This window comes from Gossypium raimondii, chromosome 9, assembly GCF_025698545.1.
Source record: "Gossypium raimondii isolate GPD5lz chromosome 9, ASM2569854v1, whole genome shotgun sequence".
Classification (NCBI taxonomy): domain Eukaryota; kingdom Viridiplantae; phylum Streptophyta; class Magnoliopsida; order Malvales; family Malvaceae; genus Gossypium; species Gossypium raimondii.
The window spans coordinates 35830761-35902849 of record NC_068573.1 but is presented as its reverse complement, the minus strand read 5'-3'; the positions used below and the strand labels follow the sequence as shown (position 1 = coordinate 35902849).

The 72089-nt window shown below is 31.7% G+C and overlaps 6 protein-coding genes across 10 annotated transcripts; 3 read left to right on the top strand and 3 right to left on the bottom strand.

Annotated features, from left to right (window-relative positions):
* Positions 1 to 4626: 4626 nt before the first annotated feature.
* LOC105799306 (auxin response factor 4) lies at positions 4627 to 9547 on the bottom strand. 3 transcript variants are annotated; one of them, XM_012629785.2, is made up of 12 exons: positions 8730 to 9541; positions 8531 to 8587; positions 8067 to 8249; positions 7884 to 7968; positions 7693 to 7783; positions 7301 to 7465; positions 6912 to 7031; positions 6716 to 6791; positions 6135 to 6297; positions 5299 to 6050; positions 5027 to 5217; positions 4627 to 4954 (listed from the first exon to the last, which is right to left on the bottom strand). In XM_012629785.2, the coding sequence occupies exons 1-12, from the start codon at positions 9051 to 9053 to the stop codon at positions 4780 to 4782; spliced, it is 2382 nt and encodes a 793-aa protein (XP_012485239.1). In that variant the 5' UTR covers positions 9054 to 9541; the 3' UTR covers positions 4627 to 4779. The 3 variants fall into 3 exon arrangements, with proteins under 3 accessions (XP_012485239.1, XP_052476810.1, XP_052476809.1); XM_052620850.1 differs by lacking the exons at positions 8531 to 8587; positions 8730 to 9541 and adding an exon at positions 8371 to 8391; XM_052620849.1 differs by lacking the exon at positions 4627 to 4954 and having other exon boundaries at positions 5075 to 5217; positions 5319 to 6050; positions 8730 to 9547.
* A 25425-nt stretch (positions 9548 to 34972) lies between these two features.
* LOC105797921 (transcription factor ORG2) lies at positions 34973 to 36317 on the bottom strand. The gene is made up of 3 exons (XM_012627794.2): positions 35986 to 36317; positions 35547 to 35903; positions 34973 to 35434 (listed from the first exon to the last, which is right to left on the bottom strand). The coding sequence occupies exons 1-3, from the start codon at positions 36217 to 36219 to the stop codon at positions 35354 to 35356; spliced, it is 672 nt and encodes a 223-aa protein (XP_012483248.1). The 5' UTR covers positions 36220 to 36317; the 3' UTR covers positions 34973 to 35353.
* A 2399-nt stretch (positions 36318 to 38716) lies between these two features.
* LOC105799305 (syntaxin-72) lies at positions 38717 to 40932 on the top strand. Of its 3 annotated transcripts, XM_012629784.2 has the most exons (9): positions 38717 to 39209; positions 39297 to 39422; positions 39733 to 39895; positions 39965 to 40050; positions 40144 to 40212; positions 40297 to 40341; positions 40441 to 40503; positions 40577 to 40653; positions 40769 to 40932. In XM_012629784.2, exons 1-9 carry the CDS (start codon positions 39054 to 39056, stop codon positions 40779 to 40781), a joined length of 798 nt encoding a protein of 265 aa, XP_012485238.1. In that variant the 5' UTR covers positions 38717 to 39053; the 3' UTR covers positions 40782 to 40932. The 3 variants fall into 3 exon arrangements, with proteins under 3 accessions (XP_012485238.1, XP_052476634.1, XP_012485237.1); XM_052620674.1 differs by having other exon boundaries at positions 38717 to 39422; positions 40588 to 40653; XM_012629783.2 differs by having other exon boundaries at positions 38717 to 39422.
* A 638-nt stretch (positions 40933 to 41570) lies between these two features.
* On the top strand, positions 41571 to 42366 carry LOC105797673 (AT-hook motif nuclear-localized protein 15). Its single transcript, XM_012627612.2, has one exon. It carries the CDS (start codon positions 41683 to 41685, stop codon positions 42364 to 42366), a length of 684 nt encoding a protein of 227 aa, XP_012483066.1. The 5' UTR covers positions 41571 to 41682.
* A 17526-nt stretch (positions 42367 to 59892) lies between these two features.
* On the top strand, positions 59893 to 62108 carry LOC105799304 (zinc finger protein BALDIBIS). Its single transcript, XM_012629782.2, has 3 exons — positions 59893 to 60389; positions 60481 to 60877; positions 61058 to 62108. The coding sequence occupies exons 1-3, from the start codon at positions 60254 to 60256 to the stop codon at positions 62043 to 62045; spliced, it is 1521 nt and encodes a 506-aa protein (XP_012485236.1). The 5' UTR covers positions 59893 to 60253; the 3' UTR covers positions 62046 to 62108.
* Positions 62109 to 66011: 3903 nt separating this feature from the next.
* Positions 66012 to 67074, bottom strand: LOC105799303 (fasciclin-like arabinogalactan protein 12). The gene has a single exon (XM_012629781.2). The coding sequence runs from the start codon at positions 66954 to 66956 to the stop codon at positions 66225 to 66227; it is 732 nt and encodes a 243-aa protein (XP_012485235.1). The 5' UTR covers positions 66957 to 67074; the 3' UTR covers positions 66012 to 66224.
* Between the last annotated feature and the right edge of the window lie 5015 nt (positions 67075 to 72089).

Sequence of the window (72089 nt, the reverse complement as noted above, 5' to 3'; positions counted from 1 at the left end):
AAATTAAATTATAAAAAAAATTAAAAATCCTAAAACCCTACTAAAATAACCAACAAATTACTCTAAAATATTACAGTGTGTTTGGTTCAGTGTAATAGGTAATCCATTACGCCCCGATTACGCGCCTATTACATTACCGACCTATTCCGGCGTTTGGTTCGCTGTAATAGGTATTACGCGCGTATTACAATACCGACCTAATCCCCAAATTCTCTGTTTTTCTATTCCCTTCCCAAATCGAGGATTACCCATTACGTCCGGCTTCCCTTTCCAAGTCTCTGTTTTACCCTCCCTCCCTACCCGACCCTCTCCTTTTTCTGTCCTCATCATTTCTCCTCGTCTGCCTTTACCGATTCTCTCTCTCGATCATTTTTTCCCTTTCATTTGTTGCAGCACGTTTGAAAGCCACTGCTTCATTTTTTCTCTCGGTCTCGGCGTGAGGTATGAATCTTGGTGTTCATTTTTCAGGTCTGGTTCCTTTTCGGTTTCTTGGTGTTAATTCCCTTTTCTTTTTATTTGGTGTTCAAATCCATCACTGCCAAGTGGCTTCTGGGATTCAAAAATCCAACTATTCTGGGTTTATTTTGTGTTTGCTTCATGAACTTGGATTTTAATCGAGAATTTCTCTGTATGTTTGTAGTGGAAATATACAATAGAGGTGTATTTATACATGAATAAATCCTAATTTTTTTCTATTTACAACGTGATAATATTAATGAGCTCATTAAGATAGTCGAAATGCTAGAAGAGCTCATCAAGATAGCATCATTAAGTGGTTATAGTTGGAGTAATGAACCGTGGATTTTATCTTCTTTGGAAAATAAGTATTGAAAGACCTAATAGTATAAACATGGTTACAATTGTGTGCACTGTGGGAATAAGGTTAAATTGAGTGTTTCTTGAGAAGAATGAGTGAACCCAACCCTATAATACATTGTAGTGTGTGTTTTTTCTTCCTTTCTATGTGAAACCGGTGGGATACTTAGTATTGCGGTGATAATGAAAGCGAGGAATGTCTTGGATGTTTTTTCTTAGGGAAGGTCAGAATGAAGCATTGAATGAGAGAATCGAGTCCACAGTTGGGAATTTTGAGTGTTGTTGGAAGGTTGCGGGTTGAGCAACAAAAGCAAGTCTGATTTCGGGTAACTGATTTTGTTCTTGAATCTAATCCTTGATAAATTCATGATTCATGTCATGGCCCTTTCTTTTGGGGGGGGAGGGGGGTGTTCACTTTTGCTGGGTTTATTTCATGGCTCTTGGAATAGCTTATTTGGTAATGCACAAACGCCACCAGTGGAGAGTTTTATGAATTTGAAATTTGGCTCTAATACACTTTTGTGCTGCTTGACCATTACGTGTGTTTCTGAATCCTAATGTTATGGTGCCCAAAGTGATTGGTTCTATTGCTTACAAACCAAACCTTACTGGAAAAATAACAATAATTTGAAGGTATTTAAATGGGAGGAGTTAAAGGTTTTCTTTTCTTTTCTTGACATATGTTCTTGGGAGCCTTACGAAATTGCGGTCATCATTTGTTTTAAATGCCTTCTTTTGATCTTTGGTATTATTTTGCTTCATTTACAATAGGAAGAGTTAATGTAAGAGACCCTTTTCTTTCTTTTGAGGAAAATTATGGCGTTCGGGTTTTCAAATATACTGTATCAATGGCATTTCCAGTAACCAACCCTCTCTCTTAACCTCATCATGAACTGCATGGCCATAGTTTCACACCAACTTAAATTCTAGCAAGTTGTATTATCTGAATTCCATTTCTAGTTAGTTATTGGAGGCTCAAGCTAGAATTCAACTTTACATCTACTACAGCATTTTTGAAACTGACCTTTGTCGGTTTACATAGGATGTACCATTATTTTCTGAGTAAATGCAATAACAAATTGGCCATCAGGATCTTTTCTTCTTTTGTTGGAATTGAAATCGTTCATCTGCAAATTTGCTGCATTTTACTACTCCATTTTGATGATTTATTAAAATATGACATCCCCTTTAATTCATGCACACAGGAAGAGGTATTGGAAAGAGCAAAAAGAGCCAAAGAGCAAGCGGCACGCGAGGAATTGGAGGCACAAAGGTGATTCAAAGTCTACTTCCTAAGTACATCTATGGGCGTGGTGCCACTTTGCAAACAATGAAATTGCAGCTAAAGCTTAGCCCTCAACGCCAATAACGGAGTTTCTACAACCCCATCCTCCTATAATCCCCCAACCTGCTGCTGCTAATACTGGACCACGGGCACGATACTAAAAAGGAATAGTGCCAAGTATCTCTATTTGTATTTCACACTTTTCATCGATCTGATTACCAAATAAATATAATATCCGGTGTTTAATCCCCATTATCCTTTTTGTTTGAATCTATTTCGCTCCTTTATATTCAACAAAAAAATAACTTTCGAGTTTATACGTTCGGGTTCTTAAAAAGTATGTAAGCATTCATTAAATAACATTTTAACAAGTGATGACATTGAAAGGAATTACATCGATTAAACAAAATTTACGATCTGCATGGATCCAACACCTTCGATGTCGCATAAAATTTTCTAGGTATGTCTAGTTCTCATCACTCATCAACTTCAACACGACATTGGAACTCCTCCACTAGTTTTGCTCCTTTCCTTAACATAATCCACACCAAAGTCATAATTATCATCATCATCATCCATAGCTTCATCCCATGAGGTTAATTTATTTTGGCTTTTTCCTTCTCTTATTCTCACTCTTTTCATCTTTGTGTTCAGCATGCCTTCTCTGCATCTGACTTCTCATTTTGCCTGCTTGTGGCGATTTTGACTTTGCCTTTTCAAGATCTTCTTCTTGAAGCCATCGCTCATCATTACCACCATTACGGATGTATCTTCTTGCTTTTCATCACCTTCAATTGATTGCAAGGGTTGGGCATTATCCTGTAGTGCGCAAATATCCAATGATTTATATAACACCATTAGTTCAAGCTATTCCATCTATTAACATGCAAAACTAAGATTAAACCACAAAAGTGTCCTCAAAGAGCAATTATAAATTATCTTATATGAATTCATATAAGAATATTTTATTATTAAGAATTTTATGAAATTATATATCATTATTAAATTATATTTAATATTAATTATTTTAAATTGTATAAATTCATATAAGAAAATTTATTATGAAGAATTTTATGAAATTATATATTATTATTAAATTATATGTAATAATAATTATTTTAAATTATACAAATTCATATAAGATAATTTATTAGTTATAATTATTTTAAATTTTATTAAGTCATATATTTTAATTAAAATATATTTAATATTAATTATTTCAAATTATCTTTTATAGTATCATATATTATGATTTGAGTAAATTCATATAAGAATATTAATTATTAAGAATTTTATTAAATTCATGATATTTTAATTATAATATATTTAATAATAATTATGTTAATTTATATTTTATAGTATCATATATTATGATTTGAGTAAATTCATATAAGAATATTGATTATTAAGAATTTTATTAAATTATATATTTTAATTAAAATATATTTAATAATAATTATGTTTAAATATGATTAAATTATTTATTATTGATAATAATAATCTTATTAAAATTTAAATAACAATAACAATAATCATTTACCAAAACAAATTTCTGCTAAGGGTATTCTAGTCATTTTAGTTTTTTCATTATGCTATTACACCTCTATTACACTCAACCAAACACAGGATTACTATTACGCCTCTATTCCATTACATTCAACCAAACAATTGATTTGCTATTACACAGCTTTTCCATTACACCTCTATTCCATTACACCTCTAATCCAATACAGCAAACCAAACGTGCTCTTAGAGTTATGAGGCTACAAGTGTTACCGCCGTAGTTACCACCATAGTATTAGTATCAACGCTTGTATTGTTTCATATTTTATTGTATCTTTCTATGTTTTTTTGGGTAGATTGCTTTATTATTATTATTATTATTATTATTATTATCATCGATTGAAACATCAAATCCTACCAATGATGAGGCTATGTAGACAACCAACCATGTATAATTAACTTTATTTTTAAAATAATTAACATTCCTTTGCATTTCTAGTTTTTCTTAAATTTTAATATTTTATTTAAAATTTGAAAAACTTAACTATAAAATTTTAAAAATAAATTTTTTTAATTTAGAAGAGCTTTTTCTTTTCTGGAATTATAATTTTTATATACATTTTTAAAATTTTTATACAACATTTAAAACTATTTATAGTCCCTTCCCAACAATTTACAATAAATAAAAGAATTTTGAGTCAAATAAACTCAAGAGCTAATGCTCCAAAGACTGGTAAAGTACATTTACTAAAATTTATCGAGGGGTTTTAAGTTAAAAGTAAATGATGATTTACATATGTTGGCCAATAAAAATTCCCCAAGCTTTGGGAACCCATGTTTGGAATGGGTTCTCAAGATTCAAAGCACCTATAAACTTGACATTAACGTGAGTCATTTCAACTGCCTTTGAAATGACACCATTCCTCAACATGCATGTATCAAACTTAGGTGCCTTCGCAAAACACCAAAACCTTCAATTGTCAAACATACCATTATAATAATAATAATAGCAGAAAGGCCACTTTTAGCTTCCAATTTGACAATTACTTGGTAGATAAAAGAAATCTTTAGGGATTCATTCAAACAACTTGTTGCACACATGGCAAACACATCATCAACAAAAAAACATGCAAGCAAACAAACAAACAAACAAACATCAAATCTTCAAACCCTTATTACATTGGAGATGATGAATCTGGCTGCCCCACTGAGGATGACTTTGATGCTTCCATTATCACTGCTGCTTGCTCCAAACAGCTTTGCGTGTCATCGCTCCCCGTTCCTATTGTCATCTTCTCCACTTCTTCTTGGGTGTATACGTGGATCTTCGACACCACCTCACAAAATTCACTGCAACCAAACATTAACATATTAGGAGAATGATAATAATCGCTATCGTGCAACAAATTGGATGACACTTACTGCCAAGGGTCATCTCCAACCACCATTACGTCGTTCTCGCCATCTGTGTACAATACCCGCCACCCTTTATCCGGATCACTTAATACGCCTTCCATTCCGAATAGATGTTCAAGTTCTATCATCAAGTCGTCATATCCGTACAGTCTCGAGAGATCAATAGCTCTTCCGACCAAGCTGCCTTGCTTGTGAACCTTCGGTCGGTTAAGTCAAAGTCAGTAGGAGAGGAATAGAAAGTAAGGTTAAATTCGAGTTCGACCCTAAGATAAACTTACCTTTGTACAACTCCTCTTACCAGAATTTTGTGAGTTTGGAGTAGGCGACTCCACATTCAAAGGAAACCCAAAGAGTTTACATCCAGCAACATTTCTTTTGAAGGAGTCATCCTGTTGGTTCCTCAAATTGTTTTCCGAAGCAGGACTTGGAATATTCTCCAATGGCTTATGCTCATTCTGTTGATTCGGTTTTCTGAACCCATCCACGATAACCCCTACCCCTGTCCTAATTGAGGAAGCATTAAACGGGACATTACCTCTTCGAAGTGGACATGCATAAGAGCTCATTGTCGGCTCTTGGACGGTTTTGAGAAATTCACCGTAAGGGAAATACATATTTCGAAGGCCTTCTGATGCTAGCGGATAGCAATTGGTTCTCAGTGTTTGATGCATGTTGAATGAATTGCAACCAAGATTGGTTTTCGCCCAAACACCGGGATTGAGATCAGCCTTTTGTGTCAGGGATCTCAATTGGCAAATTTCTTGACCTTGCAAGACCTTCGGAAACCTATTAGAATCCGCAAAGCCTGTGTATGTGGTGGAGCGAACCCTCATAAACTCGCTAATATTACTCTTTTCAATCCCTGTTGACGCAAGACTTTGATGATGTGCAGGAGATTGCATCTCAAAATCTAGCGGGCGGCTTACAGTATCACGCCCATATAAGGGTGATACAAAACCTACATTTTCTTGACCTTGCAAGACCTTAGAGGATCTCAACGGTTCCTCAAAGTCCAAAAATCGACTCCCCCCTGAAAGAAAAACAACACAGAATGCATACATTAACCGACTATAAAAATGCAACAATATTACCAACCTAGCAGAGAGATTTGCACCTGCAATGAGGGTGTCGGGTGTGGCAGCCTGCGGACCTGTTCGCAGTTTCTTCAACCTCGGGGAAGATTGAATACTAAAGGGTGGGAGAGAAGCAGAAGGATCAATTTCCCAAGGTGAGACTCTCTCGTGGCGATCAATCATATTATCTTCATCCCACCTGACCTGTTAAATGTCATAACAAAAGTCTTTATACTAAAGAGTGTCTTCGAACAAGTATCATTTATTAGCTTTGAAATTATCTTCTATATATTAATACAATGAACACACACGAGAAAAAAAAATGTGCATATGTACGCATTTAAGTGAAGGCCTCGTCGTCCAATCATAGGAACATTACAATTTTCCAAAAATCAAACCCCAAACATGAGCCAAGTGACAGCTACAAACTCTTAGTACTAATTAGAATACCAGTTCAATTAAGGGATTTTCCTAGTTGTTTTATCTCGTCAATTATTTTCCATTCTGAACAGTTTATCAGCGCTCATCAATTTTCGGATTTGTAAAGAACAGTTGATAAAGACCAGATATATTAGACTATACAAATAAAAGCTTAAGCACAAAACTAACATTAGGAGCTCACCATTAAGCATCTCCACCTTGAATTGGGCCATTTGTAAGGATCCGAGTCCCCCATTCCCATCACTACACCACTAAACCTGCATGCAAGTAGCACTGTGAGTATATTATCAAAATAAAAACCATTAACAAGTAAAGGAGGAAAAATCAAAGGAAAAAAAATTGATTTAAGTAATGACCCACAATTTATCAAACAATACCTTCTCTCGGGCGAATCATCCATGTCAAATCTCATTTTGAATCTTGTTCCAATGCACACTGAATTTGCTATGCTTTTAAAATACTTCCGAAAGGGTATGACAAACTCTGCATGGCTGGCCCTGCATTATACAATTCAAATAGGTTTACCATTCCATTTCACATAAAATGTTTCACTCAAAGTGCGTTTAAAATAAGTTTAAGAGCTCATCAACATGAGAACCGAATCTCATTCCAAAATCAAACTTTCAGAATCACTCAATAGGCATTGAAATAGGCTTAGAAGGCATTCAAAATTCTTCCATTTTTTATTTAAATCACTTCCCATCTTATTCCTTTTTTGTTGCACAATACCAGTTGATTTCATGAGTAAGCAGAAAGAGACACTTACCTTGGACTGTAGAAGACATGAAACATGCTTTTCATGGATAATGCATTAGCCACCGGAGAAAGAACATTCAGATATGAATTCTGTTTAGCAATAACCGATTCAGGAAGACAATTCCTCGGTCGTACAGCTCTTCTAATTCCCAACCTGAGCTCTCCATCCTCACCCCTATAGTGTTGAAGAAAAGATAAATCAGCGAGAACTCCAAATAACTAGGCCAAGGGAACACAAGGCAGCATCGTAACCCTAAAAACTTCCACATATTTTCACATGTCTGTAGATATTTATGATTCTCAAGTTGCTAAAAGCATTTCAATTTATTAGAATGAGGATGATTGTGCGCTCCACAAGGGAATAATAGATCGGAATAATTAATTACTGTCAGAAGTTCATGCCTCAGAAACAGCACTGCATCACCAGCAACAAGATTCTTTTGACTAACAAAAATACTCCAGCCTGTAGTAAGGAGATGTCGCCTCGGTTGACCTAAAAATTAATAAACATTAAACTATATCAATGTTTCTTTCAGTTGAAAATACATTCTAAACACTATCATCCGAAATGTCGAAACTGCTATCTTAATTACCCCTATATATATGTCGAAACCTCCACTCAACTCCGTGCAGGTCCTTGGCAACAAGTTCTTGAGACGGCCTCGTCTGTTTATAATCCTGAAATAAGGCAAACACCATTAGATAGGCAATAAGTTTCTAGGATCAATATGCAGCCAGGTAAATACTACATGAGGATTAAGAATATGAACTCGTACCAGTGGAGGAAAACAGTCTTCTGCAGCTCTACGAGGAACGGAGAACCCTCCGTGAGTGCTGGTGTCCGATGCGGTTAATGTCTTACAAAACATGTGAGGGGTTGATCTTTTAGGCGATCCATCATCTCCCTCATCCACACCTAGTTCATCCAGCTGCTTGCTCTCCAAATTAGGCTCTCTCAACTGCACAAATATCCCAAATTTAAATCACGAAAACCATGGAATTTAGAGTGCCTCTTACAAGCAAGTGTATGCAGACATGAATGAAACTGCGCAAAAATCCCAAAGTAACACTGCCTCTTACATTTAATGTATGCAGAAAGGAATTGGTTCAAGCCACTGGAGGCATTGTAAAGCCTCCCTATAACAATAATACCGAAAAAATATCACAATTTTACATCGAATTGTTTATGCAAGTAAAAAACATTGAAATATTCTAAAACCAATATAAGAACTATATATACCTCCGGCTGAGGAAGTAAAGTGAGCTGTGTATAGACCTCATCATTCTCCTTATTGGCCTAAAAAAGAAAAAAAGAAAGTTCAATTAAAGGAAAGTAACCAATTTAAAGAAAAGGTAAAGTTAAAAGCTTTAGAGGGCAGGCTAATGGTTAATGGAAAAAAACAATTCAGTGTTAAAAGGAAGAAAAATTGAGTGCTTACAAGAAGCTGGACATTCACCACTTTGCAAAAGATGTGAGGGGGAAGATCAAAGGTGGAGATTTCCAAAGGAGAGAAAGGAGAGGCAGAGGCCAGCTGCTCCAAGTGACCCTGAGGGAAGTAAACAACAAGATTTCCCTTTTTCGGGAGTGAAGTGAGAGGGCCAGCACAAGCATGCCAAAGCTCCAAGTAAATGGAAGAGGTACATGGAGGCGAAGCTAAGTTTGAAGAAGATGAAGAGCACACACAGTTCAGTTTGTCACAGCCCCCATTGCAAACCGCAGTCTTCTCCACCTCACTCAGTGCATGGTTCAGATCAATTTCCATGAACACCCCAAGTTTTTGTTAAAGCCACAGAATTTTTCACCTCAGTGCAAGTACCCACATAACAAACTCACTCAACCAGACAAAAAAAAAGAAAGAAAAGGAAAAGAGAGAGTAGAATGAGAGTAAATAAAGAAAAGGGTAACCCCCCCTCCCCCAGAAAGGTGAGGAAATAGAGTGAAAATAATGGGTTGAAAATGGAGATTAAGGGGAAGGAACAAAGGGGAGGAGAAGAAGAGAAAAGAAGGAGAAGGAAGACATGGGGAAGGGGTAAAAAGAGAGGAAAAGAAAGGTGGTCAAATAATAACAAGGAATTCGAAGTATGATTCCTCCCCCATTTGCAGGTACTGAGAAGAGGGAGCAGCAGACATGGACAAATGCAGGAGGAAAAACAAAAGGCAAGAAAAGAAAAGCCAGTGCTGTGTGGTGGCTTTTTGGCTTTTGGACTTAGAAGAGAAAGTGAAAGGAAACTGTGTTGGGTGGGGGCGACAATGGCATGACACAACACGCCCTCTCTTTCCTTCCATTCTTTTTATCTTTTGCTTTCTTTTTCCTCTTTTCTTCAATTTACTAATCCAGTTTCATCATCACATTCAACTTTTAATATTTTTCATTTTTATTTTTAATTAATAAACAACACAGTTTAAACAAGTCAGACCCAATCTTGATATCATTACCCATTTTCACCAACTTAACTATCCATAAATTATGATTTTTAAATATAAAAAACAATACATATTACTAAATTTAGGTATAGTTGAGTATATTTTCACCCCAAGGGTGGCCTACCACCAACCAAGACAAAACAGAGGTTTTCAATTCCAATTCAATGCAGCAAAAACCAACTTTATATTTTAATCAATTAACTTTTATTTTTATTTATAAAAAAAAAAAAAAATCTTCTTTGCCTTCTTTATTTTACTCTGAACAATCCATTAAAGTTGAACCTATACATACCAGCTTTTTACAATAATATCTATATATATAGATTCAATTACAGTTAATACATATATATGTAAATTTTTTATAATTTCTCTCAACTTTCTATATACAAATTTTCAACATTTTAAAAATAAAATTTAGTTAATTAAGGCTGAACTCAATTAGTATAAATATTGTTGTCGATGTAGCGAACATGAATTTGAGTGTGTTCCTATTTTTAAACTTGAAAAGGACTATAAATAGTTTCAATCCGAAAACTTTTTTGTTCTTTTATTCAAAAGTGTAAAATTTGATGATTTGATTCATTATTAAAATTAATAAAACACTAAAAATATTTATAATTAATTTAATCAATATAAGATAATAAATTTGATTGATGTACAACAAATCCAAATTTAGGGTCATTTGATTACATAAAATATTTTCCGTAAAATGATTTCGGAAAATGTTTTACTTTTTTGTAAAATGATTTCTTGGAAAATATTTTACGGTGTTTGATTGAATCATGTAAAATATTTTCTTGCTTGCTTGATTTTTGAAAATATTTTTCGGAAAAGTTGTTTTACATATATTAATATATATTAATAAATTTTATATTTTAAATTATTTTTACATATATTGCAATGATTTATTTATAATAATACTCAATTATTAAGCTACAATATTAATCATTATAAATTGAAAAAATTAATATCAAATAAATTATTTGTAATTGTGTTAAAAAACCAAGTATTGAATAATTAAAAAATAAGTTAATGGAAAATCGATAAGCGAAGCGATTTTCTACGGAAATGAAGGAAGGAATGAAGGAGGCGATAGAGAGGAGAGCACGGAAAATGTCTTACGGAAATTGAAAGGGTAAGACATTTTCCCTAAAATGTAACCCATTTTCCCTTGTTTTGGAGTTCATTTTCCAAATGGAAAATGTTTTCCGTCAATCAAACGCTGGAAAAGTTGGAAATGATTTTCCGGAAAATCAATTCCGTCAATCAAACAGACCCTTAATCAAACCCACCAACATCATGGCTGTGCTTTTAAAGATTGATAATATTTTTTAGGGTTAACCACTAAAATTATGCATAAACAATGTATTAATGTGCCATTGTATATATATTTTTTGATTTTGTGTAATTTTATATATGAAATTTTGATTTGATCCAATTCTTGTGAATTATTAAAACAATTATTGATATATAACATTATTTTATATTGATATATTGCATACATAAATAATTATATTTATCTAATATAAAAATAAATTGATGTATTTATTTCTTTAAATGTGTATGATTAAATCAAAAGTAAAGTTTCAAGTGTACATTTGAGCCACAATTAGAGTTTCATGTATAATTGCACTAAATTAAAGTTCATGTATACAATTACACATTAAATCAAAGTTCATGTATAATTTTAAGATTTATCCTTCTTTTTACAAGCGAAAGAAAGCAAATTTGTGTATTAAAATATTATAAGGACTTGCAAGACTGTTTTTTTTATTACACACCTGGGAAACATGTGTCTTATAATTTTGCAATTATACTTGTTATTAATAAAATCATTAATTGAGTTGATATCATGGGTTAATCGCATGCTAGTTTGATTAGGAAATTACTATGATATCCTTTTATTAAATGATTATTATTATTATTATTATTATTATCTTTTGGTTTTCATACTTCTATATAGTTTTTAAATAAATAACTAAAATTAACATGTTTAAAGATTAAACTCGTGTTTAATAGAGTAATAAACAAATTCTTTATCACTACATCAATAATAGTTCTTGAGTAAATTTAAAAAGGATAAATCTCAAAACTTTACACGAACTTTAGTCTAATGTGCAATTCTATACATGTACTTTGATTTTGTGGAATTTTATACATGAAATTTTGATTTGATCAAATTCTCATAATTTATTAACATAATTATTGGTATACCATCATTTTATGTTTATGTATTACATACACGTATAATTATATTTATCCAATATAAAAATAAATTGATGTATTTATTTCTTTAAATGTGCATGATTGAATCAAAATTAAAGTTTTATGTATACATTTAAACACAATCAAAGTTTCATGTGTATAATTGCACCAAATTAAAGTTCATGTATCAAATTACAGATTGAATCAAAGTTCATGTATAATTTTGAAATTTATTCCTTTAAAAATAAAATTTTTAATATAAACTGTTTTCTCTTACCAAATTTGTGTATTTATACTTTATGCTATTAGTAAAACCCTATCTAAGTTGGTGTAATGGATTAACCGTGTGCCAAGTCGGTTAGGAAATTACTACAATTATTATTTAGATTGTCTTTTAATCATTTCATAATTTTATGTAGTTTTAAATAAAAGAATTGAAAATTAACATGTTTAGGATTGAATTCATGTTTAAAAGAATTATAAACAAAATTTCTACCGCTACACCAATAATAGCTCTTGAGCAAATCTTAAAAAAAAAAACGTTATAATTAATAGTTCAATTACTCACAAGTTAAATTATTTTTATTTTAATTCCGTACATATTGCACATGTATTTTTAATATGATTAGTTTTAAACATTATATTTTATTATTTATCGTATGTTAATTTAAAATCTAAATAATGAAAGGTGGGACCAAAATTGAAGGGGGGTAAAAATCTTTTTCAGTATTCAGTTTGGTGAAAGGGCAGACACAGGAATCATAAATTATAATAATTAAAGAAAAAAGAAAAGAGTTGTCAATGTAAAAGACTCTAGAACAAGTGGGACCAATGCTTTAATTTAGCCCAATTTCTTTTTATTCAAAAAACAATTAGCCTTTTAAATGTGTTTCATACTTATAATATTTAAGATTTTAATAAATTTATTATTTAGGTATTATTATACATTTATTTTGGTGTTTTACTATGGATTATCAAATGAGATGAAAAGGTTAAGTTGATTTATATTTAAAATAAATTGTTTGTTTGTTTTTGTTAAAATGAAAATGTCCAATTTATAATTAATTTTATCTAAAATATTATATTAATAAAATTAAAATTATGAAACAAATAATCAAGACATAATTTTATTCAGTTGATTAACATAACAATTCATTTTAACTTCTAGCATTAATATACTTAGTTTTTAATTCATCAAATAACATCTTAATTAATTGATTAAGGAATTTGAATTTAAAATCACAGTTTTATTTAGCATGTTGTGGATATATTTTAAGGTATCAAATCAAGTTAGTGTAAAAGATTTAAACTTCTATAAAATTTCAATTTTATGAAAAACTAAATTTATGCTTCAGGAATTTTTTTTTCATTTTATGTTCTTTTGTAATTCTTTAAAATCTTACTTATAAAAATGTTACTAAATTTTTTTGTTAGTCATTAAATTTTTCAAATTAAATATTTTGGATACTCAAAGTTGATTAGAGTTTTTATTGGTCTAATAACAAATATAGCCTTCCAATGTTTACACATTATATCAATTTGATCCTAAATATAAAACATTTAACAAATTTAATCCTCAATGTTTACAAAATTTATCATTTTAGTTTAAATTCTAAAAATTCAATAAATTTTCGGTCCTCTAAAAAAATAATTTAAACTTCTTGACTCAGAACTCTTAGCTTTAGGTTTCAAAATTTTATAATTTTATCCGACTTCACTATAAAACATTACAATTGATGAAGCAATATTGATTACAAATCTTTGGTAAAGGCTACAACAACTAACCAACCAACTTATAATAAAAAAATATCACCACACAACAAAATTCAATACTCGAAAAAAAAAAAAGGTGAGCTCAAGTTGCCATATCCAATTTCAAAACAGAAGATAGAATTATAGGAAATGAATTGTTTAGTTATAGGTAAAGCTATGTGATTTTTTAGGATTCGAACTAGAATGACAAATTTTATAAACATTAAGAGCTAAATTACTAGATAAATACAATGAACCAAGCATATGATTGTCCAAGTTCATTTGTATCTCGACTCATTTTGCATTTGAAATAAATAAAATAAAAATCTTAAAATTACATAAAATAAAGAATTTTCTTAAATTACATTTTATTGTTGAAATTATAAAAGAAATATAAAATTGTTAAAGAAAACATTTAAAATTAACATGAACAAATGGTTGTCCGAATTTGAATGAATAAAGACGACTATTTATCTAAATTCTTTATAAATTTTGAAATTATTTTTTGCCATGTGTTAACATTTTATTGACCGTTAAGCTAAAAACTAATGAGGTCAATTAGATAGTTTAAATAATAAATACAAATTGCCAAAATCTTCCCTTCAGTGGAGTGACAAAGGACGGCTCAGTGAGTCAGAAAAGCAGCCGCATTAAGAGAGCACTCTTTTTGTAATCTCTAGTCTCATCATTCTCTCTCTCTTTCTTTAATACACGATCAATATTAGCATATTACATGTGAATTAGCCTAAGGTCCTGTTATCTTCCGCATATAAGATATACGTGTAAATTCTCAATTTAAATTTTATTATAGTTTAAGTTTTCTGTTGTATTTAAATTTATTTGGATGTAAGTTTAGGACCATTCCGATTATTAACCCATTTGTTTATTATAATAATTTAATTTTAATTATAGGCATGTGGAATTGTAATTGTAGCTTAAAAATCAGTATATTACATCATTTAAATAATTAAAAACGAAATTTTTATTTTTTATTTGATAACTGAATGTGAAGATGCATTTTTGGAGCATAACCAACAAGACAAACTCTTGGCATCTTGGCTTTTGTTAACTGTGTGTGATGAGATTTTTGTTTATCTCACTAGGGCTAGCACGAGTCTAGATGTCTAGCTCGTAAAATACGGTTTGTTACTAAGTCAAGCATGAAGATTTCTAGTGTAAGACATATTATTTATTCTTAGAAAAAAAAAGAGCAGTTATCTATTAAAGAATATTTGTCTAAGATAAGGAACATGTGTCATGTTCTCACTGCAGCTGGTAGTTTGGTACTTGATCCCGAACAAGTCAGAATTATTTTGGCAACAGTAGTCAAGCAAGTCTCACCATCAATGTTGTGTTTCTAATCGTAACCAGTGTAAGTTTTCCATGTATGTTAAGGCTCTGTCGTCCACTTCACCAGGATGTCATTTTGCCTCGATCACGCCCTGCAAATCAGGTCAACAATGATATCTGAATTCAGGGGCTACATATCATGTCACTAATGATTTGTCCAATATACCTACTGTTGTTGATTATACAAGTGCTGGTAAGCTTGTTGTGGGCATTGGTGCCAGCGTACCTGTTGCTCATATAGGTTCTTCTTTTATTCATTTTGGTTCTAGGGTGTTGCAACTCAAGAACGTTCTATATGTTCCTAAAGTATGCAAGAATCTGTTGTCTGTTGCTCAGTTTGCCAAGGATAATCATGTTTATCTTGAGTTTTACCCTTTTTGATGTTTTGTGAAAGATATACATACATGGAATGTTTTGCTAGTGGAGAGTGTGCATGAAGGCTTGTATTGGTTTGATGTATCACCAATTCAGGATGAAACTATTTGCCAGTTACCTGTTCACCAGTCACGTGTCCGCTAGGTAGTCTACGAGTCACATGTTAGCAGTTCTTGTTTAGTCTCTGAGTTTTTTGAATCTTCATTTGATGTGTGCTACAAAACACTTGGCCACCCATGTAATAAAGTAGTTCAAACAGTGTTGAATAGTTGTAATTTGAAGTCTTTTAAGTCTGAAGTTCACAAGGTGTGTTCAGTGTGTCAACTAGGGAAATCACACAAGTTTCCCTCTCCTACTTTCAAAATGTTGTATTCTTCTGCGTTTGAAATGTTTGTTTCAGACCTATGGGGACCTGCTCATATTTCCTTAAAAGGTTGTTTATACTATGTTTCTTTTGTTGATGTTCATAGTCGATATACATAGATCTACTTGATTAAACACAGGTCAGAAGCTCTTGATCAGTTATTGCAATTTCAAAATTTTGTTGAAGGTCAATTCAACAGCAAGAGTAAGTTGTTTCAGAGTGATTAGGGAGGAGAGTTTTTTTTCTTTTACTGAAGTACTTTCTACGATGGGTATTCAACATCGGTTGACTTGTCCCTACACATTGGAGTAGAATGATGTGGTTAAGAGAAAACATTGCCACATAATAGAAATCGAATTAACGTTGATGGCACAAACTAATCTTCCTATGCACTTGTGGGCACATGTGTTTCTTCATGCTATTTTTTTAGTCAACATTCTTCCTACTTCCATTTTACAAGGGAGATCGCCTCATGAGGTTTTGTACAACACAAAGCTAAATTTTCTTAGTCTTAAAGTGTTTGGCTGCTGTTGTTCTACACTTGAGATCTTACAACAATCATAAGCTTCAATATAGATCTCAACCTTATACTTTTGTTGGTTTTAACATAGTATCAAAAGGTTACAATTGTTTGGACTCGACTGGCAGAATGTTTGTTACAAGGCAAATTGTATTTGATGAATCTTCATTTCTGTTTATCTCTATTAATATGAATGAAGTAGTTGGTCCTTCTAGTTCGCAATATCATCTTCATTCTAAGAGCCATTTGTTTTTGCAGCCCTCAGTAGTCCGCTAGTCCTCTAATCACGAGACAGTTCGCCAATCACCTATTTGCGAGACAGCCCGCCAGTCACCTGTTCATCAAACAGTCCGCTAGTCACCTGTTTGTGAGATAGTTTTCCAGTCACTTGTTCGTCAAGCAATCCGCCAGACACCTACTCGTGAGACAGTCCGCTAGCTGATCGCTAAATTTCATCCTATGACCACTCGTTCTAAGAATGGTATTTCTAAAGCTAAATTTTTTCAGTGGCTCTTAATGAATGTGAGCTCGTAACCATTAAAGAAGCATTTGCTAGTCCTAAATAGACTAAGAAGACTCAGGATGAATATGATGCCCTTAAAAAGAACAACACTTGGGAATTAGTTCATTTACTTGCTAATAGACGAGCTGTAGGATGTAAGTGGGTATTCAAGCTCAAACGAAATGTTGATGGTAGTATAGCTTGACATAAAGATCGATTGGTGGTTAAAGGTTACTCAAAAGAGGTTGGTGTGGGTTTTCATGAAACTTTTAGTCAAGTGGCTAAGCCACAAGCGATTTGTGTAGTGCTTTCCTTGGCTGTAAGTTTTGGCTAGCAGTTGACATAGGTGGATATTAACGATGCTTTTTTTAATGGAGATCTTTCAAAAGGGATCTATGTGCATCAACCTTATATTTCTAGCAACAAAGAGGCTATGTGCCGTTAGTATTCAGGTTGAAAAAAACCCTTTATGGTCTCAAGTAGGCTTCCAGGGCTTGGTTTCATAAACTCAATGAGTATTTGCTCGCTGCAGGCTTCATTTTGTCAAAGACTGATGCCTCTCCTTTCATCAAGCGAACAAGAGATATGGTCTTCTATGTTCTTGTCTATGTGGATGACATAATTATCACTGGTAGCAGTTAGACTGGTATTGATGGGTTTGTTCAAACATGAGGAACTTGATTTGTTTTTTGTTCCAGAGAAAGTTACTAGTGGTGCTTTGGCAATTGGTCATGTGCTAACACAAGATTAGGTTGCAGATATACTCATAATGCCTTTTTTTGTGGGGCTTTTTAATAGGTTTCAAACTAGACTTAAGGTGGTTTGCAAGAGTGACTAATTGCTTGTTCACGAGCTAGGTGTTCGCAGTTTCAACAGTCAGAAGGTGTGGTGCATGTGAAGGATTGAATTGTAGTAGTCAAGGTGTTCGCAGCTGAGATGTTTGCAAGCTTCAGTAGTAACAGCTAGGAGGTTCGGTAAATGTTAATGAATGAGCTGCAATTGCAATTAAGCAGAATGAACTGCTGCAGTAGTTAGGTTGTTAGTAAGTTATTGAGTTAGTAGGTTCACGTTGTCACTCATCTTCTTTGTTAAACCTTAGTATAATTACTACAACTGTAGGTTCTTTGTATTCATGTCGAACTTAGTGAAAAAATCATTATTTATTTCTTATCTTTGATATTCTCTCTTTATTGATTCTTTAAGGTTCATGTGTTGTTTCTCTATCTGTTAATATTTCAACAAACCCAATGTAACAACCCGGTTTTAGTTAAATTGAAACAGTGGTTTTAGAACCACAAATCTGAGGTAGTAAAATTATTTTAATATTATTTTTGGTAATTACAGTATGTTATTTAATAGGTTTGAAAATTTCGTGATTTAATTTTACCGATTGGTTAGTTGATTTTATAAAAGGACTTAATCGTGTGAAATACAAAAGTTGATACTATTTTTTTAAAGTGCTTAATTGCTATGGTTTATAAAACCAAAGGTCCTTATGATGTTATTATTCCATTGATAAGGTTAATGGACACTAATGGCCTTATATTTGATGATTAAATAGTTTAATAACTAAGGGTAAAATAGTAAATTATGTATTAATGTGTATTTAATAAAACAAAACATAAAAATTAGTGATATTATTCATCTTTCTCACCGAACATCAAAAGAAGAAAGACCATTTCAAGCATTTTAGGGTTAAGACCATTTCAAGCATTTTAGGGTTCGGCCCTTTGCATTCTTGATTTAGGTATGTTTTAAGCTCAGTTTTTGATGATTTTTACGTTTTTGATATCGTTACTTCGTATTCTAGCTAGCCCATGCTTTAATTTTTGGATTGGTTGATGAATTTGTGAGTTGCCATTGATGATAGCTTGATGTTTTTGTTGCTTGATGATGAAAAAAAATATTTGATGTTAGATTATTATGTTTTATAAAGTGATTTTTGATGAAAATGCAAATTAGGGATTAAATTGTGAAATGTGTAAATTGAGTGGTTGAAATGTGAAATAAATGAAAGTTGTGGGCTGTTAGGGACCCCTAATGAATTCGGCTAAGCATGGGTGTATTGAATTTTTGTGTAATTTGTGATTTTGTGAAATAGGGACTAAATTGAATAAATGTGAAACTTAAGAGGCTAAAGTAAAAAATTCCCATTTATGTGTTTTTGGATGAAATTGAATGAATATGTTTTTAAATAAATTAAATTGTAATTGATTTAGATCAAGAAAGAAAGAAACCGGAGTTAGATCGGGGAAAGTTGAAAGTTATCGTGTAATCGATCCAATTCGTCAATTCCGAATACGAGGTAAGTTCGTAAGTAAATAAATGTTTTGAAATTAAATATAAATGTTTTATACATTTCCAAATTTGATTAATTATAGATATACATTGTCGAATTTGAATAATTTATATTTTACCGAATTCGAATTGTTTTTGGTTATACATTGCTGATATTGAATTTTGTATTACATAAGTTGCTGAAATGGTTCTTATATGGTTGAACATTGCTGAAAATAATTTTATATGGTTATTCATTGCTGAAATTGAATTGTACATGTATATAAGTTGTGAAATGATTCGTATATGGTTGAACATTCTTTGAAAATAATTTTTATATGGTTATACATTGTTGAAATTAAATTGTTTATGAATATAGGATGCGAATTTGATTTGTATATGATTATACATTGCCAAATTTGATTTTTATATGGTTATATATTGCCGAATTGCTTGGTATATCGATATTCATTGTCGAATTTGATTCGTATATGAATATATATATTGCTGAATTGATTGGAGCATTAGATGACTGGTTTCGTGTATGAAATGATTTAATTATGAAGTCGATAACTCAGGATGAACCTTAGAAAATGTATTTGATATAGATGGCATGACATTAGTACTTCAAAGGTGTGATTTCGTGTAAGACCATGTCTGGGACATTGGCATCGAAGTAAGAAAATGTGTAAGACCATGTCTGGGACATTGGCATCGTATATAATTCATATAAGACTCTGTCTGGGACAGTGGGATCGATATGCGTTAACATGTAAGACCATATCCGGGATATGGCATTGTACGAATTTTATATGATTTTTGTGTGTACTTAACAAATTCGAATCTGAATTTGAGCTGAATGGCTTAGGTACGTATAAGGTTTACATGTTCATTAGAAAATAAGGTAAGTGAAGTGATTTACTATGGTAATTTGGAATATAAGAGATAAATGATTTTATATATGAATGTTATTAGTTAAATTTTGGCCTATTTTGGATTAAATTAAATATGTTCTCGTGTTGAAATGATTGCTTATGACTTACTGAGCTTGTTAAAGCTTATTTTGTATGCTTTATTATTATTTTATAGATTTTGAAAGCTAGCTCAAGTTCGGGGATCGTCCAGGATCATCGTCACACTATCAATCACTATTTCGGTACTTTAAAAGTTTGTATTTTCAACTTATGGCATGTATAGGCTAGTCTTGATAAGATTCATATTGATTTGTATATATATAGCCGTGCGAAAATGGCTTGATAATGATACAAATGATTGAGTATTTTCGGCCGTCGCATATAAATGTATGGTGTTTTGGTTATATGTTTAGGTTAAGTAACAAATTAGTTGATGATGTGTTATTACTATAATATATAAGATCCCTTAAGCTAAGATATGTATAAGAGATTGTTTTATATATTGATAGTTAGGTACGGTTGGTGATGGTAAAAGATGACTATGTTTTATAAAAGTTTAATCAGTCACTTGAGCAAGTAAAATGTGTCGGGTTTAAAATTGTTGTTTAGTTATGTAATGATACCTAGTTGAGTTTTTGTTTGAAATTGGTATGATCTATAAATGAATAATTGGTTATTCGAATGATTTGATTGTTGATCATATGTTTCTGCTATTGAATCTATATAAATTTAAAGCATATGTCATATGTTCCAATGGATGTTGGTTGTTTCGAAATTTGAATAATTAAATGGTTACGATTTGGTTAGATTTCAGAGCATGAGTTTTAGTAAAGAACTGTGTTAGACTGAGTTGTGTTCGGTAATGCCTCGTAACCTTTTTCGGGGACAGATACGAGTTAAGGGTGTTACACCCAAATTTTCATGATTTACAATATAATACTCTTAGCTTTATAAAATATAAAATTATAATTTTTGATACATTTGATAATTTAATGAAATGCAAAAGCTTTCAAATCATTGAACAAAATATATTAAATATGTCACTCAATTTATAATACAAATATATATTTAAAAATATATTTCAAACTTAAAATTCAAATATAATCAAGAGAAGTATAATGTTACATAGGATGATAGGAGGAGTTAGAAATATATTTTATTGAAATAAAATTAAAAAAAATAGTAACTTGTTAATTTTTAAAACTATTATTTTATAAATATTATTAGATTCTATTATTTGTTATATTAATTTATTCATGAGATGATCTTGTAATTTCACTAAATTCAATATTAGATTAGAATTAAATTTACGGGAGTGTAATACACGCGAGTAAGAGAGAATGATCAATTTTAGCGGAGAAAGTGCTGGCTGTGATGCCATCGGTTGGCCTGCGCCTTAGGCGCTGCTTCACGGCCCTACCACATATATTCCCCCACCCAAATAAATAAATATTTTATTTATTAATCATGTATTTTGATTAAAAGATAGGAGTTTGGATTTTTGAATCCAAAACTGATATCAAATATCAAATTTTATTTAACATTAGTAAAAAATGGACTAAAAAATATAACCGGTATCAAATTGAGAAGTGATTGATACTTTAGATACTAATTTGGGACAAAAAAAATTAATACCAAAGTGAGAAAATGAATATATTTCAAAGGTGAAATATTCTTGAATTAAATCGTATACTTGTATAAATTTAGACATGTCAGTCATTTGTATTGCTTTAAAAAATTAATATGTTTTATACTATATTTAGAACTACACATAAATTCTTTCACAATCCTTAAAGAGGAGGATAAAGACGTTCTATGAACTCTTATATTGACAATAATATCGATATCAACCAAACTAAGATTAAATTTTATCCAACTTTAATTATTGAATATTGAGCTTAATTATTGAATCCATAAAATTAAAAACAAATAAAATGAGAGATTTAAAAAAAAAAAGAGTAAGGATTAATTATTGGACGTAAATGAAGTATTAATGAAACTACCCCCAACACTTAAAAATAAGTGGAGCTCACCTACGCCTACTTTTTAGCCTTGACTTATTTAGTAATGAATCTAACTCTAACTCACTTTTAATATCATTGATTTATTTTACTTCTAAATCCTGCATTTAAGTCCCTCATCATAAAGTTAATTGATCCCACTCTTTAAGCTCAATCTTGCTCTATTAATAGAGAAACCTTGCCTTAAAACATCTCTCCAACAAAAATTAGGGGCTACTTGTTACACCAAACCACTTTGATCATAAGAATTTGTCCAACTAAAGATTCTCAGTGTTTGTCATGTGAGTCACCACTTAATCACATCACCAGTCACTCAAAGATTTTTTTTTTATCACTTTGTAAAGCATTCCATGGCTCTACACAATAGGAAAATTGTTTAGAAAAGCTCATACCAAGCAATCTCTACACTATCAGAGCTCTACATAAATACCTCCATAATTCACTTTTCAACGCTCTTACATCAAATGTTGTATTAACAGTATTGCATGCATACACGTAACTTTAGGATTCTTCAAGTTTAGGTATTATATATATAAATGCATAAAAAATTATACAACAAATTAATAGGTTAAAATTCATAAAAAAAACCCATAAAATTAAAAGATAAAGATTTAGTACAACCACATTATTTAAAAATTTAAAGTTAGAAGTAGGAAAATATAATATTATAAAACATAATTGAAACATGGATTGGAAAGGAAGTAGAATGTGGTTCCACGGGCGTAGAAAGCACGTGGGGATATGCATGTGCATGTGAATGAGATGGCTTTATCTTGATAAAGGGAAAGGAAGGTAGGGCTTTGATATTGAGATGTCATGTCACTCACATTTCTAACCCTTCTCTCTCACTGTGTCAATGAAATTGAAAGGGATAACTGCTCACTCCACCTTTATTAAAGCCGCTCTAACTTGTCTTGTTTTATTTACTTATTCGTCCCCCAAAACAAGACACTGAATCACAATTGCAACACCACTTTTTTGCTGTTTTATTGTTAAACATAACATCAGATGGGTTGTTTTGCTTGCTTAAAACGCCCGGATTCATCGTACTCTTAACCCAATGCCTAATGTCTTCCTTACAATCACCGTTCATCCCCAAATTTCAGAGAAATAATTAAGTAGGATAATGGAATTTGTTTTCATTAATAACTCCAACTAAGGAGTTCATCCTCATTTTAACATTACATTAAACTTGAATTATAACTTTCCAATTCTTACTAGTTATTCAGGTGGGAAAGTTGTTTGGGATTGCTTCTTCGTAATCCGCCCTATTTAGGCCGATGGAATAATGATATTATTAGTTTTTTTTAAAAAAAATTACAAGAACCATAAGACGAACACACGTTCTGATATTATTAATTTTAATTACATTATAAAGTTATTATTTATTTAATATTAAAATAATATTACTTTTTAATTATTTTAAGCATTTATGGTACACTTTTGATTTATTTAATATCATATTTTCAAATCAAGGAATAGATAATATATGTTTTATTTAATGAATTGTAAATGTAACCATTTAATTTTAATGCAAATTTTAAACAACTAATTTAATATAATTACATTGACATACTCAATGATGCATGAGTATACAAACTAAAATATACTAAAGTAATAAAATCTTTTAAAAGCTACATAACAATTGCTAACGGAATGATTTAACATCGTCTAGTCTAATTATGATTTTATATTTTTAAATTTACCAAAAAAGAAATAGCATTGTTAGCATACTTGTCTGAGTTACATGTGTTTGTTACATTTTATGTTGTTTTTTTGTGTGTTTTAACGCATAATTCTTATTTCAAACATAATAATTTAAGGTAATAAGTACGCTTTCAAAATTTGAATAATACAGTAAAATTTTAACATATTTTATTTAATAATTGAAGCTTAAAAATTTTAACTTTTGATGATAAATAATAATATGTAACTTTCTAATTATCTAAAAATTTAAACCAATTTTACTTATTTTCTAGGGCAAGGCTTATCTCTTTTGGCCATGCCACTGTGCGTATTGCATTCAAAAGGAGAAGATTCAAGTTCATATTCTGAACTATTTTTAAAATTTTATTTTATTTTATTAAGACTATTTATAAAAAAAAATAACATAGTGATATACATAACAAAATGTTGAATCTACTCCATTATTCTTGTTTGTTTTGATTGATGTTATTTGCAAACCATATAATATTACTTGTTGATTCTTGTTTCTTTGGTTGCAAGACACTAGGATCAGTCTAGAGCTTCCCATGCACAATCAATTTGTTTATTGAACTTGAAATTTGTGGACACTAGCACTACCCTCTATCATTTATATTGGATTATGTTAATCCAACGTTTCTTTTGAGTTGCTTATCCTACCTTAAGTTGAGACAACATTACAAGCCTAAAAGCCTTATCAATCTCGGAAGCTGCACTAAAGTAATAAGGTGGAGTTTAGACAAGGTTATTAGTATACTTTGCTAGGTCTATTTCTACCTTCTATTATCTTGTTCTATTTGAACTATGGTGATTGGTTACACAACTTAAGCACACAAACACCAAGCATCGATGTCTTGATTCTTTTCAGCACCATCACATATCACTGTTTCATCCACATTTATATTACCATTCTTATTTCATTAATAAGCCTACTAACGATCTTTAGGCTTTATGATAAACTCCTGCTTCCTAAAGTTATTTTTCATGCACTATGAGTCATCTTTGTTGCATATTGTTTGAGTTCTTAGTAGTTTTGCTTAGGGACAAGGGGAATATGATGAGTGTATAATTTTACTATATTTTAAGTCATTTTTCATTTTAGTTCTAGCTTGTTTTGGGGTGAATTCACTTATTTTTTATGGTCAATTAAGTGTTTAGGGTAGAATGTAGATTCAGTAGCTATTTTACTTTGATTTTTAGTGTTTCTAATGTTTAAGTTATGGTTGAGCCTAATTAGAGTGCTTTGGTGAAGGTAATGACTCACTACACTAAAACAGGCTTTTAGCAGAGTTTTTAGCTGCGGTTGGATAACAAACGCCGCTAAAGATCGATTATTAGCGGCGCATCATGGAAAACGTCGCTGAAAATAAGCATTAGCGGCGTTTCCATAAAGCGTCGCAAAATACCTAAGCACAACGACGCCGTTTTCCGAGCTTTCGGGGATTTAGCGGCATTTTTAAGAAAGTGCCGCTAATGCTCCGGGCTTTAGCGGCGTTTTCGAGAAAGCGCCACAAAAAAACCAAAGCCCAACGACGCCGTTTTCTGAGCTTTCGGGGATTTAATGGCGTTTTTTAGTAAACGCCACTAATGCTCAGGGCTTTAGCGGCGTTTTCGGGAAAGCACCGAAAAAATACCTAAGCCCAACGACGCCGTTTTCTGAGCATTCGGGGAGTTAGTGGTGTTTTTAGGTAAGCGCCGCTAATGCTCAGGCTTTAGCAGCGCTTTTGAGAAAGCTCCACAAAAAAACCAAAGCCCAACGACGCCGTTTTTTGAGCTTTCGGGGATTTAGTGGCGTTTTTAAGTAAGCACCGCTAATGTTCAGGGCTTTAGCGGCGTTTTTGAGAAAGCGCCGCAACAAAAACTAAACCGAACTACACCGTTTTCTGACAATTCGTAGGCTTTAGTGGCGTTTTAAGAATGCGCCGCTAATGCTTAGGGCTTTAGCGGCGTTTTTGTTGAAGTGTCGCAAAAAACCTAAGTCCAACGCATCGTTTTCTAAACTTTTAGGGCTTTAGCGGCGTTTTTAAAAAGCGCAGCAAAACATTTTATCTGTTATTTACTATTTAATTTGTTTATTTATATTAATTAAAATTCAATTTATTTTTAATTAAATATTTGTTAAAATGGAAAAATTAAAATAGTATTATTTAAAATAATTTTAAAATTTTTAGGTACATGACTGATTGATTTTTAATTTATATATTAAATAATTTCATATATAATTGTAAAAGATATGATAGTATTAAATATAAAATATTTAATTAATTATCATTATAGTTTAGGGTTTAATATATATGGTTTAGGGTATATGGTTAATTTAAGATTTAAGGCCGGTTTAAGAGTTACAATTTTAACGTATAGATTATGGAATTAGGGATTATGGATTATGGATTAAGGGTTGTAATTTAAGGGTTAGAGATTAAGAGTTAGGGATTTAAGGTTTATGGATTCGGTGTCAGGTTAGGATTTAGGGTTTAGATTAATTAGTGTATTTTAATTTTTATGAAATAAGGTTTAAGGGTTAGGGTTAGGGATTCGGGTTAGGATTTAGGGTTTTGATTAATTAATATTTTTAATTTGTATATTAGATAAGGTTTAGGGTTAGTAGTTAGGGGTTAGTGGTTTGGGGTTAAGGGTTAGAAGTTAAGAGTTAGTGATTTAGGGTTTAGAGATTCAAGATCAGGTTAGGCCTGTTGGGAACTTTAGTGGCGCTGCAAAATTTTTATTTTATTTTAGGGTTTACGTTATAGAATATATGATTTAATGTCTATGGTTTAGAGTTTTAGGGATTACAGTTTAATGTTTATTATTTTAGGTTAATAGTTTATGTGTTAGAGTTTGGGTTTAAGGATACTGTTTAAAAATTGAAGAACATTTAGATTTTACTAAAGATTCATGCAATTTAATATATGAACATAAAATATATGTTTTGTATACAGTAACATTGGCCACACAATTTCCCAAAAATATGGTTTAAGAATATTACGGTTTGGGATTTGGGATTTGGGGTTTGGTTTTGGGGTTTAAGGTTTAGAATTTATGATTTAAGTAGGTTTTATGGTATAGTACGTAGTGGGGGTTGGATTTTAGGGTTTGGTTGTTGTTGTTTGTAGTTTCTGGATTAACTACACCAAAATAGGTTTAGGGTTACGGGGCACGAGTTTAGGGTTTAGGGTTTAATTTTGGATTTTTTAGAATATAAATCTAAATAAGATAAATATAAGTTATCATTTTAATATATATATATATATATATATATGGGTTAAATCCCAAAAGGGTACATTAAGAATGATTTAATGTTAAATTGTATACGTACATGAACTTATTGATATAATTTGATCGAAATCTTGTAAAATAATAAGACAATTATTGATATAATTAACACCATTTTTATTTATATATTGCATACATAAATATTTATATTTATTCAACATAAAAATAGATTGATGGATTTATTTTTAAAACGTGAATTTATTTTTTAAAAATGTATTATTCTCTCCTTTTATTATTATTAATTTTTCCATTTTATAACTTTGGTTTTAATTTTGGATCAATTTAACTTCAATCTTGGATTACACTAATTTGACAACTCACGTGGTAGTATATTTGTATTCTATTATTAGCGTAGATATAATTTAAAATAAATTATAAATATTTTTAAATTTTGTTGAAATTTTAAATATTTTTTGTTATGAAAGGCTTTAGCGACGTTTATATAAAAACGCCGGAAAAAGTATTTTAATGTTAAGTAAAACGACGTCGTTTCCTGTGGGACTTGCAGCAGCATTAGCGGCGTTTATCCATATTTTGGGTCCTGAAAGGTATGATCGGGTACGATTTCAAGGATCTTTTGTTAGTCCAACCCAATATTTTAGATCCATTTCATGACAATACATGGCTTGGGAGTCGCTCAAGTCAAGTTCGAGGTTAAAGACGGATGGCTCAGATGCAAGCGACCACATCTGAGGTTCAAAGGAAATATGAAGAACTTCAGGTACAACTTAAAGCAGAGGCGACAACGAGGGAAGCAGAGGTCAGAGCGAGAGAAGCGAGAGAATTGCAGCAGAGAAGCAATGAGAGAAGCAGAGGTTCAAAAGAAATATGAAGAACTCCAGCTACAACTTAAAGCAGATGCGACATCGAGAGAAGTAGAACAGAGCAAAAAGTACGACGAACTTCAAAAGCAGCTTCAAATTATGATGAAGATGTTTCAGCAATCGCAACTTCCGCCGTCATAGTGTATTGCATAAATATTTTTATCATTTTAACTTTTAACATTTTTGTAAAGAAAAGTATGAATTCACTTTTATTTATTGATAATAATATTATTTTATTCGTTTAATTTGAAATATTATATAATTTTATTATTTTTGGCTTGTTTAGATCTGGTTGTTTTTTATTTTTTGTTACAGGAGGGTTGATAAAATGGAAAATTTTATTCTAAAAAAATCCCAAAATTAGTGGCGTTTTTTATAAAAGCGCCGCTAAAGAACATTACTTTCCGCGGCGTTCGTGATGAAAGCGCCGCTAAAGAACATGATCTATAGCGGCGTTTTTTTACCAAGCACCGCTAAAGAACATTATCTCTAGCGGCGTTTTTCTTTAAGCGCCGCTAAAGAACATTATCTTTAGCGGCGATTTTTTGTAACCGCCGCTAAAGAACATGATCTTTAGTGGCGTCTTTATTTTAAGCGCCGCTAAAGAACATGTTTTTTAGCGGCATTTTTTGTTAAGTGCCGCTAAAGAACACAATCTTTAGTGGCGTCTTTTTTTAAACGCCGCTAAAGAACATGATCTTTAGCGGCGTTTTTTTTCTGTAAAAGCTGCAAAAGTTAGCGACGTTTTCGTTAGCGGCATTTTTTGCGGCGCTTTCAAAAGCGCCGCTAAAGGCCTAAAAAAACGCCGCTAAAAACCTGTTCTGGTGTAGTGACTTAACGTAATGTAAGGTGCAATTTTGGGGGTCAACGTTGCGATGTTGAGCGAATGTCATGATATTGCTAAACAGAAATCAATGTCATAACGTTTTAATGATTTTAAATTTTATTGAGCAGATTACTCCAGGGGACCTTACAAAAAAAAGAGACGATGTTGTGACACTATGCAAATTACAAGGTTTTAATGCAAGGTAAAAATGACTTTTTCCAGCACTGAAATCCTACCATATAAATGGTTCATTTTCGGTTGTTTTAGAAGAGAATTTTTGGAGTGCAACAACCACACATAGGCTTTTCTTTAGTTTTCTCTTGTGAAAGTTTTTCTCTTCATTCTTTTAAGTTTTCTTTAGGTTTTCTTCTTAGTTATGGTTTAATTAATTTCTCTTTTTGTAAATATCTTTATATTAATATCAAATTGGTCGGAAAAATCAATTGTAAGAGATATCAACTATTGGGCATTCGACATTTTGGAGTTTCTACTATATATTTAAATTTTTTTTTTGGTATAAAAAAAAAATTAAACTATAACTAAACTATGTGGGGCTAAGACATTTCAGAATAATCATCATGCAGTAATAGGAAGACTTTATTTGACGGTTGTATAAAGAAATACATACCCAACAGTTCTGAGAATGCCATTAAAATTAACTCATCAAGTACTTTGTTGCCCTCTCTCATCTTTTTACATTTTGCAGTATTCTGTAGTTGATTTTTGTGTTTATGTTGAATATGTGGGCCATTGATTTTCTCTGTGGTTAGTGATGCTTCTTGCGATTTACTTGCTAGTTGGGAGAACTTATTACCGCTAAGGAGGGAGAACTCTATGTTGGGTTGGGGTAGAGAAGATGTTGCACCTTTACTACAATCGTCTAATTTGCACACAAAGCACTGAATTGGAGAGATGAAGTGAATGGTAGCCCAAAATTAACGAGAGCTAAGAGTTAAAGGTGATTTCGTATTGAGAGAGCTTAGGGTATGTGAGTAGTAACCATATAATTAGGAGCAACAAGTCTTGGTTCAATCGTTAAATCACTAATTGCACCATACAATTATTCATTCTTCAAATTTCACTTAAAAATGAATTTTTCATTAAAAATTGATTATGATGTTTAAAACTATAAAAAATGAGATTTATAATTTATGATTATTGTTGGAATATAAGTAAACTACAATTATGAAAGATATAAAAAAGGAGAAGTGAAAGAGTGGAAGGGGAGAAAGACAAAAAGTCCCATAACAACAAAGAGAGCATGTCCGTCGCTTTTCACAAAGTAGCAAGTCTATGGATATAAAAGTGACACATAGATCAATTTCTTATGGATAAAATTAACCTCAATTAGCAACCATACAATGAATCATCATTTAATTAGAGGAGAATCCCCTCACTCTTTCTATCCTTTATTTACTAAACCTTTTTTAAATCATAACATTTTTTCATTTTTTCATTAAAACAAATTAAATTTAAATATTGGTTTAAATTAAATGAATTAATTATTTACAAAAATATCCATATCAAAATATTAAATTCCCTTTCATTTCTCCGTTTTCCATTTTTGTTATTCTCTTTCTTTTCTCCTATTTGATTCTCTATTTTCCTTTTCCATTCAAATTTCCCTTCTTTTTCCTCAATTGAGAACCCTAGTTATTGTACTCAATAGCCACCAATGTCGCCATTTACAGTGGCTTTTCATGCCGATTTCCACACCAAAGAAGAGATTTCCTCCTTCTCATTGACTTCTACGGTTCAGATGACCTAGTAGCCGGCTCCAAATCTTCTAAAGCAATGATCAAAGCTTCAAACTACTACTTTTTTACAATTATTTTTTTTAAAATCACTGGTGCCGCCTGACACGACTACGACACCTAAAAAAAATATTTTTTAAATTTTTTAACAGGTAATGCCTGACATACCGATGTCACCCAATTTTGTTTTAAAAAAAATTCTCTAGTGCCACCTGATAGACCAACAATACCCATCAAAAAATAGATTTTTCTTTTTTTTTTCTCCCTGAATACTCGTATTTTTAACGAGTATTTTGAAAATTATATACTGGTGCCATCTGACACAATGGTGACACTCAAAAGAATTAATAATTTTTTAAAAAGCCGATGATTGGCTAATGATGAGGGGGCAGTGTTGCCAGTGTGTCAGGCGGCACCGATGATCACTGTGGAGAACGGGTCATTTACGTGCATAAGTTTTGACTTGATCATTTTCGTAAGTAATTAATTCTTTTGAGTCAATTGGATAAAAAAGCCTTCTAATGGAAAATAAATATATCAAATTTTATATGATTATAAATTGCTTTAGTTATGATTTATAATATAAAAAAATATTTAAATATAAGATATTTAAATATAAGGAATTAAAAAATTATCATGTTTAAGAAAACAATCATTTTTAAAGAGTATAAAATGTGATTTATCAAAGGTGGATAGATATTTTAATGTATCTATATTTACCCCTATGGAAAGTTGTATTTCTCAACTTAAAGAAAAGATTTTCATCAAGATTAATATTTGTAATCCAACTTCGGAAGCATTTCTTGTAAAATATTTGTTAAATAGAATGATAAAAGTTTGGGTTAGTAGTAGCCACTTGGGCTTATAGCATAGACGTCAGAGGATTAGTACTACTCATAGGTTTCGGCCTAAACTTTATTAACTTAGGCTTTAGACGTCATTGGGTTTAAAGTTTTAATTAAACACTTGTCCTCATTCTAATGACCCATTAGGCAGTGCATTGTAACAAAAACAAACACTTCTATTTATAGTTAAATTCTCTTAGGTTTAACAATACAATTTGAATTACATCGACGACTAAGATTGATATCTATCTATAATATTTACCCTACTAACTCTAAATTAGTGGAGTGTTTTATTGGGCCACTAGACTTTAAGTAGATAGCTTTTTTTTTTTTTTTTTATGTTTCACGAACCGAGTTAGTCCAAGTGGGTTAAATGAGCTCAATTTAATCCATTGACCTCCTTGAATTGTTCTGTGTGCTTTTGTCACAGGTTTAATGCACGGATTGTGACATAGACATATAGGAGGCCTACATAACTCAACTACTGGCCCTCTTTAGCAAGACATCTACCTCGGGACCTATATCAAGCCATGTAAATCTCTTTCCTCGAGCAAATTCTTTTAGGAGTCAAAATTACATAAGAAATTCTGTAAATCTCAATTAAAAATCATCTATTCCTCTCTTAAACTCAAGAAACCTCACCATACAGCTCTCAACACACCATATAAATTTTTATAAATCTTAACATGTTAATATTTATAATCAAAATTTATATAAATTTTTAATATAATCTTTTCATATCAATTTAAACTCAATGTATTGTTAAGAATTTGTAATCAAAGTGAAATAAACATAAAAACAAGATTAAACTTGGTTTGGCTCTAATATTATTGATTACAGAACATCTTTATTCCATAATATTTGTTTCTAATATAAATAAGTACTTATTAAACCAATAAAATTACATTAAATACTAATTAGAATTTGAATAAATATGTGACATGTGAGAAGAGGATGTAAGACGTAAATGAAAGCTGGTACTGCTGGTTTTGAAGTGAAATTTAATTCTTCAAGCCTCTGGGGATTGTTGGGATATTAGGGTTATGTTTGGTGGAAGGTCAATCACTGGGGACACTTAGGTGGGCGGCACTTCAAAGTTGTGTTGGAGAAGGAATAGCCAGCCACCCTGCACTCCCATTTCTGCTCCTCAGTTTTTTGTTTTCATTTCCCTTTTGCTCCCTCTATCGCCTACATTTCTCTATCCACGTTCTTTCCTTTCCTCCTACCAAACACAACGCTTTGTTTTGGATCCATTTCCAATATATTTTCCACTCAAGTAAAAAATTTAATTATTCAACTAACCCAACTAATTTTTTTTATCAAATTAGACTTTTGATATATTTTGCATTTACTATAACATATATTTGGTCTTAGATCTTCCCGAAATCATATTGGATTCTGATTAAATTTGAAGTGAAGCAAAATTCTTCTAATATTATTTTCTCCATTCACAAGACTCAAACTGAACATAAAATCATAAGATAAAATTCTAAACTAAAATTATTTTATGCGTGATTTCATCAGATTTCCATGTTTGATTTATGTCTTGTGGTTCAAATTTATGTTCTCTCCTTAAAAATTCAACATGTCATACTCTTGCACCCAACACTTGTTACCCTTCGTATAATTGGATGCTATGCTGGCTGAGATGGAAAAGAAAAACTGAAGTAGTTTGTAAATGATTGGGCCAAAGTGGGTACCTATGTTTCACAAGTTCGGCCTACTTTCCGGTCGGTATAAAGTGTAAAGCAGTTGTAATTGTAAACCACTATCGGGCAAATGGGCTGATATGTTTTCAATGTAATATAAAGAAGTGGGTCTGCCTCCCAAACTTTGTGTTTTGTCGGACGCGGTTTGGACATTTGCTGCTATCACCAGTCTTGTCCTTTTTCATCTTCACAAACTACACATTTCCATCGATACCATCATTATCTTAATGGTTTTGGGTTTTTCTATACCAATATATAAATATATAAAAAAAGGAATTGTTCGGTTTGGATTTATAAAAATAATACATGATTTTCAAATATATATATATATATATATCAAATTGTTGTTACAAGAGAAAAGCATTAAGACATTTTATGGATCAAATGGGTCCATATTTATTTGTCTCTGTCTCATGAGTAAGGTCATCTAACATTGCATGTTTACAGTTAAAACAAGTAAGATTTGATGGGTGAAAGAAGTAGGTACTTGAATGAAGACCCTACGAAGGGATTGGGTTAGGAATGGCGGAATGCGATGGTTCATGGGGTGGTAGTTTGTTTTGAATTCATAAGCATGCGGTTGGGTTAGTAGGTGACTAGATCGTGGTATCCTAACATGTTGATGTTTTCTGAAGCTACGTGATGATAATGCAAAGCAACAGTGATCCTACACATCCCACCATTTTCTTTCATTGCCTACCTTCTTGTTTTAAGTGTTGGGTTCCAAAGAAAAAACACATCACCTTTCTGCAATGGTGGATGGCCTTTTTAGAGTTCAACCCATTGGGCCCATCATTTCCATTAATTTTATTTATATAAATATTTAAATTTGATAAATTCACAATTAGAGTCCAATTAATTTGAGAATTTGAAATTTCCCATAAATATTTGAAACTTTATAATAATAATTATTATGTTAAATTAAATACTATTAATATTATTTTTCTTTCACAATTATTTTTTTCAATTAGTTACAGTTTTATAATCTTATTAAAAGTAGAGTTTAATAATAAAATAATATATTAGAAAACATGTAAAAGTACAAGATAAATTACATTTATTTGTGATATTATTGATAAATTTTGTAAAAATATTTATAAAATAACACAACAAGATACACAAACAACCTATGATACATAGAGCACGAGTATCTGTAATAATTTTTGTTACCCATGTTCTATGTATCAATTTTTTTGAAGAAATTCATTAAAATTTGGCTCGTGCCCACGTTACATCAAATAAACATGTGTATATTAATGAACTGCGATATATATTGCACATTACATTTTTATAATATTAGTTTTTGTTTAAAATTTTAATTAATTTCTTTGACAAATTGATACATAAATCATGGGTAATTATCTTTAAAATATAAGATACACCTTACCCGTGCTCTATGTATCATTTAAGTTATATTTTGTATAGTGTATGTGCAATATATATAATTTAGATAATCACAAAAATATAAAATGATTTAAATTTATTTATAATATATATCACCATAAAATTAAATTTATACAAAATTATAAAATAAATTTAATATATTTTAATTGATACATACAATCAAATCATGCAATCACTAAGAAAACTACTTATATATATAGAATATTACAATTTTGTAATGTAATATTGTGGTGTGTAATTTATGACATAATTATAGATTTAGCTCTTAATGTTTACATCTTTTATTAATTTGGTTTTATTCTTTTCTAGCTAAGTTTAACCCTCAACATCTTAAAAGGAGTCGAATTTGACCATCAACTTTTTTTAAAAAGAGTTAAATTGATTATTTTCAACGAAAATATTGACTAAAACGTGAAATTTTTAAAAGTTCATATTCTTCAGTCATTGATAAACAATTTGTTGGACAATACTCAACACAGCTACAATAAAATATACAAATTCCGAAATCAATACTGTAATTAAGCAATCGCTTTTTTTGAATATCCGTTTCAATTTTCCGATCAACAACGGGTAGATCTACAGGGCATATTTATTTGGAATCTGAAATGTTCAAATTCTGGGTATGGCAAATGTTGATAAAATCTGGGAAATTAATCGTAGGAACATTAATTAATTTGAAATTTGATGCATGTACGGTGTTTGCAACATAATTATACCCAAATACAACTTATGACTCATGCCACTCTATGATTTTCGTTGTAATTCTCTTCTCAATTTACTCTACCCGTATGTTAAGAGAAGATCAAAACTTGACTAGTTGATGAGAAAAAGAAGCTACTTAAACCTTTAGGTTGCCTTGCTATTCTCTCAATTGGTTTGAGAGGGGCTATGTAATATGTGTTTGAAAAGGGGATTGGGAATAAGAATTACGAGGATAAGGATCAAATTAAGAGACAACAGCATGCCATTAATTATATAAAAGTGGTAGTTCACATTTAGTTAGGTATATATAGCCATGATTAATTACACAGTGCCAAAAGCTTCCCCCTCAATGCCTCAATATCTGATTCCCTTAATTGGTAAGTTGTTTTGGGTGCCACCTGCACAATCCAATTAGATGAAATTAAAGAAGCCACTTAAACTGCTTGATTTCATGTACAATTATCACTTTAACAATTTCACTCTTATATATATATATATATATATATGCACCTGAAGGTGAATATTGTAGAAGATCATGCCTCCAAATGACTCAAAAGAAGTAGCATTCAAAAGGATTAATCCTTGTTGCTCCTCCAAGATATGCAAAATCTCAGATAACTGAGTCTTCTGAACTCGGTCCTTTCGCAACGTTATCTGAATCACAACTTCACTATCACTAGTTAGCCGATTTATAGAAACCGTAGCACTGCTTGAACATCTTCCATCACTACAACGTTTAATACCACCCTGCTGAGAAATCCTCAACAAAAGCTCTTCTTTTTTATGAACCAATCTCTCCACTTGCTCCTGCAACTCTGGTATATATTTCACAGCTTCTGAAACCGTCGCTGGAATGCTCACCTTCTTCTGCAACAACAAATTGATGAGTTGCATATTCATATTTATGACATGCATGTATATGCCTTCAAATAAGAAATTAGTTATGTACCATTTGATCTGCAAGTGGAAGCAATGATCGAAGAGATGAAAACAAGCTGTTAACCGTCTTCCGCCGGTGGCGCTCGCTAGCATTGTGGTTAAGCTTCTTAACCACGCAGGGATCGAAGCTGGCTTGAGGGACCGAGTCTAGGGTTTCATTGTTTTCATAGATATAGTTAAGTTGAAGGCCAATGGGATTGAGCAAAGGCCAGTTAGGTGTTGGGAATGGGGCTAATGCACACATATTAAACTGCTTTAACTTCTTGCAACTTTTCTTTAATAAACTGAAAGGATCATTGACTGATGGATATATAGTTATATACAAACTAAAACACTTATCAGATATTCTCCCTTTGTTTAATATATACATGGAGTTGGTGTCTCTTTTAAAGAACTTAATATTTTATTAAAACATTATAAAAATAAAGGAGACAGAGAATGTGGGCAATTTGCCATGCATGAGGACTGCACGAGCCAGGAGTAGGATTGCCGCTGAAAGACATGCGTAAGATCTCGCAGGTCACGTGAAGGACATGTTCCTCACCGCCCACTCTCCATGTTATATACAAAGGTTTTCCTTGAAAAACTTGCAAGTTGTTCCAAGTACTAATAGGATGAAGCTCCTGCAATAAATAAGGCCTTGTAAAGGAATTGTAATCGAGTAGCAATTATGCATCAAAGCAATGTTCCTAAAAATCTCATCCTTGTGGTTATATCGATTCTTTTTTACTCTTATTTTTTTGTTGCATGTTTTTGTTCTAATTATAACGAATGTTAAACAAAGTTAATTTATCATATCTACGAAGTAATTATTTTATATGAGTTAAAAGAATGACGTGTTTATTCGGCTAAAAAGTATAGCGGGATAGATGTCAAAAATTTGTGTTTTCTTCAATCAAGAAAGTCCTATTCGGCCTACCTGCTCTTTGATTGGTACCATTAAGTTTTGATGAAGTTTGCAGCGAAAAATTAAATGAAATGTTAAAATAATTAATGTGTGGTATACTGAAAACAGTTATATTAGAATATTCCACATTTCAGGTCATCAATCTCTCAATCTGAGTTAACACGAATGCTGATTTTGGGGTTTTTCTATAAAAATAATATTAAAATTTTATTTAATTATGAGAAACAAATTAATTGTAGTTAAAAAACAATTAAATAAATTCAACATTTACCAATAAAAATATAATTTAACACATGGGTTTAAAAAAAATAATAAATAAAAAAGGGTTTATGAAGCAATTATCTTCTGCACCAAATTTGGTGTCGGCATACGGTTAGACGACACTAAGTGTTTTTTTTTACAACAGTCGATCTGAAAGAGAAAAGTTTCATATCAAGTCCTTGAATGTTTTTGTTTATTACACTTCAATTCAGTGCCGTCAATACATCATGTGACGTCAATAAATAATTATTTTTTAAAAGAAAAAACAAGAGTTATGCCGCCAATCAATTAGACGACATCAATATTCACTATAGAAAACACCCTATTTTTATAATTAATATGTTTTACATACTTTTTTTAATTAATTAATTTTTACTATTATTTAAAAAAAATCGTCATTTCAGTTTCTACCTTAAAAAAGTTACTAAGGGCCTATTCTGCAGTGCTTAAAAAAAGCACTTTTGGCTCCAAAAGTACTTTTGAAAGAAAAGTTGTGCTAAACAAACTGTTTTTGGCTGCAATTTTTAGTTTGTTAGAAGTGCTTTTCAAAAGTACTCTTGAAAAGTAGAAGCTAAAATTTTTAGCTTTTCCTCTCTCAAAAGCATTTTTAGTGCTTATTTACTTTTTCACCCCTCCAATAATATAGTACTTTTCCTTTTTTATTTTTGGTGCTTAATTACAAATGTGTTAAAATTATTAATTAAAAATAAAAAATATTTTTAAAATACTAATTACAAAGATTTAATGGTTATATTTAAATATTTAAAATATAGTTTATATATTATAATTAAATTTTATAAATAATTAATATTTATTGCTTAAAAATATTTAAAATTTATATTTTATATATTAAAATATTAACAACAAGTTATAATAAATTTTTTATTTTCTTACTAAAATATAATAATATTAACTAATTTAAATATGATTTAAATGCATATTTGTTACTTGATAATAACATGTCTAAAATGAACATTTTATTTCTCAAAAAATTTTTTTGACAGCAATGCTAAAAACTCAAATTTTAAACCCAACTTTTCAAAAGTACTTTTTTTCACAGTATTTTTTAAAAGCATTTCTCAAAAACATTGCTAAACTAGCCCTAAATAATTGTTCCCTCTCTTTTTTCACTTTTAGCAAAAGGAAAAAAATTGTTTCTTCTATATTAATTTAAACTATCCAAACAAAATGTAAACGTAGGGTGGTTACCGTAAATATTTTGGAAGTTTTTATATTAAAAGTTAGTTTGTATTTTAATTTTATTGAAAAATAAATTAATTAATCTTTATAAATTGATTTCTCTGTTAAAAATTATATCCATTTGTACTTCTAAAAGCAAGCGTTATTTACATGTATATGATATATAGGGAACCAGTTTGTAATAATAGAAATGAATATAATTTTTAAAAGAAATGACTAATATTTTTTATCTAATTTATAAGGATTAATTTATTTATTTTAAATAAATGGGAAAAATGGAATGGAAATTTTAGGTTGTTTCTCATTTTAACCAAAAATAGGTTAGAGAAGATTAGTGATAGAAAATATTTCATCATAAATCACATAACTGCGAGATTATTCCTTAAAGGTACATTTCTTTGTACGTTAACAATTTCAAAACGAAAATAAAAGTTGGATTTGAACAAGCCAATCCGGCGGCGAACGGCGGCGAAAATGAAGCCCCGCCGTCACCTGCCAAATCAAAACAGAAGAAATCGGGCTGTTACATCAGTTTTTCAGCTCCCTTACCAATGTATCCGCTCCACCATTACTTTTTCATCCCCCAAAATTAGAAACAACATCCAACTACGAAAAATCATGGAGCCTGAAGCCAACAGAGAAAAAACACCAAAATCATTTTTCCTCTCCTTTCTCTTTCATCGTTCCATTCCCTCTTGGAAAATTGAAAAATGACGGTAATTGATATCCTATTCCGAGTCGATGAAATCTGCAAGAAATATGACAAGTACGATCCCGAGAAGCAACGCGAAGCCAATGCCTTTCTCGACGATGCCTTCGCTCGCCTCTACTCTCTCGTTGAGGCCGACATCGAAAAGGCTCTCGCTGTTCGCTTCCTTTTTTCTTATCCCTTCCTTTTATTGTTTTCTTTTCAAACATTGATTTTTCAAATTAATTATTGGAATAAAATGCAGAAATCTGACAAGGTTTCTACGGAGAAGAATAGAGCAGCGGCGGTGGCATTGAGCGCTGAGATTCGTCGGATAAAGGCTCGATTGATGGAGGAAGTTCCTAAGCTTCAAAAATTGGCTAAAAAGAAGGTATATTTCTATTTAATTTCAGCCTTTTTGCGTAATCATTATCGTTAACTTCGTAGGTATTTGAATTTGTTAACAGAGATTATATTATTCTTTAATTATGATTTGTCTTATTTCAGTAATGTAGCTCTAGATTTTATGATAATTAAATATCAGTCAGCATGAAGTAGGGTGAGATTACTAGTTCGATTTGCCCATGTTCAAAATTTTAAGCTGCATTGTCTTGATTCCTGATTGATTATGGTAACTCAAGATTACAAGAGGTTGACAATGGAATTCTTGTATTGAATATGCTATTGGTATCTAACTACAGGTGAAGGGACTTTCCAAAGAGGATCACGAAACGCGTTTCGATATGGTTCTAGCGCTACCTGATCGGATTAAAGCCATTCCAGATGGGTCTACGGCTGCATCAAACCAGAGCGGTGGATGGGGAACTTCATCATCCAACAAAAAAATCAAATTTGATTCATCAGGTAATTGAGGGTAATGCTTATTCCTCGAGCTAATTTTTAAATTGATCATCGATTACTTTCCTTTATCAGAGGAGCGCTTCGGTAGTGATTTTTACCAACAAACTGAAGAGTCAGATCAATTTAGACAAGAATATGAAATGAGAAAAATGAAACAGGCATGTAAGCTTCACAGCAATACCTTTAATATCTACACTGCAATCCAAAGTGGTCTCTGCACTGTTGTTTTAATTATATATAAAATCATGCAGGATGAAGGTCTTGATGTGATATCAGAAGGTCTGGATACACTGAAAAATATAGCTCTCGACATGAATGAGGTTTGTTCTTCTGTGAATGGTTCTGGTTTGGTCATGATATAATGAGCAACAAGAAATTAATTTATTTGCTTTAAATATGTTCAGGAAATAGATAGACAAGTTCCTCTAATGGATGAAATTGAGACAAAGGTGAGAATTTTTCTTAATGCCATGTGTCTTCAGTTTGGCCTTAGAATCAGTTAAAGCAGACAACATGGACAAAATCCATAAATGCATCACTTACTACAGGTTGACAAGACAACATCTGATATTCGAAAGAATAATGTTAGACTGAAGAAAACCATTACCCAGGTAACTGTTTTCTACAAATGATTGTTTCTTCCCATCAAGCTTCCAATAAAATGCATTTTGCTTATGTTTGCAGATAAGATCCAGCCGAAATTTCTGCATTGACATTATTCTGCTGTGTATCATTCTAGGGATTGCTTTCTATTTGTACAAGTAAGCTCCTTATTATCTTGTATCCTCTTTCCATATATGATTTCTGGATGCAAATGTTAAATGCTTTTGCATGTATGTCCATTCATTTTCTAAGGAAATCTTTCTCTGTTGGCAGTGCACTGAAATGAATAGAGGCTTTCATGTACGTCCATTTAGCCCTAAGGAACCTACAGCTATACTGTTTATGTTACTGTAACAGGACATGATTTTTTTGCCCTGCAATAATATACATGGCTTTGTAGCATTGCTTGGTATGTCAATAAAACATTTTTATGTTTATATTTCATTATATATATATATATATATATATATTTATTCGACAACTTCCTATACTTGCTAGGAGATACTTTCTATATACATGTTTTAAGATATAAATTTCTGTACATTATTTTATTAGAAAAACTTGGAAATTTAGTTCTAAAGTTTTATTATACTTCAACATGGACACAAATTAAATTGTTTGATTTGGATGAATAAAATGTATCCGGTTCGGGTTCTATAACCATAAAATAGATACCGGGATTATTTAAATGATGAGGTTAATTTAATATTTGATGTATTAAATGTATATAATTATAATCATTGTAAATTAGATGATAATGAATAAATCCAATTAATTTTTTAGGTGATGTGAGACTACCATCACTGCATCAAATATTAACCTTTAATCCATTTTATTACTACAGATTTAAACATTTATAATACATAAAATATATCCATATCATTATTACATATTTAAACACTTATACCAAAGTATCATTATATGATTCGCATAAAATTATATACCATTACTTTCTACCTTTTGTTTATTATATACGGAATAAAATCAAAGGTTTTTGTTTTTGTTTTAATTTAAATTAATACTAATTTAACTATTATTTCCAAAAAAAAAAATCAAAATCAAAATACAGCACGTTTTCTTAATCCAACTAAAATTACAAATCCTAATTATAATATTCCCCCAACCCCAACCTATATATATTTATTAGTCACATTGAAAATTTAACATTTATCACCCTTCTCTTGTCGATGGCGGATTATAGAGAATACATCCCTTTAGCACGGCCTCATACCTCTGATCATTCATCTGACCCCAACCCTCCTCCAAGCGCCCAAACATGCGGAGGAAGCTCAGAGGTACTACAAGGAAATACTGCAAGGAAGCCTAGAGGTAGGCCTCCAGGCTCTAAAAATAAACCCAAAACTCCCACTGCTATAACTAGAGACAACGATTCAGCTATGAAGACAGCGGTTCTTCAAATCTCCGCTGGTTTTGATGTTATTGAAAACATCATCAACTTCGCCCGTAGAAACCATGTCGGTGTTAGTATAATCAGCGCTACCGGCTCTGTTTCAGACGTCATTCTCCAATATTCTTCTTCTCAAGGGGCGCCATATCGTTTTGCTGGCGCCTTTGGGATACTCTCCTTCTCTGGCTCATTCTTTATCGATCATAGTACTACACCGACACCATGCTCTTCTTTTAGTATAATTCTTTCAGGGGGACAAACCCAATTATTTGGAGGTATAGTAGCCGGGAAAGTAATGGCAGCAACGCCAGTGACGGTTGTGTTGCTTACTTTTGCAAGCCCTTCATTTCATAAGCTTCCGTATGAAGGAGATGACGAAGATCATCATCACCAAACAATGCCTTGTAACATTGATGGTGCCATCCAGTGTTACATTCCATTTATTCCTTGGGCTTCTTCCTAGAAGACAAATGACATACCTGAGAAACTTAGCTACTTCATGGTTTTACATCATCATCGTCATCATTTAAGCTAGTTTTTCACTATTTTGGATGTTCCACCAAATTTACAAACCCTGTTTTTTTTATTGTCCATTATTATTACTTCATCCATCTTATAATATTTAATTTGTTTATCCTAAGGAAATTTAACGTTGATTAATATTCAGTTCCTTCTACATGGATATAACAATACAACCCTAGATTTTCAAATTATATATTTTCTCAACATATATTTATTTATATGATATATGAAATTCACTCAACTGTGGGTATATACAGAAATACTACATGAGGTGTACGTTATATTACCATTTGTTTGATATTAAAAAAAAAATCTAATTAAACAATTAGTTTGGATTTTGGTAATAATTGGGGTTTAAGTTAATTAATAAGTAAATTATGGTAGAAGATTATTTGGTGTTTGAATTTGTAAGAATTAAGAAGTCTTTGGGTTGCAAGGATACATATAATGTTTTAACATTTAGAATTATGAAAGAGATGATAGACTACAAGTAACGTACCTTTTCTATTAAGGCAGAAATGAACCTTTCAATTAACTCCCACTTTGAGGCACAAAGTGTTGGATCGCTGGCACCCCTATGGCGCGGCGGAAAAATAATAATTCAGCGATCCCAACTAAGAATCCATGTGTGAAGAACGAATCGGGGTGAAAAGGTTGTGAAATTACCTAATGTTTATTCAGAGTAGACAGCAACGCCTCAACAACGAGTAGTCTGATCTGCTGTCGAACCAAGCCGCAATCTATCGTGATCCCGACCTCTACGTAATCCACCCAGTTGACTACGAACAGAAGAAATCCCCAAAACAATTTTGAAAGTGATTTTTCTTTGATGGCTGCTAGACCCAAGCAAAGGAAAAACGGGATCCTTATAAATCTTTTATTTTTAGGGTTTTTAGGAATTAAATAAATATAATAATATTTTAAACCGAAAATTATAATTACATTAATTATAATATAATTTCGGTAAACCATATATTTATTTGAATTCATATGCTAACCAAATTCATGTCCTCATTATACATACAACAACCTTGTACATAATGTGTTGGAAATTTGATTACCGAATTAAATTAATTCTATAATTAATAAATTCAAGCGACCCCCAAAAACAATACCAACTATGACTTATTCCGTTCATTTCAACTATAGGGTATGACCCTGTAGGTTCCTGTAACGTTAGCAGTAATACTAGAACGATTCCAATGTTACAAACAATGAGTGGCATCTAGCAATGCATCATTGCTACCTAAGTCACAAGAGATCATGATTCGACATAACCTTTTTATGATTAACCTTTTATGCAATAATCCTTAAGTCCTTTATCTCTGGATTGGACACAAGTCATGGAATAGTCACACTTGCATAGTCCATTCCATGTTCCTTGATATCTTAAGTAGACTACGATATACAAATAAGTATGACATCTCATATCAACTTATTTGAGCATGGTCATGCATTTCTAGTCTCACTTAATCAAGTGGCCTAAGATATTACTCCCATTATGTAGGAGGGACTTATTCTATATCGACCAACCATACCCCTCTACATCGATTGTGGTATATCCAACATCAGCCTTTATAGCAGTTACGGTGTACGTTTGACTGTATCAAGATATACTACTCACGATGTTGGGATTATGATGATCTCAAGTCTGAGGATCATATACATATTAATCACTATGAGTAATGTCGTGATAATTACATAATAATCCAAGAAACATACTCATAATGGGTCAGTCCAATATGTTGTTCTCTAACACACATATTCATGCATCGATTCTGACATTCCATATCAATGACAACTCTTTATCATCAATTAACTGCATGTTAGTCTTAATGCATTATTGTTGTCCTATCCAACAATAGTACTTGACTAAGGATCTTTTAAGAATAATCATATTATTCTCAGGACATTATTATAAAATGGTTTAATTATACACACAGAAAATAAACTGAAATAGTAATGGTAACGCATTATATTAATAAACATGATAAATCAAGTATGTTATTACAACCATCTCATGATTGATCTTTGGGCATACTCTAACCCAAAGTATAGGATGCAAGCCATCATTTGTGTACCTTTCTCTGTATCGCAAAAAGATGGTATTAGGAAGAATACCAAACGTACCTATCTCATCAAAAGGGCCACTGATTTCACATATTCCTTAATTTGCAGCTCCCAACAAGTATAGTGTTGTACACCACATTATCTACAACAAATATGAGTTTTTAAAGCTCAAAATTAGTCAAAGAAGGAGAAGGAAAATCTTCCCCATTTTCCATGAAACAAGGTGAAGGAAGCTTTTGGTTAAAGACTTTCAATGAAAAATTTTGAAGAAAGAAAATGTGAGAAAAGGGAAAAACAAAGAGTTTTAAAAACTCAAAATAAAAGAAATTCTTCATATTGAATTAAAAAAATTAATTAAATTAAAAGGAATTGAACATTTAGAATTTAAAAAAATAAAATTTATGTCATCTATCACGTGTTGATTATACATTAATTATTTTGTCACCTCATAAAATATTTAACATGGTTAGTGTTTTGGAGCAAAATATAATAGTTTACAAATTTAGATATCAAATTTAAATGTCAAATTAAAAAAACTACCAAATTCAAGTATCAAATATTATATTAAACATAAAGAAAAGCTTAATTTGAGATTTTTGAATTTTAAGCAAACAAATCCAAAATGCTAAAATTTCTGAACTTTTGGATTACTGTAATTAGGGTAAATCAATTATGTGCCATTGTTATTCTTTTGAAAATGATTTAATTTATGGTCGTTCCTTTAAAAAGTATAATACGTGTTACCTGTTTTAACACTTAAAAGTTAATCTAACCTTTTCAAAAACAATTTTCATTAACTTGTTTTTAAAAACATTTTCAAAATAGCGGTATTGAGGGTTGATTTGGACCATTTCTTGAAATTCACATGGTTAATACAACATATTCAAGTTGATATATATATATTTTTGTTAAACTTTTTTTTGTATTGATTTTAATATTATATTAACAATAAAAAAACACTAAGTGCTTTGAAAACCCAAAAAATGAAAAATCCATTTTTCCTTGCACTTCCCCTTTACCTCTCGATCTCCCTTTGAATGAGCCATGAACAAGAATGTTTTTAGGCATCAAGTAAAACCCTCAAATGAGACCCATAACTCATGAAGCAACCAATGGGGTCCTCCATAATTGTCCTTTAGCCCCCAAATCTCAAGATCAAGGGCTCCAATTGTGCCACGTAAGTGCCCCCGTGCACTACAGAGACAGGAACCTTCTGTGGCATCGCCACCAACAGCGACATGACGAATTCATCCAGGTCCTTTTTCGATCCAACTACTTTGAGAAGGCACTTAATTTTCAATTTCTTCTGAATGTTGTTGTAGATCTTGGATCTCAACAATTCTTTTTTCAATTTTCTCCTATAATTAACTACTAATATTTAGAAACAAAGATTATAAGTTCCATCTTTCTTGTGATGAATATTAAGAATATAGCAACGTTAAACGATGATATGTCATACATCAACAATCTCTCATATAATCATTTGCAACATTTCAAATACATTAAAAATGTAAGAGACAAAAATATCAAAGACTATTGTCCTCCTTTCTACATCATCATCAACCCTTAATGTCGCAATCCATAAACAATTAAGATATACAAATATCAATAATCCAATCCAACCATACATGAGATTTAACTATCTTTTTCATACAAAACCAAAACAACCCAACAAAAATAAATCCATTACAAATATTGGGCAGTTATAAAAAAACTTACTAATGTGGGTGACCGGAGGAAGTCGGACGTGACGTGAAAGGTTGGTCGGCCGGACAGGGTACAGCGGTAGCGACGGAGGGGGAGAGAATAGATAGGGGACTTGGAATTTTTTGAGTTAGTTGAAACAAAAAAAAGGGTCGTGGTTCTTTAAGTAACCTAACAACGGTGTTGAAACAACAAAACAACGCCATTTTAATCAATAAATTAAATATATTCAACGACATTTGGCACTAAAACACCGCTAAAAAGAGACATCTATTGTGGCGTTTCCAACACCAAACGCCACTGTATGTCAGTTTAAAAATAAAATATTTTTTAATTTATTTTTAATATATTTAGAGGCATTTTCTCCATTATCATTGTTAATTCTTCACACATAAACTAGAAATGCCGCTATATGTCAATTTAAAATAAATAAATAATATCTATTTTTGACATATTTAGGGTGTTTTCTCCTCAAACGCCTTCACGCTTATAGCGGTGTTTTATCGTTAAGCGCCATTATAGGTTAGTTTTAAAAGTAATTTATTATTATTTATTTTTGACATATTTAAAAGTAAAAGATTCACACTTTGTGTAAAAATCGTTGTATGATTTCGGCCATTAACTTTCGTGGAAATAATTTAGCGCAATTCAGAATAACATCTATTGTGGCTTTTGTTTATATAATCGTCACTAAATGTATAAAATTGTGGTGTTTTTAACTATAAACGCCACTGTAGATCGCCGATAATTCTATGTTTTGTTGTAGTGGTAGTTGTTATGGTTGTTTTACTTTCTCCATAATAGTCTGGCTATGGGTGAATAGGGTTGTTGGACCTTAAACATGAAGCGGAAAGCCCCCGAACTACTACTTATTTAAGAGCAGTGAAGAATCTTCATTTTCTCTCCATTTCTGATAAGATTTTTCATCAAGAAAATAGAACTTGTTTTGTTGATTTAGATATGAAGAAACAAAGGGATTGAGAAAAAATGTTTTTAGAGAAGAAAAATAGAGATAGGGAGAATGGTGAGATGGAGATTGTAAAGGAAAGGGAGTGGGAGAAATGGAGACTAAGAGGGAGAGGATTGGAAGAAATGAGTTTTTTATTTTTTGGGTTTCCAAAGTAATTAGTGATACAAATATAGGTCCCAATTTTTAGCCTAAGAACAAGTTGGGCTTAACCTTCTACAAAGCCCATTTGACAGGCCCAAAAGATCATGAAACTTGAGACCCAACTTGGATGGAATCCGAATATCCTTAGAGTTGAGCAAGATTATCAACACTTTGAATATTGGTTTCAAGAAAACAAATATTAGATTATATTATGTTAAGATTATCAATTAGTTTTTTTTATTTTAATATATTTTGTATTGATTTTATATTAAAATTAACCCAATTAAAAAACTTGAGAAAAAAATACTTGTCAAGTGTTGATTGGGTAAACTTTTTAAACTTAATAGTGTTAAACTTAGGTACCAGTTTGTTTAACAGAAACAAAATAAGTACCTAATTGGAACAATATAGGTACCACATTGAACTTTCATGTCAAGCTCAAGTACCATTTGGTACATTAACCCTATTTTTATAAGCTTTTTATTTTTTGCAATATTATATGAGTGGAAAATGATTTTTACTAGTATAATCATGAATTCAAGTAAGGTTTATTTAATTAATTTGACTTGCTTTAGAGTTTAGGGTTTATTCAAGTAATTTGATATTATCCTCAAGTATGCTACTTTCAAGGTTGTTTCACCCATCCTCCTCTACTGTTACTTCTCATGTGATGGATCAATTCAAATGCGACCAAAGAATTATCGGTTATGAGTTGACCAAGCACAAAAGCGGATTGCATTGGAGAAGTTTACATAAACAATGGATGCATAGCCCTATTTGAATCAAATTTGAATAGTATTATGATAATAAATTGATTTATATTTTCACTATAATATGAAAAGTCAAAATTGAATAATTCGCAATTGTAACAATCCGATATCTAGGGGTAACGAAAAATATAGTGTTGGAATCTCATTTTCGTAAATTGAGTCTATAAATATTAAATAAGGATATTTACGAGTTAGTGTATAGATGAATTGAAATTTTGATAAGTAATTTAGCCAAAATTTGAGTAATTAAGGCTCGATGACTAAATCGTGAAAGTTTAATCGCTATAGATTTTAATTAGGAAAAGGTTAGGGAACTTAAATTGCTATTATCCAAATGGCCAAAATGATTAATAAACCGTTATTAAAAACATGTTAGTAGATGGTATTGATAATTGGCGATTAAACTAATTAATTTTAGTTAAAACTATAAGAAATGATTATTTAAAGGTTTAATTAGATTAAGTAAAGCTTGGTTATTCATATAAAAGGGAGCTTAGTGGAAGGAGAGATGATAATTCATCTTCTCCAACAGGCCAAAGTAGAAAACCTAAGAGAAAAACACCATTTTTTGGTAGCTTGAAGCATTTGACCCTTAATTCCAAGTAAGTCCCTAGCCGTTTTCATAAATTTTTATAGATTTGAGGTCATGGGAGCTTAGTTTAGCTAGCCCATGTACTGATTTGTAAAAATATTAGAAATTGTTGAGAATTGAATGAAATTGGTGTGAAATTGTTAGAAATTAAGCTTAGTATATAAAAAGGACTAAATTGTAAAACTTAATTGTTAGCTTCGTATATTAGGGATCAAATTGAATAAAATGAAAAAATGTTATGAGATGTTTATAGGAATAGGAAATAGAAGGTCCCTTATGAGTTTTGGTGAAATTGGATTCTAATCCGAGGCCCTAAATTGAAAGTTATGTTTGTCCCAATTTTAGGGACTAAAGTGAATAAATTGCAAAATATGTATAATTTAGTATTTGATTTTGAATTGGTCGGAAATTGATTGTATGATGTTTTGTGATTATTCATAGCTAACGACAACACCAAACAACCGAGAGGGAAAGGAAAAGCAAAAATCGTTGACAAGTGACGCGCGAAACCTTAGTTTATACTTTTATGATTCGGGATAGAAATATTTGATTGTATATGTATGTTTATTGATTGGTGAGTCATTGAGGTGAGTCATTGAGGTGAGTCTATTGTGATAATGCGAAATGTTTTGATTGAATTTGATATGGAATATCGATATAGGGGACTAAAATGAATAAAATGAAAAGTGATATGTAATACTTGAATTGTGATATATGAAATGTAAATTGAGTAGAAATATATGGTATGATATGGAAAACATGTATTTAGATGATTATTTGAATTGTGATATGCATATGGTTGAAAATGGTATATGTAATGAATTATATATGAAATTGAACATTAGTACCCTATTAACTAGTCGGGCTGGGTCAGATATAGTTGGCATGTCATAAGATTGGATTGTGTACGAGTTTATGTGCTTACGCGTCAGGATGCACTTCGTGTGCCACTATGCACTTCGTGTGCCACCATGCACTTTACGTACTAGTTTCCCTTACTTCGATTTATATGATAATGCACTTCAGTGCCAATCTGGTGTGTTGGTTGGACAATTCGTGTATTCGTCTGAATCTGAGTTAGGTTAATAAGGGAATTAATAATAAGCTCGATAACTTATCTCGAAATGAATTGGTAGGATACTTGAGAATTGAATAAGTTCATATATAAATTGAAATGAATAAAGTATGTGTCTTATTGCGCAAAACAACTGGAAACGAGCCTTGGGGTTCAAAATGAATGTAAATGAATCGGTAGACTCCAGAATTAGATTGAATGATAAGTATAAGGTAAGTAAATGAATTGATCATGAAATTTTGATTGAAAAGATACCTTTGACATGTATGTATTTGTGTTATTTCTTGATTGAGTATAAGATCTAATTGATACTTGAAATGTAGGTAGCAAAAGAATGGATTTGTCACACCCGAATTTCTTTAATCCTGAAAATTTAAAACATTTATGAGTTAAATTGAAAGAGTCTGCAAATTGGCGGTCTCTATTGAAAAACCAGGAAAAATGAGGAACCAAATGGGATATGGTTGAAAACCAAGTCTAATTCGATTGGATTAAAACTAGTAGGTTCTTCAGTGGAAGACAAAATGATTATGGATGAATGGTTGTGATAAAGTGAAAGGTCGTGCATGAGAGGTTATATATATAGTTGGGTAATGACTTCCTAGGGAGTATTCAACTCCATCATATTTCATGTTCATCTTTTATTCATCTTCTTCATAGGTTGTTTTGAAGAAGAGACGATTAAGGGAAGCTCTATATGGAGCGATAATCATGAGGTTCATGGGAAGCTCTGGCATCAGGAAAAGCTAAGCTCAAGAAACTAAGGTGTACCAGGTGAGTTTTTGTACTCAAACCCAAAACCAGAAAAGTTTAATACATGTTTCATAAGTTTATAAGTATCCGTCATATTAGTTTAGAATACATGATAAAGAGAAATCATAAAAAGGGATCAATGATGGGTTAGACGAAGTTAGGAATGAGAAAAGAGAGAGTAATTCTTTTAGATACCGCTATACGATATTACTGAATGCAAACCATGATTTGCAAAGCTTTGGGTCTTGCGGAGAGAACACTGCGGTGTTTAAGCATCAATGTATAAAATGGTGAAATGGAGGAATAGATGGAATGAAATAGGAAGAGTAAATATCATGCTAAGCTATGGGACCGGTCAGAGGCTATAGAGAGGCTATAGCCTAAACTTGATAAGACCATATCTAAACGACGTTATGGCATTAGGATAAAGATAAGTAAGACCATGGTTGAAATACGTTATGGCACCATGGTAAACAACACTAAGACCATAGTTGAAAGATATTATGACATCCTTTAATAGTCTATCGGGACATTAAACACGAGGAATATAAGGTGTAAGACCATAGTTGGACTATGGCAACCCAAGTAGTCCACTGTGACAATAAACACAGGGTTACAATGTGTAAGATCATAGCTGAAAGACACTATGGCATCGTGGATAGTTTGACAGGATAATAAATACGGGATTGTCTGATGGGATGTTAAACACGGGATTATCTGACAAGATCACTAAAACAGGGTATATCGTGTAAGACCATAGTTGGCAGACGCTATGACATCATAGGTAGTCTATCGAGACAAAAAACACGAGGATTGGAGAGGTAAGACCATAGTTTGACAAGGGCTGTAACACCCCTAACCCGTAACCGTCGCTAGAAATAGGGTTACGAGGTATTACCGAACCAAATTCAAATTCGAATAATCATATATATACACATGTTCAACCTACTAAACCAACCAAGTCTTAAATAAAAAAGGTAATATCAACCTATTACAAGTCATTTTATATCATGCATCGAACAAATTCATAAACACATAACTCATAATTAAAAAATTATGCAGAATATTTCAAACACCACTTTTGGTTATACCTCATTTCGCCTACTCGATTAACAAATCAATTACAAACAACAATGACACAAATGTGTATATAAAACTCATATTTAAAATTTTACCTATTTTACATGTAATCATTATATTTTAACATATGTACCTATATCAACCCTTATAAATACAAACAAATAAAAACATTGGGCTGAATATGCCATAAGCAATTGTATAATTTCATAGTATATTCACTTATTATTATTCATACACTCAAAACCACTTATCAAATTGCATACAAATATTTCTTCATCAAATAAATAAAATAACTATTCATATGGCCAATTTCCCAAGCTTTATTCAATACAATTAAGCTTAAATACTTATGCTTTAACCAATGTCAAATTCATCAATACTCAAACAATTCAATGCATAACATACCAAGACCGATCCTATATATATATATATATATATATTTTATTTATTTACTATGTATTATTTATCTCTCAATGTTTCAAAGGTCATTTACAAGACCAATTCCATAAACAACGCTCATTATGCAATTTACCAATTTCAACTACTCTATATTCATAGTAAATCAATATACAACTTTCACATAGTAAATGATCATTCAAATTCAATCTCAATTACCGAAAATTAAAATATTTCCATCCATGATTTCAAACATAGCTTATACTTATAGCGTATCATATCAATCAACTTTACTTGTCTATCACAATCAATATTCATAATTATCAAAATTCAAAATCCTCCAAAGCATAACATCACTTATATTAGTCTCAACCATTTAAGAAACATAGCCAAATTATCAACCATAATATTTAATCAAAGCATGAAACCATTCATGTCAAAAATAAACAAGACATTTTCGCATGGCTTATTATATATATACACTTCATTCAAAATATATTCAAAAAGGGGTAGTATATCCTATACATGCCATAGATTTTATATTTAACTTTTATAAATACCGAGGACAGACGATAGTGTGATTAACGTCGCTGACGATCTCGAGCCCGTAACTAGCTTCCAAAATCTATAAAATCGAAGGAAACACACATACACCATAAGCCATCACAGCTTAGTAAGTCATAATCAATTAGGCAATTCAATAATGTTAATAATTCAATAACAAACCGAATAATGCAATCATATTCATATATATACACATTTGAGCTTGCAAAATTTAATTATCTAATATGTAACTATGAATCAATTTCAACTTGGCCGAATATACATGTAAATAAAAACGTACTATTTTTTTTCACTTTCAAATCATATACCCACTCTTTACCAAATATACTCATTCATATATAGATGCATATAATTCACAATTACAATATCACATATATTTACCATTTGGCCGAATATAGACCTTCATATACTCATATACTTTCATTTACCTCAAATAAATTTTCTTATCACACTTGAAGTAACTAACTTACCTTGATATCATGTATTATTCAACCATTGCATACTTGACCTATCATGTACTAAATAATTGGTCGAGACCATAATGAAGTTGCACAATTAGTGCTCTTTCTCATCTAACCAAATTGCTCTCGGTATCGCACACTTAGTGCCCGTTATTCAACATCATCATTTTAATTTCGCACACTTAGTTCCCATTATTCAACATCATCATTTTAGTTTCGCACACTTAGTGCCGTTCATATAGCTGTAGCTATCCCATACTCGCACACTTAGTGCTAAATATTGATAAATCCATTCAAGTATATTTCTACTTTTCGACTAAAACATATTCAGCTATATATATATTTGCATACTTTCATTTCGGCATACATAACTAATATTTATTCAGAAATTATAGCATCTATTTGATTATAAACTTACCTCGGATAGCGATAAACCGAAACAGAACGATCAATCGACGACTTTATTTTTCCCCTGATCCAAGTTTGATTTCTTTAATTCTTGATCTTAATTTAAGCTCAACCAAGGCCGAATATAACAAAGCTTCAACTCTTTCTATTTCTTTCAATATTCGGTGATGGTGGATGAACAATCCACTAACATTTTTCATTTGTTTTATTATAATATACATTATAATTCATTTACCAATTAACCTTTAATAATAATATTTAACATATATGCTAAGGTCATTCTTGTCAAATGCCACCCACTAACCTTAATAATGGTATATTTGCCACATAAATCCTTCACATTAAAAGAACAACTATTATTTGGCCCTTTTGAATTTAACCCTTAAATTTTTATTTTACGCGATTAAATCCTTTCATTTAATCGGGCACTTAAACGATAAAATTAAAACACGAAAATTTCACACAAGCAAATTCACATATAATAGACATAGAAAATAATATTAAAATATTTTTGACTCGGATTTGTGGTCCCAAAACCACTGTGTCTAATTAGGGTCTAAATCGGGCTGTTACAAGGGCAACCAATGGAATCACCCAGGACGACAAATGTGTGATTGTGGGGCATAATACCGTGGCTCGACTATGGTAGCATAAGATAGTCCATCGGAATAATAAACACGATTGTGGAGTATTATAGGCCATAGTGGTCCGTAGTAGAAGAATGTACTACGCTTAAGAGTAAAACAAATAAGGCATATTACAAAAAAAAAAGTAATCTGACTACTATATAGAATAAGCGAGACTTGTTCCCCCAGAATGGCGTGGGATCTTGATAGCCATACTAACGAATGAACGTAAGCAAGACATACAAAATTTAGATAAGGAAAGAGTTCGCCACAGACTAAACAAATTGAGAACATTCCCCAAGAACCCTTAAGAGGGTAAGTTAGAATGCTGCCTTAATACGACAAAATGACGGAAAGAAGAAACCCATGATGGGGATAAATGGAAAGAAGAAAATAGATAAAGAAATGATAAGAACCACGAGAGCAACGAGGCATTCAGAAGAGCCGTCAGATTGGCTCAACGGTGGAGTAGATGGTCCGTTAGGACGGCTTAAGAGAAATATTCCTAGCGAGCAGGAAGTTTATTGTATTTACTATTGTTATTAATTAGTAAAACCCCGATAAGATGGGATATGTTTTGTGTAATATAAAAACTCACTAAGTTCGTTTGAACTTACAAGGGTTGTTCTATGAATGCAGGAGATAAGAGATAAGAGACTCAAGGAGGGACCAAGCCAGATTGCGTTAAGACAAGGGGCATTGATAGTAAGTGTCATGCACATAAGATAGGGGGTCACCTTTAGGAACTTCGCCAAGAGGGGCGATTATGATATATTTATTTAGATTCCATGGAGTCCGTAGTGTGGACAGAAAACTTTGTTTAAAATTTAAACTGATTGTGAGATTATTAAAATTTTAGTACGAATGATAAACTGGCTCAGTTGTGACGCCCGTACCCAGATCCGGAGAAAGAGTCGGATAGAAGTGTTATAAGATTTAATGGGAAATATTGAATTGTGGAATAATTTGGCTTACTATTTGGTATATGCTCATCTTCATATATATATATATATGATCATACCAAGGTTGCATTATGAGTTCATATGTCTTATGTCATACTACTTATGTTATATTATGATATCTTGAATCATGAAAGTACAACTGAGCCCTATTGCTCAGCGTACGGTTTATTTTTTCCGTGCGCAGGTTTAGTTTCTCCTTAAATCCTCGAGAGTTGAAGCCAACATCCAAACCGCCATTTTCGACTCAACAAAGTTTGTATAGTTTGTTCATTTTGATCTTGTGGCATGTACCTAGGGACACATTGCTAAATGTTTCAAATGGTTAAGCTGTACATGTTGTGATCTTATGCAAATGTTTAGAAATTGTGCTTGAATATGTTCATATAGTTGATTTGGAGTCTTAAGGTTAATGGCTATGCATTTGTTAGAATTTTTGGTTGGACTTGATAGTTAATGTTTTTGGAGACTACCATTTTGGTATATTTTCGCTTGATATCATTTGGTAAGTTGATGATTTGGTTGTATGGCAAGATATACATGTGATTTCAAGTCATTTAAACTTGTAACAGGCTGATTTTGAAAGTAACAATTTGTCATGTCGCGACGACGAGCCTTTGACGTTGCGACGAGAAACAACTCAGCGTCCTTGTTGCGACGACATAACCTTAATGTCACGGCGAACCCTAGTTAGAGAGTCACATCACGACGAGGAAATCCTCGAAGTCAGAACGTCAACTCAAAGTTTTGTAATCTTTACTATTTGATTCATTTCAATCCCAAGTTAATAAAAAAGTTTTTGTAGGCTCATATAAGACCCAAAAATGGTAATGCATTGTTTAATATGCATGATTTGCTTGTATTTAAATGTATAATGATGTTGACTTGAATGCTATTGATTGTAGTTGCTCCGACAACGAATGTCGCACCTTGTAACTTAGACCTGGTGATTGAGTCAGGTATCGGGGTGTTACAACAATTGTCTGTAATTTGAGAAACCAAATAAAAATGCTAAAATATAATATTTTAAATAAAATAATTTTATTATCTTTATAATTATAATTTTTTTTTCAAAATAACATAAAACAGTTAAAAGTTCTTTAATTATATTAGATTATGGGACATCTGGTAAGTGTGTGAAAAACAAAAGGGATAATATATCACATTTGGTACATGTATTTTCATAAAATGTCCAATATGATCCACATACTTTGAAAATATTTCATGTGGTATTTGAACTATCAATATGTGTTTTATTATGGTACATTTACTTTCATAAAATGTCCAATGTGGTACTTGTACTTTGAAAATGTATAATGTGATACCTAAACTATCAATATTTGTTTTATTATGGTAGTGGGTGTTAACACGTTAGTAAATTGCTAAACGAACCAATAAAAATTCGACACGTAGATTTATTTTTCAAATCATCAAGTTCACATAAATAATATAAAATTATGCGAGAACCAAAATAAAACTAAAATAATTAAATTAAATTAAATTAGAAAAACAAATAACAAAACATATGATTAATAAAAAAAAAGTAAATACTAGACCTACATGAAAGTACTTGATATTATTTAAAATCAATTAAAAATACTATTTCAAATGGAAACTCTTCGAGAAGATGACCATTTACTTAAATGGAGAAGATGACAGTTTTTTATTATGTAAGTTTAATATTTATTTTTATTAACCATATGTTTAGTTAATTTTTAATTTAATTTTTCACATAATATAATATTATTCATGTGAACTTAATGATTTGAGAAAAGAAATTTCAGGTGTCAAATTTTTATTGGTTGGGTTAGCAATTCACTAACATTGTTAACAACAAATACCATAATAAAACACATATTAAAATTCAGATATCACATTATACATTTTAAAATGCAAATACTACACTTAACATTTTATGAAAAATATAAATACTAAATATGACGTCATCCCAAGATAACAAATGTTGTATGAAATGTGAGATTTTAAAAAAGTAGGATATTTTTTTTGAAATTCAAAGTAAACTAAACTAACCGGAACCTTATGTCGATAAGCTTGAGCTACTGACAAATCTCAATTGGGGGTCCCCTCCGCCCATTGCCTTTTGCCTTCTGTCCACTCACTTCTCACGGGCGCCAACCATCCCCCTCCCTTTCTCTCTCTCAATCTTTTCACCTTTTTATTTATGTTTTTAACCCAATAAGAAAATCTCCATGCTTCTTGCTACAATTATAACATAATCATTTTTTGCCCTTTAAACAATCTTCAATCTGAACACTTTGGCTGTAAAGGCAACTCCCTTTTCATTCAATCACCCCCCCCCACCCCTTTTTACATTATTTTATACTTTCTTTTCTCCTTCCTCATCATCATTCTTTTCCTCTTTCTTTCAAATAATAATATTCAACTTCTTTTTTCAACATTTATTTTGCTCCTATATAAGTTTTGGATTTATTTTCTTTATATTTTAATTTAATTAATTTTTATTTTTATTTTATTTTTTAAATTTTACAATTTTAATCCTAATTTAAATAGTAACGTTAAATTTGTTGAGTACAATTCCACTATTAATCTTATACCGTGTTATATAAAGTGTTTCATTAGCATTTGGTATCAGATTTAGGTATTTGTGTGTTGTTTCCTTATGCTATATAAAGTGCTTTGTCAGTTTTACTTAAAACGGTCTCTCAAAAAATGAACAAAAATAAAAAAAAATTAATAGTTTTTTGTGGGTTGAATTTCATGTCCAAAATTTTTAGATATGATATTTATAATATAAGGAGGCTTCAGTTTAATTTTCGTGATTTTAGCACATCGGGAACGCCTTGAATGAAAAATTTAAGTTGTTTTCCATTCTTTCGAGTTTTCAGTTGGGTGGTTTATTTTATTATTCTAGCAATAGGTTTTATTTTATTTTAGCTTTTCTTATTCCATTATGCATTCTAATATGTTTTCGCTTATTGTGGTAATAGGCATAAAAAAAAGTTGTCTCTCTTTTCTCTACGCAACTTACTTCCAAGTTTTTCTTTAGCTTCTTAGAGCCGTAGGACAACTTTGTTAGAGAGTGATCTCATCTCTTTTTGAATACTATTGAATTTGATTACTCTTCAAAGGTTATAAGTAAGAAAATCTTTAACTTTTTTCATTGCCTTTTAGAGTTGTTTATTTTTTATTGCGAGTACATAATGGTAATGTTTAAATTTTGTTGACCAACTTTTCTTGTTTGAGTGTTTTTTTTATTTCAACCACTAATAATGATATGCACACCTATTATGAGAGAGAAGAGTAATAAATTGTAAAATTATTTTAATTTAATTATTTTTATTCTCCAAATTTTGAAATTTTTGTCATTTCTTTTTTGCTCAGCAAAGTACAAAATCGGGGGTACATCACTAATCACCTTATAACCAAGCATAGAAAAACGAGGTTCTACCAATGCCTAGTTTGGCAAAGGGGTCAGCCAACCCATTTGCCCATCGAAATATACGTTTTTAACAATGTGAGTACAACAATCAATCTCATTAAAGATGTTCCAAAACTTCCATGGTCGAATTTCAGAATTGAACACCCATCCCTCAACACCTTTAATGTAGCCACCGCATGCAAATCCATGGGTGTTTTCAGCAAGAGGATTCCAAGAAATTCCGACTCTCTACGAAGGAAAGGAACTGGCAACATCACATAGCTTTGGAGAGACCCGCCAACATGCCTCTTTGGTACAACACAATCCCTCCAAAATAGTGTTCTCAGTTTACAAAGGAAAACAGTCTCTAAACCATTACAAGCTTGCCATTTATTCCTCATTAGCCAAATGAAACACAACGTAACCCCACACCCAACATCCATCTTTGTTTTAAAACACCAGCATAACACTGGATAAGCATCTCTTTAGGTGAAGACGGCATTACCCCCCCCCCCACCATTGGAATATCATACATGAGTATATGAGAGCTATATTCTTCATATGTCTTACACCAACAGCAAGGTGAGTGATAACACAACAATTGCACTACTCTATCTCTCAAAAACCACTTTGAAGGCAAAGCTATCCTTTCTAACAAGCCAGAGAAAATATTCTACCTTTAGCTGCATCCAGATAATCCAAAGCCACTCTTCTATCACATAACCATGACCATTGTTCTCTAACAAAGACTCTTTAAAAACACTCAAATAGTTATATTTAACCCCACCTGAATTCATACCACTCTATTCATGGATTAAATGTAACCAGTCGAGTTTATTACATTATAACATTTTGAATGAACATATCACATCACTTAAAAATATCATGTATGTCCATTTCCTTTAATTCTCTAACATACAAGACATTTGTACAGTAATTTTACCTAATTCATTCTCTGTCTCTCCAATCTATTTTAATTGGTAATGGATGGAATACTTGCATTTTTGAATTAATCTGAATCTCAAATTTATCTCAAAACCGGAATCTATTTATTATCCACAAATTATCTAAGTATTATTAATTGAATCTAAGTTAATATTTAAAATTCGTACAAAATTAATTTCACAATTTTCAATATCTTTTAGATATTTAAATCTACAAAATTATATATATAAAGTCAAATTATAAGCTTTTGATATCCAATAAATTCAGATGTCTAAATTGAGTTACATTATTATTTAAATAACGAATATCCAAAATATCTATTCATATCTACATTAAAACTACAGCAAATGATAATTTTAATTGTATAATAAGTAATATCCAAATTTAAAAAATTAAAATAACTGAATCCAGGATTCGATTTCTCATCCCAAATTTCTCCATGCTATATCGTTAAGTGTAATTTGTATATTTGAATATAATATATAATATAAAATAGAAAGGTGGTCCATCTGAGTCTATGGCTCATGGCTGACTTGGAAAGAGAAGCCGTGTAAGATAAGGTGAGAGAAAGGGATGGAGAGGAGGAAAATATTCTCTCCAGCTAGCTTTCTTTTTGGAGTTTTCTTCTGGGTTTTAACCCAATTTCTAAACATGCTCTTGTATCCTTGCCTTTGAGTTCAAAAAATCAAGCTTTCTCTTGTTTTTAAGATTTTAAAAAACACAAGAAACAAGAAAACAGAATTGTTGGGTTGTGCTTACTTTGTAGTAAAGCCTTTTGGCTTTTTTAGTATTATCTTCAGTTTTTGAAGTACTACAAACAAAGCTGCTTCAGCTTGCGGTGTTTTGGTTTTTATTTTGTTTAGCCACTTTTGGATAGATTTGCAGTGCTTCATCGCTTCATCAAATCACCAAAAATGATGTCTCACGATGGGATTTCCAATTCAATTCCTTCCACCATCAGAGGGTTGACTCAACAACCAAATCCAAACCCTAACCCTACTCTTAGTGTGAATCCCTCCAAGAAGAAAAGAAATTTGCCAGGCACACCAGGCAAGTCTGTCAACTTCATTCTTGTTTGATTTTATTTTTACAACTGCTTTCCTTGATGGGTTTTGTTGTTTTTTTTTGTGGGAATAAGCAGATCCAGATGCAGAAGTTATAGCTTTATCTCCAAAGTCTCTAATGGCGACCAACAGATTCCTCTGTGAAATCTGCAACAAGGGTTTCCAAAGGGACCAGAACTTACAGCTCCACAGGAGAGGTCATAATCTGCCATGGAAGCTCAAGCAAAGAACAAACAAAGAGGTTAGAAAGAAAGTTTACATCTGCCCTGAAAAGACCTGCGTCCACCATGACCCATCGAGAGCACTAGGTGACCTCACCGGCATAAAGAAACACTTTAGCCGTAAACATGGTGAAAAGAAATGGAAGTGCGAGAAATGTTCAAAGAAGTATGCAGTTCAGTCTGATTGGAAAGCTCATAGTAAGATTTGTGGCACTAGGGAGTATAGATGTGACTGTGGAACCCTCTTTTCCAGGTATTGCAAATACAGTACACACACATATATATATCTCTATGTAAGGTTTTCCATATGATTAGTTTGTTGAGGACTTAAATGCTAACATATTGAGCATTTAATTTTAATGTTGTCTGACCCAAAAGTGGATATATATCAGCTTCTTTGATATGGGTTTTTTTTTCATTTTTTGTCATGCAGGAAGGATAGTTTCATCACTCATAGAGCTTTCTGTGACGCTTTAGCTGAAGAAAGTGGAAGGTTCACTTCGGTTTCAACGACGACTATGAATCCGTCAGCTTTTACAAATGATTTGACACACATTGGAGGGGCCGATAACTACGAAACAGGCTTTAGGCCAGAGTTTGCTGCTGGTTCAGAGCTAGTCGACAGTGGTTTGCAAAAGCCAAGGCTACAATTATGGCTCGACCAAGCTAATTCTCAGCTTAACCCAATTGGTATCCAAAGCAATGCTAATGCTTTCTTAGCACCAAAATCTACAAGCTTGCCTGAATTGGGAATAGCTGCTGCACCAATGAACATGTTCGGTTCACTATCACAATCACAACAATGGCTCAGCCAGTACCCACAGGCATCATTTCCAGGTGCCAACCTCTCTATGTCATCAGTATTGCAAAGAGGACCAAAACAAGAAGAGAACAAGGGAGATTTGTCTGAATCGATAACATCTTTGTATTCGAACAATACCCGGAATAGTCTCCGACAAAACCACACTCACATGTCAGCCACTGCTCTCCTGCAAAAAGCAGCCCAAACGGGATCTACAAGAAGCAACCCTGCAATCACTAACAGTGGATTATTTGGGTTAATGAGCTCACCCGCTTCAACAATTCCGAGCCCCATCAATGACCACAACAAAAATGAAACGTATTACAAGCTGTTTAAGCAAGCAAATCAATCTGAGAACATAAACGAGGTAGTGAGTTCATTGCCTTCAACGCAAGCAGCCATCATCAAAGATGGGTCATTTGTCAATAACGCCTCCATGAAGGCAAATGAAAGACAAGGCGGCCAAGCGGTTGCATCAAAGCTGAACACAAATGCGAATGAAGTGGAAGCAAGCTTAACCAGGGACTTCCTTGGTGTGGGAAGTGAATCAAGCAGACCCTTCTTCCAGCAAGAGTTTGCCAAGTTTGCTTCAATGGGCTCAGTTCAGCCATGGAGTTGATTCCAGTTAAGACTAGTTTGAGACAGAAGAGGTAGGTCAAAGGTGCTTAATGGAGGTGCATGCCAGCTTAATGAAAATGGAGATGAGTGATGAGTTTATTATGCTGAGAAGAAAGGAAGCAGCAAGGAACGAGTCAACTCAGGAAGGGAGGGAGGGAGGGAGGGAGGGAGGGAGGGAGTCTTGTGATGGGACCACTCGACTGAAGAGAAAGAGACATGGCAGTGTTTGGGCCCTCCATGCACGTAGAGTTTTCACCATTTTTTGTTTTGTTTTGTTCTTCTTATTGTTATTATTATTAGTAGTATACCAGTCTAGTGTTTTTCTACTAGTAAACTTGTTTTATTATTATTATTATTATTATTATTATTTTGACAGCTTTTTTGTGATTTTAGTTTTAAATTTGCACTGTGATTCCCACCCTATTTTCAAAGCTTGACTGAAATAAATTCGAAAAATTACCATATATGCATGTTGAAGTGCCATTTTCTATTTTAGAATAAAAAAATAATGCACGAATGACTAGATTACATTTTACCTTTCAACTTAATCACAAACATACAAATAAGAACTGAGCCATGATACTTATATGATGCGAACAGCAAAAAGTTGAGATCTTATCTTGAGAAAGGGAAAAAGTTTTCCCACTTCACGTTATAAAATCGACTAAAAGCATCCACAGAATCTTGTGTGTATTCATCACTTTGTCATATTAGTAGAAAGGGAATAATCAACTTTACTCTTTTACAAATAAGACTGATGACATCAAATAATTTTTCTAAATTTTGCGTTTGAATGAGATAAAATTAATGTATTTTTATTTTTTGCATGTGAAAATGATGTTGCTTTAGATAGGGTCAGGCTTCAATCAAAATATGTTTTTATTGGTTTCAGTTTATTTGGCAGATACAAAATTTATACCAGAAGAGTGTTGAACAATTCCAACTCAAACTTGAATCATTGATAGCATAGGATACTTTAGGAAAATTGGTAGGCCAACGAATCTGGCCACTTCCATTCAATTCTCGCCCCATGCACCATGTTTCTAAATTATACCACAACTAATATTCTTCACATGTGGTTTTATTTATTTATTTTATTTTATCAAATATTTTTGAATTTAACGTTTTTGTTTTTTTCAATGTGAAATACACGATGATGTAAGGAATGTTGTTTAGGGAATTAATAAATTTTAGAAAAAAGAAGAAGCTAAAGCTACAAATATTTACATTAAATTGTTTATTTCAAAAGTTTTTTCATTTAATTAAAGGTAATATTTTACTTTTTTAATAGCCTAAAATAATAATTCTAACATCAGAGAGTAGACCTGTTCATGGTTCGGGTTATTCGTCTGAAATTTGGGAGGGTTTGGGCAAAAAAAATTAGGCCCTTTTAAAATATGGGTTAGGATCGGGCTTGAACATTCAAGGCTCAGGCCCGAGCCCATCCCAACCCGGTCCATTTTTAAGTTTATGATACTTTATATTATGTTATTTTTATATATATATTATGTAATTTAAAATATATTAAAAAAATAAACCTATACAAAATATATAATATTACTCTAACATAAACATTAAAATAATGTTAAGATGACTATATAAAAACGTTCAATAAATAAAAAATATATAAAATTTTATTAAATATTAAAATAATATAATATAATTTTTTTTTAAAAAAATTATGGGTGAGCCTAAAATTGGTTTGGGTTTGTCTTTTATAAATATGAGCGGGTTTGGGCAAATTTTTAGGCTCATATTTCAAACCGAACTAGGCTTGAGCAAGTATAATATGTTAATATCATAATTTGATTAAGTTGATGCATCTCTAGTTTGTTTCCGAATTATTCCAATGTTGCAGTTATTGTCAAATTGTCCTTTTTTTGTTTTGATATTACTTTACATACATGATATTTGTGTATTAATTTATAGTAACTTATTTATTATTTGTACTATATGTCATGTCTTTCTATTATTGTTGTTCATGATTCCTATTAATAATAGTATTTTCTTTAAAATAGTAATTGCTTGTGTTGGTGTATAATACACAAGTAATATTTTTACCAGGTTAAAATATATTCCAAAATTTTGTATTCTTCGTACATTTTAAATTTAATCCACTTTTTAGTACAATTGCAAAGTAAGAGTCATGGCCAAGTGAGTTAATAATAGATTTTGAGGCAATGGTGGCCCATTGTTTAGTCTCCTTCCTGAGGTGTCGGTTGGCATATTTGCATTGTTGGATAAGGACTTTCTGGAGAAGCTGTTGCATAGGCTGGTTGGAGTTTCCATCTTAGAATGGAGCGTCCAATAATGATATCGTGCCATTCTTTTTATCAAAATTAAGTAGGTTTCAACAAGTGACGTTGTCTTTCAGGATAAGAAGGATGGAACGAAGGGTTAGTAACCTAGTTTGGAGAAGGACGTCATATTGTAGTTGCTGGCCTGCAAGAAGCGCCAGACATCAGGGCTAGAAATAATGGTCCCGCCACCGATGAGGCCAGAATCGTTAGACTTAAAGACATCAAAACTGAGAATCCAGGGAGGGTCCCATTGATCAATGGTAAGTGCTCTTTGGGGAAGAGGGTGAGAGAGGGGTCAAAGGAGCAAGAAATCGACAGAACAAAATTGTTGATGAAAAGGAAGTTACTCAAGTGGTTAGGGATTTTTTTTTTAAAATGAGATCATTTCTGGTTTTCCAATTGATCCAGAGTGACCAAGTAGTGAGGGTAATGAAAGAATTGGATTCCTGTGAATTGACGTTGTTAGTGTTGAGCCATTAGAGAAGCCAACGAGAAACAGATAAGGAATTAAAAGATTCAGATTGAATCAAACCAAATCTCTCTTGCAAAATGATAATGGAGAAAGAGATGTTCTGGAGTTGCAGATTTTTCAAAGGAAGACAATGATCTTGAAGGAGAATTTTTTTTGGTGATTTACAATAATAGAGCAAAGCTTGAACAACAAACGCGACTAGTGCGATTTGAACACAGGCCACACTTGAGGTGGTGAATACCCTTGACCATCAAGCTATCACATAGAGTTCATCTTGAACGAAAATTTGAGCCTCCATAGATTATGCCAATTCTTTTACAGATTATGAGAATGGGGAGAGGGTGAATTCATTTTGTAGAAGTGTTGGTAGACATTTTTAACTGAAAAAAATACCATTGTGGTCAAATTAAGGAAAAGGACTAAATTCTAAATTTATAAAAAGTACAAAGACTTATAACATATTTTAATATTTTTATAAAGACATTATTCGATAAATAATTGAAATAATACTAAAATTTAAATTTAGAGTGATTTAATTTTCTACACATATATTTCTCCCTTTAAAATTCGGGTTCCTTCTATTTCCTTAAATCTTCAACATCACAAGGCTATTCAATTGATCTTTACTTCGGCTCAACACTCGAAAACCTAGTCTTGAAAGATTGAAATGTTTTATCTTGTTAGTAAATCATCACTCACTTAGGCCCCTCTTTGGATCACTGTTGTTTTATTCTTATCGAAAATAAACACACAGCCCATCCAAATATACCCTTAATTGAAATTGAATCTGAATCGAGTCCTCGCATTACACTTTCCTCGGCCCTTTATTCTTGACGGTTGAATCCATTGTAAAGTCCTTTGTTTCAAAGCAACAAACTTTAGCTCTATCTTTTTCTTCAATTGGGACTTTCCTATATGAAAAAATATATATATTTTTCTTGCACCCGCCCCAGAAATGGCCCTCCTAAAGTTCTATTGGTTTAGGTTTTTTTTTTAATTATTATTTACATCATTCTTAAAATTTGTACAATGTATCTTATCATTACACTCAACATTCATTAATAATTTAAAAGAATTTTTCTTATACTTAATCCAACTGTGAATTTAATCTAAATATAATATGAATATTTGACAATAAAAGTTTTCAAAAACATGCAATGATGCAAAATCTTAAAAAGAGAAAGGATGAAGAAAGTGACACAAAATTCACAATTACAATTGAGAAGTAAGAGATAACAAAGAAAATTTCAAAACAAAAATAAATGAAATCAACAACACGAACTCAAAATTCAATCTTCATACAGAACATAAATTTTTTAAATGATAATTATTGAAAAATTAAAAAACACTCGCCATCTTGATCACCACCATCAAAATCACTGTCTTCTTCTTTTCTCCATTTTCATGGTCACAAAGAAAGTGCAATAACTAGAGCAGCAACTCCAAACAAACCAACATTTTGCAAGGTGGCCGCTTTGGAGTTATCAGCTGGGGTAACATCGGGGCTATCAGCAACAGTGGTAGCCTTCTTATTCTTCGACTTTGCCGGTGCCGGTGCGGGAGCTGGAGGCCTAGGTGCAAATATTTGCAATGGTTGAAGAACTTTATCGATTTGATAAACAGCAAGCTGACCATCAGTGTAAATAGTGCCGGAAACACTGGTGTTTGTCAACCCTGTTGTTATATTCACAGAGTTCCCCGAAGTGGTGACATTGAGAGGGAACTTGCCGTCGCCACTATCACCAGCTTGGGTTCTCAAAGGGTTGCTAATGGTTTGGAACTGAGACGAGGTGAGGTATGTTGGGACGATGTGGAATTGCACCAGCTGCACTTTTTGTTCATCGGTGAGTGAATTCAATGTGCCCGATTTAAGGCTGGAGAAAGCATTGTCCGTTGGTGCAAAAACGGTCATACCATTGTTGGAATTGTTGAGCTGACCGAGCAGCTGGTTGGCCACTTGAGTGGACTTTAGAAGACGAATGAAGAGGGTGAATTGACCGGCTTTTTCGAGGATCTTGGTGACGTTTGTCGGACCAGAAGGTGCCGGGGCCAGTGCCGGAGCTTGGGCTAATGTTGTTGAACAACTGAGGGAAAACAGGATGAGCAACGTGAGAGTAGTGAAGACATATTGTTGCCTCATTGTGGGTTGTATTGGAAGGTGACGTTATGGCAACTAAAACAAAGTAAAATGGAAGGGAAGAAGTGGTCCTTGAACAAAAATGTTATGGATGTTTTGATTGGATAAGAAATGGGAGCTTTTTATTTAGGATATTGGAGGGTGAAGTTAGGTAAAATATGCTACTTTAGTTAACTAGAAGACATACTTATCAACTTTAGCAAACTCTGTTGGGATGTTTATTTGAAAGGAAAGAAATTGATGAGCTACTACATTGCTTGGAAAAGCAGGGAAAACAGAGTAGATTTTGGAGTGGATATGTGACCAAATAGACATACATATCGGGAGGCTCGTTACTTCAATTATTCCCCGTATTCCTCGAATGGATCTCTTAATTGTTGAGAGGGTTACCCAAAAGCAGTATATAAGGCGTACCCAGTAAAACTTACAAGTAAACCAGATATAGAGATTGCAACTAAGGGTTTTGTTTCCATTATTATATAATTTCATGATCACGATGGGTCTATGATAAGATTGTTTATTTATAGTGAAATGATATACAAAGTTAACAAATCTCAATGAATACAAAATAAGATTTATGGCTACACAAACCGTTAACAGTAGTTCTAGATCTGGTCCAAGACGAATTGTTGTAGGAGATTTTTTGAAACCATTGAATTCGGAATATGGTAAGTTAGCCCCTGGATGGTAAAGGCTCATTTGATGGGTGTCACAATGGCTTTATTTGCGACATTTTTATCTATTATTTTAGAGATTTATAATTCTTCCGTTTTACTTGATAGAATTTCAATGAATTAGATTTATAAGAATCACAAAGTCTCGTTTTTCAATACAAAAAGTGAAACTTTTAGTTTTCGGAATATTTTAACTCCAATCTATTTCGGTAATGATTGAGTAATAAAAATTTCAATGGTTCTTAAATAAGATATCGGATTCAAATATTATAAATAAAAAGAAAGACAATATTAAAAAAAAAATACTTCCTATTTAGGCATTCAACTTCGCTTTTTAAAAAAAAAATATATAATCGAGATATAATATAACCATCCAACACCATTAAAAAGAATTAATGATTGCCTCGGTTTGTGATTGCGAATGCTTGGCTAACTTAGGAAATAAGTTTCCGTAGCGATGGCGGTTAAATTGGCCCTATTTCCAGCTAATGTCAACGAGGCTGATGGCTCCCTGTGGGTGGGGCTTTAATTTCCATGAGCAGATCGATCCAAGCCGATGATCCCTGCTTCCTTCTTCTTTAACCCTGGATTCATTAGATTCAACAAAGGCAAAAACACTTTTTTTCTTGTGTCCCATGTTATTAACGGTAAGGCAATTATTGTCCATTTATATAAAAGCTATTATTATGTTACTACATTCTACAGAATATGTACAACCAAAATATGAAAATTTATTTTTCAACTGTATCACAGGTGAAATTATAATAACTTTAATCTTGAAAAACCTAAACACCTCCCTGCTTCACCTTCTATAACAAAAATCTAAAATTTTCTTAATGGGTTAAATGGGAAATTATCTTAGAGTTCTAAATTTGACCAAAATGAAATTTATTTCTATAAATTATATTAGATTTAATTTAAAGAAAATGTTAATTTCACTAGATATCCTCAAACTATGACCCTCATTTTAAATTGACCCCAAAATTTAAAACATTCTAGTTACATCTTAAATTATTGATGATTTGATGTTATATCAATCGTGTCTTTTTGTTACTAAAATTGTTAATATAATCGTTAAAAATGACATGTCGAACTTATGTAATATAATTAAAAAATAAAAATTAAAGAAAAATAAATATTGTAAAGTATTGGTTTTGAGGTTCTTAAAGCTTCTATAGAAATTTTATCATTCATTTAAATCGACTCTAGCAATCACTCTAAACTGACATTCGCCTCTCTACCCTTTGCACATATGAGGTAGAGACTCAGAAGAAGATACAGAACCATAGCATACATTCTACTCGAATACAATCTCAACATTGCTAAATCACCACTCTTAGTGGCTCCTTGCACTACTTACAATGTGAACCACTTTCATTTTTGTGACTCTATGCACTTTTTATGGTGTGAACTGTCTCTAATTATATAATTTAATTATTATAACAACTCTAAAGAAATATGTTATTATTGAATTGAAGAAAAATAAAGCAACTTTATTCTATTAAATTAAGAATATTTACTTTTGTAAGATATCAAATTTTGAAGGTTAAAATATGGCACATCCTTGTACTCTTCACAAATTTAAAAATTAGTCATTATACTTTTATTCTCATGAATTTAGTTTATTTACTTTTTAGATTTCAAAATTCGTTTCAATTGTTAACATTATTTTTTTGTTAAATTTGTCGGTGTGACATTTTAGAATAAAAAATACTCACTTGGTAGAAATGTAGCTACAAAATGACATTAAAATGAACGAGAATTTAACAAAGTAATTCTAACAGCATTAATAGTTGGATATGAATTTTGAGATTTGAAAAGTAGAGGGATTAAATTCCTAGAAATAAAAATATAGGGACTAAATTTCAAATTTACAAAAAAAATACAGGAATATATGGTATATTTTAGCCATTTTTTAATTAAATTGTATTTTGGGCAATAGTACGAAAGTGTTTAACTTTATTTAACCCAAATATGGTATAGATGAGAGGTGTAAAGTTGCTTCTGTCTCAATTCAAGCCCACATGAGTTGCTTGGACAGTTGGTGGTAAGTAGAGTAGAGTATTGATGTTGGCTGCCACTTGGTCAGACCAAAAATACAAATATTGTTGTTGGTATTTAATGGTTGAGTTCAATATACGCAAAACATCTATTTTTCTTCTAAGAATCCACCATTTTTTTAAAGCTTTCTTCTGCTGCTCCATCTTATCTCATCATTGCATTCTAATTAGAAAGGTAATTTTAGTTCAAGAGATTCTTCTATGTTGTGCTCATAAAGATATTAATATTAGTTTGGGTGAGAATAAAAACAATAGTGATGATAAAATTATTTATTGCAACAATGAAATTTGATATTGTAATAGAAATTAATTTATGGGGTCAGGGAAACTTGAAGAGATGAACACGATGATCCATTTCTTCCTTTCTATTCACCTTTGCTTGCATTGAGGGAAATTGAGGTTGCAAGTTGGCAATGAAAGGAGGGAGAGTAGGGCCTATAAAGATGCGGGGGGAGTCAGGCATGCATACATGGATGGGCATGGCTTCAGTTCTACCCTCACACACTATTCTCCGCCTAATTCATTTTGTTGGCCAAATATTGAACAACCGACAACTTCATCCGTTGCTTTGCTTGGTAAACAAGCTATCATCCTGCTCCTACCTCTTCCATAATCATTACATCATTTTTTGGTTTTCTATTCAGACTCTAAACTTACTAAATGTTCATGCATTGATATCCAAATCATTATAACTTTATAGTACCTAATCATGTTTCAAAATTCCTAAAACTAACTCTCATCATCTCTAACCATACCCTAGAGGTTTCCCCTCATTTAAACAATAAACTAGGGGCATATATAGGACAAAGGGACCCACACCAAACTCCCCCTCCACTATATATATAAACCCTCCCGATCACTAAGAAGGGTTAGACTCCAACTATTAGAACTTCTCTAATACATGTTACTTGTGAATCACTCACACTTAGGACTAGGGGTTTTCAACCTCGGTTTGGATAATATTCGAATCAAATTACTATTAATTGAATTATTCAAATATAAAAGTTTTTAACCGTTAATCGAATAGTAAGTTTTTTCAAATACATTAATCAAACCGAAATTTATATATTTTTGGATCTTTTGGTTAAAATAAGTATAAAACATATAAAAATATATTGTTAATGTTTATTTTATTTTATTTAATAGTTCAAAAGCTTTAAATAGAGGTGAAAACAAAAATAAGACGTTAAAAACACTATATATATTAATTATTTATATCTTGGGGTGGGCTATATATATTATATATTATCTATTTCGGTTAAGTGGTTAATTCGATTAATTACTCGGTTTCGAACTGAATTAACCGATAATCGAAATTTCAAAAAAATCATTAACCGACTTTCGACCGAACTAAATTCAGCCACTGACCGGTTAACTGAATTAGATCGATTCGGTTGGTTAATTCGATTTTAACCGAACTGTGAACATCCCTAGTTAGGGGTGTGCATTTGATCGATTTGTTTTGTTTATACTGAAAATCAAATAAATTAAATTATCCATGTAACTTGAATAAACTGAACAAACTTAGAGAGCATAACTGAATTGAAAATTTTCAGTTCGGTTCAGCTTTTAAATTTTTTTTGAGTTGGATTTCATTTTCCTAATTGAGGTATTTATAATTTTATTTCTTTTAATTATCTTCTTTCTTCAATTTAACCGAACACATCACTTTTATTTTTATTTTTATTTCAAATTCATTATAAAAATATTAAAATGAAAATGAAAATTCTTTTAATTAACTCAAATTCAGTTTATGTTTTCCTATTGGATTCCAATGTTCCATGTTTGTTAACTGTGTCATTCGTATGGGATTTTTCATTTTCTTACAAGGCTTGGATGTAAAGCATTTCATTTTCATGATTTAAATATCTATGCTGATGATTAGTACACTATAGAAGACAGGTTGAAATGACTTTATAATATATATTTATACCACGTGTTTAGGTTTAGTGTACGTTTTAGGGTTTTTATATATTAAAATTAAATAATTAATTTGGGTTTTAAATTTAAATGGATTTGGGCTTTTAAAAATATTAAGTTTTAATTAATATTGGGTTTAAGGTTTAAATTTGAGTTTGGGTATGTGAATGGGTTATGGACTTAATCGATTTAAAATGTAAAAACCGAAAATTAACTAAATAAACTAATTAAATCAAACTTGAAGGCCAGTTAAACCGAAAAATCGGGAAAAAAAATTGGTATTTTTGGTGGTTCTGGTTTAGAAATTTTTTTTTCACACCCCTACTCACAATCACGTCATCTATCTCCATCAACAAACTTTATGAAACATATTGTTGATTTTTGCATAGATATATGGTAAGCTGCAACAAGATTAAGTCATTGCTACAAGAAAAATAGATGATGATTAAAAACTTTAACACAAGAGCGCGTGTTGATGATGT

Excerpts from the sequence above, each read along its gene's own strand:
- LOC105799306 (XM_012629785.2), bottom strand. The coding sequence starts at position 9,053 with ATGGAAATTGATCTGAACCATGCACTGAGTGAGGTGGAGAAGACTGCG. Across the intron at positions 6,792-6,911 it reads GATGATTCGCCCGAGAGAAG|GTTTAGTGGTGTAGTGATGG; the intron begins GTATTGTTTGAT and ends ACTTGCATGCAG. Across the intron at positions 5,218-5,298 it reads GTAAGAGGAGTTGTACAAAG|GTTCACAAGCAAGGCAGCTT; the intron begins GTAAGTTTATCT and ends AACCGACCGAAG.
- LOC105797921 (XM_012627794.2), bottom strand. The coding sequence starts at position 36,219 with ATGTGTGCATTAGCCCCATTCCCAACACCTAACTGGCCTTTGCTCAAT. Across the intron at positions 35,904-35,985 it reads TTCCACTTGCAGATCAAATG|AAGAAGGTGAGCATTCCAGC; the intron begins GTACATAACTAA and ends TTGTTGTTGCAG. Across the intron at positions 35,435-35,546 it reads TCTACAATATTCACCTTCAG|GTGGCACCCAAAACAACTTA; the intron begins GTGCATATATAT and ends TGGATTGTGCAG.
- LOC105799305 (XM_012629783.2), top strand. The coding sequence starts at position 39,054 with ATGACGGTAATTGATATCCTATTCCGAGTCGATGAAATCTGCAAGAAA. Across the intron at positions 40,213-40,296 it reads TAGCTCTCGACATGAATGAG|GAAATAGATAGACAAGTTCC; the intron begins GTTTGTTCTTCT and ends AAATATGTTCAG. Across the intron at positions 40,342-40,440 it reads TGGATGAAATTGAGACAAAG|GTTGACAAGACAACATCTGA; the intron begins GTGAGAATTTTT and ends CACTTACTACAG.
- LOC105797673 (XM_012627612.2), top strand. The coding sequence starts at position 41,683 with ATGGCGGATTATAGAGAATACATCCCTTTAGCACGGCCTCATACCTCT.
- LOC105799304 (XM_012629782.2), top strand. The coding sequence starts at position 60,254 with ATGATGTCTCACGATGGGATTTCCAATTCAATTCCTTCCACCATCAGA. Across the intron at positions 60,390-60,480 it reads AAATTTGCCAGGCACACCAG|ATCCAGATGCAGAAGTTATA; the intron begins GCAAGTCTGTCA and ends GGGAATAAGCAG. Across the intron at positions 60,878-61,057 it reads TGTGGAACCCTCTTTTCCAG|GAAGGATAGTTTCATCACTC; the intron begins GTATTGCAAATA and ends TTTGTCATGCAG.
- LOC105799303 (XM_012629781.2), bottom strand. The coding sequence starts at position 66,956 with ATGAGGCAACAATATGTCTTCACTACTCTCACGTTGCTCATCCTGTTT.